The following is a 70,224-nucleotide window of genomic DNA, read 5'->3' on the forward strand; positions in this document are numbered from 1 at the left end:
CTTTGAAAACTCCTGGCGCTCTGGTGTAGTGCCCAAAGACTGGAAGAAGGCCAATGTGGTGCCGATCTTCAAGAAAGGGAGGAGAGTGGATCTGGCTAACTACAGGCCCATTAGCCTGACTTCTATCCTGGGGAAGATCTTAGAAAAGTTTATTAAGGAGGCCATCCTTGAGGGACTGGCCCAGGCTAACATTCTAAGGGACAGCCAGCATGGGTTTGTTGCGGGTAGGTCTTGTTTGACCAATCTCATTTCCTTCTATGACCAGGTGACCTATCATCTGGACAAGGGAGAAGAGATTGATGTCATATATCTTGACTTCAAAAAAGCTTTTGATCTGGTATCCCATGATCACCTCTTGGCCAAACTGCCCAGTTGTGGCCTTGGCTCCACCACGATCTGCTGGCTGGGAAATTGGCTCCATGGTCGGACCCAGAGGGTTGTGATTGATGGCAGTCACTCATCATGGTGCCCTGTGACCAGTGGGGTCCCTCAAGGCTTTGTCCTGGGACCCATACTGTTCAACATCTTCATTAATGATGTGGACATTGGAGTTAGGAGTGGACTGGCCAAGTTCACCGATGACACCAAACTTTGGGGCAAAGCATCCACGCCAGAAGATAGGCGGGTGATCCAGGCTGACCTGGACAAGCTCAGCAAATGGGCAGATGAGAACCTCATGGTGTTTAAACACCGAAAAATGCAAGGTTCTCCACCTTGGGAGGAAAAACCTGCAGCACCCATATAGGCTCGGCAGTGCTACGTTGGTTAGCACTACAGAAGAAAGAGACTTGGGGGTCATCATTGACCACAAGATGAACATGAGCCTGCAATGCGATGCTGCGGCTAATAAAGCGACCAAAACGCTGGCTTGCATCCATAGATGCTTCTCGAGCAAATCCCGGGACGTCATTCTCCCCTTGTACTCAGCCTTGGTGAGGCCGCAGCTGGAGTACTGCGTCCAGTTTTGGGCTCCACAAGTCAAAAAGGATGTGGAGAAGCTTGAGAGAGTCCAGAGGAGAGCCACGCGCATGATCAGAGGTCAGGAAAACAGATCTTACGATGACAGGCTGAGAGCCATGGGACTCTTTAGCCTGGAAAAGCGTAGTCTCAGGGGTGATCTGTTGGCCACCTATAAGTTTATCAGGGGTGACCACCAGGATCTGGGGGAGCGTTTGTTCACCAGAGTGCCCCAAGGGATGACGAGGTCTAACGGTCACAAACTCCTGCAAGACCATTTCAGGCTGGACATAAGGAAGAATTTCTTTACTGTCCGAGCCCCTAAGGTCTGGAACAGTCTGCCAGCGGAGGTGGTTCAAGCACCTACATTGAACACCTTCAAGAGCAAATTGGATGCTTATCCTGCTGGGATCCTATGACCCCAGCTGACTTCCTGCCCTTTGGGCAGGGGGCTGGACTCGATGATCTCCCGAGGTCCCTTCCAGCCCTAATGTCTATGAAATCTATGAAACTATTAATATAATTAGTGAAATGCAATCTAATAATATATGGCATGCAATACAGTATGTAAGTGTCAGTCACATATGGTAAGGCTGGGTATTTGACCAGTCAAATCAAGTTTGGTCAACTGACCACTCAAATATTGGTCAAAAATAGTAAAAAAAAAATCAATGATTGTTTTAGTGAGCTAAAAATAAAATTTTCTGGAAAAAAACCTGTTTCATTTAACATTGTAAAATTCATGAACAGCAAGTGCCGCGGCTGGGGGGGCATGGCTGCATCGGTGGTGGGAGTGGTGGGAGCGTGGTGGTGGGAGCACAGTGGTGGGGAGCAGGGAGTTCCTGTAGATGCTGCTGGCACTGTCAGCAGCGGGGTGGGGTGGGATGGTGAGTGTTGACCCTGGGTCAGCAACCACACGCAGGTGCCACTGGCAGCATCGGCAGCAGCCAGGGGTGATCAGAGACCACCCACAGACGCTGCTGGCATTGTCAGCAGTGCCTTTTTGAGAGGGTGCATCTCCACGTGTGCCCCCTACACATTGCTCCTGGTAAAATTCAATATTAAGTATTTTACATGAATACAAATTGCAGCTTTTCTCACAAAAAGGGAAATCTGGTCCCAGTCAAGTTCAGTTAACTTACTTCCTGACTGTTCTTTTTCTTAGCCTTGTTTATTCATGTAAACCACTTATAATTTATTTTATACCCAAATAACAATATTGAACTTAAAAAATCCCCAAGCTCAGTGTACTATCTTCATACTAAACCTGATCTCTTCAAAAAGCAATACAAAATACTCTAAGACCTGTTCCTCTTTCATTGCCACCTTCCCTGCCCAAATCTGGGTATCTATATACTAAAATACAAAGCTAAAAGGAATTGATTCAAGATAGATTCACACCCATTCCAAGGCTGGGGTGCCAGCTCATTTATGCATCAAATATGACATGCGAACTACTCTCTCTAAGACTCCTTTTTCTTGCTCTTGCCCAACTCTTCTTTCATTTTTAAGAAATACAGCTTCAGGGCACTCAGGCTGAAATTTAAGCAGCCACTGAAAAAGCCACAGGTGAGGTACTTAGACAATAGCAAGTTTCTCATTTTCTACAGTGGATTTTTAAAACAGGAAGCAACCTGGTATGCCTTCATTGTCCCTGACCCTTGTCCTTTGGACTGTCTGCCATACAGTTTCTCTCCAGTCACACAAGATGTCTGTATCTCCTTCGTACCTCCTTAGCTTATGGGCAGTCCCAAATCAGGCATTCATTTGATTCATCTTCAGCACGTTAGCCCGATGCATGTTGGACATATGTTCAGCCTCCAGCTGTACTACATTGCATTCACTAGCAGCATCTGTTGAGCTACCAGCCAGTTTAATCCCTATGCTCCTTCTGGAGCTCCTTCTGGAACACGTATATCCATACTGCCAGGAAGCACACCCACTGACCTCAGCCAGTCTCTGGCCCGTACCATCGTGCCCAGACTGTGTTGACTTAGGACGCCTGCCAGATCTTGATTTTTTCTCTCACACTTATTCCAGAGCTTTTCCAGCCTCTGATAGAACCATGGCACCCACCAGGCCTGTGGAGGTGTCATGGGCCCTGTGTACACTTGCCAATGCCACAACATTTCCCCAGCAAAGCAATGTATAAAACATACAATCTTAGATCCTCTTCCCACTGCCATACTACAACACAAACTCAAACATTTGCCTTACAGAAATAAGAATACATCCAGAAAAAATCCAGTCCCTGGCTATTTTGGTCTTATACAGCAGTGTTTTTCAACCAGTGTGGCGCGTCCCACTGTTGAGATGTGAAGGTCGTGTAGGTGGGACTTCAACTCATTGCTCGATTGAAAAAATCAAAGTTGTTTGCACTTCAAATAGATGAATCAACAGATATCTTGAACAGTGAAAAAGTGAGGTTTTGTTTTTATTATGGTGGTACCAGGGTTTTTTGACAAAATGGTTGGTGGGACAGAAGGTGCAAAAGGTTGAGAACCGCTGTTATACAGTGTGCTTCTGGGTAGCCATTCCTGCTCAGAGATCCAAAAAATCATGCATGTGACTCTTGGTATTTTGCATCCCATTTGCCATAAGGGCATAAAAATTACCTTGGTATATAGAAGCACTGATAGTAGCACAGCTTTTATGAATGCAGTATGCACTCCCACCAACAAGCTATGTGTGTTCCAGATTTCCCAGCCTCCATTTTACTGTGGCCTCCATCTTCTCCCAGGCCTTCAGGCCCTTCTATTTTGGGTCAAATTTGATTCCTAAGACCTTCACCCCCCTCTCAGTTGACAGACCCCCCAAAACCATTCATGTTCCCCAAGTCATCAAAAACCATGCAGATGCTTTGGGCTGAATTTAATTCCCATTACAGCCCTATAGTCAGCTTATGATGTAGTGTCCTTTCAAGTGACAATTTGTCTTTATGCAAGACATTTAAGTTGTCCATATGGGCTACTAATTTAGTCTCTGCCCATCTCTGTGTGCTATCAATACCTCCAAATCACTATGTTTCTCCAGAACTGGTGAGCAAGAGGATCCATCACACAAATACATAAAAGTGGTAATAAGCAGGTAGCCCTGATGGACTTCCATCTCCACCAGAAACAGTGTAATCACTAATCAAGTAGCTGTTGACCAACACCCAGCTTGTTATGTCAGTCTACAAGGGCTGGATCCATGCCATGAAGACAGGAGGGAGTCCCAGCCAACCCAGTGTCATAAACACCTACATGACACAGTCATAGGCACAAGCATAGGTTCAACAAGGAACATTCAGTTGTCCTTCATGGTAGTGCCACCTGGCATCTGTTAACTGTAGCAGTGACCTGTGAATCTGTAGTCCTGGCACCACACATTATTTGTCCTTGTGTGTAATAGAGCTTACCACCAACTTAAAATGGTTCGCAAACACTTTCACTATTAATTTATAAGACAAGTCAGGGGCTGTGATTGGCCTCCAGTTCTTTGGATGATCCTTCTTGCCTTTCTTATACAGTAGTTATTATTTTCTAGTCCACCCTGTTCCAGGCTAGCTTTCCTTCAATTTCTTTTGACATATGGCTAGCAATTCTGCCCCCCACCATGTCCTAGAAAGGTAAGTAAAACTCTAAATAGCCCATCAGCCCTCTGGAGTCTTCCATTGTTAAAGCTTTGGAGCATATCTGTCACCTCATGAAGTGACCACTCCTCCATAAGCTTTCTGCCCTTGTCCTCTTACAATTCCTTTGTCAGGTCCATCAGACAGCCCTGAATGGTGGGGCCTAGCCACTACAGCTGTGCGAAGCGGGCCCTATTTGATTCGGATTTGGCCCAAATCAGGGACAGTGATTTGATTAGTTGATTCAGATCACTGTCCCTGATTCAATCTGGCTGAATCCAAATCTGAAGATTTGATGCTGATTTGGAGAGTCAGTGATTCAGACACAGACACAACTTTAAATGTGTTTTCTACCTACCTCAAGGTACCAGTGCAGCTCGTCGTGATCACTGCGATCCTGGGGTGCATGGAGTGTCCCACAGGAGTGCGAGGGACCCTCCACAAGTTTGGCGAAAAACCCAGAAGTGGACCGGAAGTGGACCAGGGCCCCTGTGGCTTGGCGATTGGCTATGGGGGGACCCCAGGTTCCTCCCCCAGAGCCAGGAGGCACCAGTCGCTGAGCCGGAAGGGTGCAGGGTGAGGTAGGGGAGCTGCGCACTCCCCAGTGGACCCAGAAGTGGAGCAGAAGTACATTTCTGAGTCTGCTGCTGAGCATGCTGCTCCCCTCCTTACTCCTGTATCCCAGCATCTCAGCATTCATGAGCCCCTGCTACCTAGAGGTATGTAGAAAAAAACATTTAAAGCTGTATCTATGTCTGAATCACCAAATCTTTCTGAATCTCTCCAAATCGATTCAGAGGGTTCCAATTTGATTTGGAGAGATTAAAGGGTCTCCTGATTCGATTTGGATTCGGAGATTCAGCTACCGGATCAGGCTGAATCTCAGCTGAATCAAATCAGGGACCGAAGCTTCACCCAGCCTTACTAGCCACATAAAGCCCCTGATAAAAAAAAACTTTAGCTGTTTCTAGTATTCCCTCTCCCTTTGCTTCTATCAAACTGGTCATAATGTCCTACTCTCCTCAGTTAATTGAAAAAGCTGGATCATTCCTCCCTTTCCTCCACCCAGGATAGGAACATTTACTTCTGACATTTTCCTCTAATCCACAAGCCAATCTGATTTTTCACCTTCTTTATATCCTTTGGTACTTCCAGGCCTAGAGCTGCCTGCTTGTGTACCTTTTTCTCTTTGCCTTACCTCTGGCAAGCATACAAAAAAATAGCTTTCGATCTGACTTTGACATTGGTCCACCATTGTGCTATGCTCATGTGCTTTTCTTTCAGGTTCCTCCTCCTGGAGCTCCTTATATTCTTCTTGTATTGCCTTTCCCCCGGGAGGCTAACATTCAGTTTCAAGAGCCCTTTCCCATGACTTATTTAACATCCCATCTCTCTTTTCATTTTTAATAAACCGTGGTTAGAAAAAAATACTGGTGTTACCTCTGCACTTTGCACCCCAAAGGGATGAATGAAAGTCTGTCTGGAGCCATGTTTTCCCTGTAGGGTCAAGATACGTGAAAACTCCCTGCTGCCCCACAGGCCTTTGTAACAGTGTGTGACAGACTGTCGCTGCTCAGCCTTCTCAGAGTTGTGGAGGACCTGTCTTATCCCTCTTCTCCTGTCCTCTTCCTTTGCTAAACAATTGAATTCCCTCATGGGGATTATAGGATTTGTGTTTGGTATACACTACCCCAATTCTAAAAAAAGACACACCTTATCTCTCCTTCAGGAAGCGCATAAACATCAGTACATACTCCTCCTTGCCCACCTCACCTGTGACTTGTAGTACTCAGCCAGCCACAATCTCTAACCACCGTAGGAAATACACATGCAGCCCTTTCAAGAGGATGACCACCCCCCACAGTCTTGTTTTCACTGGTTTCTGAAACCACGAGTACTCCCACCCTTAATCTTCCACTTTTCTCCATGTACACCTCCCCTCCCCCTCAACTGCTAATTGGTGGAGGGGCCCTGCTGCTCACCCCTGACTGGGGGGAGGCGATCCCACATTTGCGCTTCCTGCCATGCATGTGTGGCAAGGCAGGAAGCATGATTGTAGGGATCATACATCAAATCCCATCTCACCTTGACTTGCACATCTGCTAGGGCCCCGACTTTCAATAGATGGTATTTTGGTTCTGTGTTCTGCCTCTGATTTGTTGTTCAGGTTACCAAATAACAGAAATGGAATAACTGCATAAGGAAAGGTGCCCACTGAGTGCTTAACTGGTTGTTTGCCTGTATAATTACCTTAGCTGTATGCACAAATGGGGCAGCTTTGTGTGCAAATTAAAAGTGTGCCGTTCTGGAAATGTGTCTCTGTGTGTCTGGGAAGAGCTCAGCAACCTGTGAGCAGAGGCATTACTCCTTCTCTGTCTGGAAGTGCTCCCTTCTGCCTTGCCCCCTCTGATCTTCCTCCAAACAGCCCTGCGGGGAAACCATTTCATTTTTTGTTCTGCATTCCCTATACTCTGAACGCGTGAAAGAGAAAAAATGACAGCTCAGCCTTCCGGATCCTGCATGTCAAATGCCCGGGGCTGTGATGAAATATAGATCTACCTTCTGCCGGACATTGCTCTCAGGTGGTTTTCTATGCACTTGAGGCAAAAGCTGACAGTGTCCAAGGCTCAGAGGAGAAACCTGGGCTTGGAGAAGAGCTGTACTGTGGCTTAGGTAACCTTTCTCCCGCAGGCCTCATACAGATATGATATTCATTAGAGAGCAACAAGACTTCCGGAGAACAATGATCAAATAAAGTGATTGGATACAGGCCTTACCGAGGGCCCTGACTGACAAATCAATTCCTGAACTTGCTCATCTGTAGCCACCATTAATGTGTCAGACCCGCAAAACACTGCACTCTTCCCTCATTTTGGGATTCATCTTTAGGTGGTTATGATAGTCTCACAGGCTCAGCCTCTTCCCTCCATTCTGACCTCATTAAAATCAGCAGGGCTGGGTGGGAGCAACAGGACAAGAAACTGACCTTCTCATTCTTAAGAGAAAGAAGGTTGCAATGACATCTACAGGATATTACTCAGTAAGTTTTGAACTCTCCCATGCCGAGACAGCTAATGAGAACATCCCAAACGGCAGCACTAACAACTGCCTGTTCCAGGTGTTTCACTGTGCTTGGATGGTGCTCTGCTACATGGCTGTTGCGAGCTAGAAAATATGACTGAGTGGATGCATCCTAGAAGGTTATAAAATCATGAATGGCACAGAGGAAGTAAGTAAGGATTTACTATTTCTTTCTTTCAGAATATGATGTCATCATTGGCAGTCCCTTGATACAAGGATGACAGTCTTCCCATGAATAGGGAAGTCATTGGTGAGTCCACATTGGCTGCAGGAGGCCAATCCAAGATCTGCAAGTTGAATTACAGATGTAGCAAACAGTTCCAGGGGGAAAGAGTGGATCCTGGTGACATTGGGTCACACCTCTTTCCCTTTGTATGTCTCAACTGTCCACCTCCATAGTGAGGCAAGTTTGCTCAAAATGATCAGTCATACATCATGGTGCAACTGGGATAATTCAGTGCTTGAGTGTCCTAGGTATTGATGTTAATATTGCATTTCTTCAGATTGGCCTTCAAGGTGTGCTTGAACTGCTTCTTTTGCCCACCTGTAGAGTGGTGACCATCAGTCAGTTGGTAGCATAGGACCTGTTTTGGGAACTGGTTGTCAGGCAGCCTTAGGACATGTGTTGTCCAGTAGACGATGGTGGTGTTAACTGACTTTACTGCTGGGTCTGTCCTGTCACTAGGGGGCTGGCCTGAGCCCAGCCCCAGGGCTGCTGGCCAGGGCTGGGCAGTGGGCTGCTCTCTGGCAGGCCCTAGCTGACTGCTATAAAAGCCAGCAGCCACTTTGTGCCTTTGGGCACACCGTATAGAAGTCTGGTGGGTCCTGTCCAATCCCCAGGACCACTACAGGCCTTGTGTGTCCCCCTGGGCAGAACACAGGCTGCCTCTGCCTGACCTGTCCCCTTTCTTGAGCTGCTGCTTGGCCACAGGTGAGTGTCACAAAGGGCTGTGGCTTGCTGCACCCCTTGCCCAGCCCTGAGATCCCCCTGGGGCTGCTCCATGGATGTCTCTGGCAGCAGGACCAGCACCTGATCCCTGCTGCTGCTCTCCCCCAGCAGTGTCTTCTGAGCTTGCAGGTCCTGGGGTGAAATGCCTCTGCTACATGGCACTGCTAGCAGCTGTCCAGGACCAGCATCACAAGAACAGCCACACTGGGGCCTGGAGAGCTGGCACAGAACATTGTGTCCTCACCATCCTCCCCATTGAGCCCTGAACCCACCTGTGTGCGCACATCTGTGCTGACCACCCGGGCCCCCAACTGGACCTGGGAGGAAGTTGGCAACTTCATGGCAATCTGGGGCAGTGCCCAGGTGCTGAGGTAGTTTGAGCAGGGCGGGCACTTGAATACATATATTTATGAGGTCCTGTTGAATGGCATGCCTGGGGCACTCCTGATCAGTGCAGCAGTGCCACAATAAGGTCAAGGCCTTGTGGGCACAGTGGATGGCTATGACCAATTATAATTATTGGTCTGGTTGTGCCTGTAAGGCAGGGGCAGGCAAAATACATCCCATGGGCCAGATCCGGCCTGCCAGGCACTTTCATCTGGCCTGCAAGTACTCACCAATAGACTCTGCCCTGCTCAGCCCTTCCACCCATAAGGGTGGGAGCAAGGCACCCATGTATACACCCCCTCCCAACATACCCTATTGTGCCTCACTCCCAGTCTCCTGGGCAGAAGGGCCCAGCCCAACCCAGCCAGCAGCAGTTTTCAGGCAGGACTGCTGCTGCTGCTGGTGCAGTTGCCCTGAGGAAACCTAAGCAGGTTTCCCTGGCATCATTTTCATCTGGGCAGCAGGTAGGGAAGCGGTGAGGGTGCAGATGGGGTGGGGTGGATCGGGGGCAGGGGTTGCTACAGCTAGGTGGAAGCATGGAGCATGGGGCTGGGGATGGTGGCAGCATGGAGCTCAGCTGGGCAGAGTGTGGGTGTGAGGGAGGGTGGCAGGCTGTGACCCTCCACATACTCTCCTACATAGCGCACAGACTTTGCCGCTGGCAGCAGCAGCAGGAGGGGGAATTTGGGGCACTTATGCCCTGTGCAGGTGCTGATGCCTGGCAGTCACAGCTCTGGCCAATGCTCTGCATGGGGGTGAGACGTGCAGCCTGGCCAGGCCGCCTCTGTTGTGGGGGCTCCGTGCAGCATGAGTACAGCTCCTACACTTGCACTGGCTGCCTCCCCTGCCCCTTGCCATGCAGGTTCCAGGACTCCACAGGGAAGCAAGGGGTGGGGATCCCTGCACTCCCTGCTGTGTGTCATGTCACATACCCACACCCTGCCCCCACAACCCTCCACATACACACCTCCAACATATCCTACACACACACAGCTGCACCCCCTTACAACTCCCCCACACACCCTCCCACACCACACCATACACACACACTTCCTCATGCCCCCTATACATCCCCCGACCCCCCCAACCACACCCCACGCCCCCACACACAATAAAGTAAGACTTTATTTTTAGTTATTATGCAATCCTCTCTATATTCAGTATGGAAACACAAATCATGACAAATATTATTTTGTAAGAAAATTAAAATATGTTATAGTAGGTGTTTGACTTTTAGCGTATGATGTGGTTTTTTCCTGCTTCCAAGATGGCAACCCTCACCTCCCAAAAGGAGTATTTTCAGGGGGCAAGGGGAGGGTTAGAGTATTTTCTAGTGGCAAAGGTCAGGGCTTAAGGGGTGGGACTTCCGGTCCCAATATGGCAACCAGGTGGGACAACTGTCAAGGGGTGGGGTTATCCATGAGGCCCTTGACAGCTCACCAAAACTTGCTAGCTGAAATAATTGCCTGACCCTGCCATAAGACCATGGCCTTTATGTGGGAGCTGACCCCAATTTTGGTGCCCCAGAACCCAGGCCGCACCCCTGCAAGTGTCACCACCAGGGGTGGCCTGCCTGAGTCCCGCTTTGTTCTGACCCCTCCAGTGACATGTGGACCTTCAGTGCCTTGTCCCACCCTCCTCCCTGACTACTGCATCCACTGGCAGCCCAGGGAGCCCTGGCCAGCAGCTACCTCAGCCTCAGCACAGCCCCAGACCCCACCATGAGGAGTGCCTGGCAATTTGGCCACCGGCTGCCAGCAGCACCTGGTCCTCAAGGAGGTGGGGCTGGCCAGGTGCTGGCCCACCTTGAATCATGGGCCATGGACACTGGACACAGCCGGTCACCCTTGCTGACAAAGAGGTCTGTGCCAAGCTGCCAGCCCCACCAGCCCTAGACACATGGTAAGTCCTGCAGTCTCTTGTCTCTGCAGGGCCAACATCTGGATGTGGGGGAAAGCCCACCAGCCCCAGAGTAGATGCAGGCTCTGAGTCACCACCACGCAGCACTGGAGCCATCTGGATGAGCCAGCTGCACCAGTGGCACTCACTAGATAGGGTGGCTCTGCTCGTGGCTGGTGGTAGTGGCAGAGGAATGGGAGGCATGGGAGCACACCTGGCAGGTGGAGGATGTCACCCAGGAGAATTCCCAGGAGGAGTGTACTGGGCACAGCAGGAGCACTGGGCCCTGGAGTGGGAGCACATTGAGATGCTTTGGCAGCAGGTGGCTTTCCAGGCCCAGGAAGTGGAGGCCAAGGATACCAACTACCAGACCCTGGACACTCTCCTGGGCCTGGTGGTCATGTCCATGGCCCCCACTGCCTGGCTCCCATCCATGGCCTTGCAGGGCCTCTGTGTCCCACCCACTGTCCCAGAGCAGGCCCTTACCTGGGCTTGGCAAGACATCCTCCAGCACCTCCTGCCCGCAGGAGCCCCTGGCTCGGCCCCCGCCCCAGACCTGCCACCATCTACTTGAGCCTGGCCCTGCCGCTCACTCCACACCACACACTTGAGGACCCAGACATGCCTCACAGGAATTCTGGGGCTACACTGGGGCCAGAAAGGGAGTCACTCACCCTTGGGTAGCACCGTCACAGATGGCTGCAGCACAAGGTTGCCACCCACTGGGGTTTCTGTGGCCCCTGGACCTGCAGGGCAATGGTCCAAAGCTGTGGTGCTCAGCACCTGTTCCTGGGTTCTGCCCGCTAGGCCCCTGCCAAGAACCCCAACTCTGGGAAAGAAAAACAGAGACATTGTAAATAGTTTTAACATTATAAGTGTGTTTTTTATTTTTGGTGGATGGGAAGGGTGGTAGAGGGGCTCTGTTTGTTGAGTGGGGAGGGGGGAGGTATGAGGGTGGGATTTTTTAGGGAAATAAAGCTTTTTTATTTCAAGCATGTACCTAGCCTTAGAGTGGTGCTAGCAGAAGTGCAGGGGGGCTGGTCATTGTTACCAGGGGTAAGGCTGGAACGGCAGGGTGCTGGGCATTGCTGGCAGGGGTGGGGCAGGGGCTGGAGCAGGCATGGTGTGGAGAGGCAGGGTAGGCAAGGAGAGAGCTGCTGTGTGCTGCCCCTGCACTGGGCACACGGCTCCTGGGCAGGGAAGGGGTTGGCCATGGAACAAAGTGCAGGGCTGTATTTTCAAGATGGTTGCCAAATGCTGGCAACAGGTTTTGGCTTCTGAAGATGGCTGCCAAGTGCTAGCAGATAGGGCTGGACCATAGAGCTCCCTCTGGTGGCCACAGGGACACATGGCAGGGCTGGAGGGACCAGATACTAAATTTAGTGCCAAGTCTCTGCACGTTTAGACACCTGCCAAAAATCGCTAAGCTAATGTGCAGTAAATTTAGTTGTGACTAATTACACGTTGAGATGTGCCCTATGTTTACTTTTTGGGGAAGGTGACAATATAGATGGAAAAGAGTATTGGTCAATCACATGTCCTTGCTTGACTCCAGTTCTAATAGTGAAAGTGTCTACTGCCGATCCTCATAATAATCCACACAATATGAAAATGAGGGGGTTAACAATGAAATTATTGAGAAGCAGAACTTCTTTTTCACATAGCATGTAACTAACTTGTGGAACTTATTACCACAAGATGTTATAGAGGCTGATAATTTAACTAGGTTCAAAGGAAGTTTGGACAAATTTATGGAGGGCAAGTCCATTAGTGGGTATTAAACAGGACAACTGGGGCTGCAGTCTTTAATTTACAACCTCTAGGCCTCTGGATGCTGGAAGCTGTAAGGGAAAGAGGGGCAGGGGACATCAATCTGACCATACCCTGCATAAATGCTCTTTTCTTTAGCATCCACTCTGCTACTATGAGACACAGGACAGTGGGCTAGAGGGACCTGTGGTCTGACCCAGTATGGCAGCTCTTATGTTCTTAAGTCTATTCGCCATCACTCTTCAGTTTATGAAACAAACATTTGGTGAGATGGTCAGTCCTGATAAAAGGCAATTCTTTTGTCACCCACAGCACGAGTCACTTGTGGAACTCAGAGCCACAAGATATCACTGTGGCCAATGGCTGCATAGGGCTTGGAAGCGGATTAGATATTTGTGTGGACAACAACACCTAAAGCTCTATTCACATATACTGAATGATAATCCAGTTTAGACAGGGAATAAAACCTCCTCAGTATCCAGGCCTGCAGAATACCTTTACCCATTAGGGTAGGAGGAGACCTTCCCTGATGGACAGGTTATCCCAGACCTGCCTCTTGCAGGATTTCTCATCACCTTCCTCTGAAGCAGCTGTTCCTGGCCACTGTCAGAGACAGCTATGGGACGCACAGAACCACAGCTCTCCTTTAGTCTATTCCTAGTTCATCATTCTGCACCCCCTGACAGCTCTTAGTATTTTGGGGCAGGCCAGCACCCTCTTCCACATCCCCATAGTTCCTGTTTTATACCAATTTACCACAATATAACCTCTTGTAGGTCCTTTCTAACTACACAGATGAATAAAGAATTATTATCATTATGGTGATGAATAATAATTACTAATATTTTAATAATATTAAAATCAAGCAGGGGGAACCTGTGTGGTGAAAGTCTAGGGGCTGCATATGCATACCTCTCCTGCCTGTCTTTGTGTGTCAGTACATATGGTCTCAATGGATGCAGAGTGGAAGCAGCCCTGGTTTGTAGGTCCCCAATGGCCAGGTTTGTGTTTGTGTACTGGGAGAGTTAATGAGAACAGACTGCCTTTCTTTCCCTCCATTCCCCAATCCCATCTGTTCAAACAAAAGGCTGAAAGGGAGAGAGAGCTGAGACCCTGCTGGTCAAGAGGGGAGGGATAATAACACATATCCTTGGGCTACATTTCAGCACATGCAATCCTTTTCATGCTGTGCTAAAGCTTTTATTCAGGCAAGAGAAAGAACCACCGATATGGAGTAAGTTGCTTTTTTTTTTTATTGAAATAAAAAAGGCTGCATCAGGCCTGAAGGATGCTATGTTCCTTTCCATCCACAGAACATTTATAAAGCGGGATTGTCTAACCAGGAGTCTAAAGCATCCCTGATATAGAAACTGCTGTCAGGATGTAGTGGGTGACATATGCAGAGGGGCTAGGGATGGCTTAGAAAGTCAATTTTCACCATGTTTGCACATGGTAACAGTTCCAGATCCATGTAATTAACAATACATCAAAAGGGTGTGAAGGAAGATATATTCCTCTCTACCTTGGGGACTTGGTGGGTACTTTGCAATTCATGGTAACCCCCCATTCACGTATTTATCATTATGGTCATGCCAAACAACTCATTTGAAGATCAAAACAGCTTTCTCTGGGACTGTTACAGCGAGAACAGCGAGAGAGATGGCACCTAGGATCCCAGAGCGGATATAGAGTGCGATAGAAGGAAATAATGCTACAAGGCTTTGCTGGCGTGCTGGTCTATGGCAGCCGTTATGGAGCAGTCGTAATGGTTTACGAGAGAAAAATAGTCTCAAATGCCATTAGTTTAATGCTTCATAATGTCATCGTATCTGTTTTAAATGCAATCACAGAACTCAGGGGACACAGAGGTTTAAAATAAAAGGAAGGAAGAGAGTTTTCAGAAAAGTAATAGCAGGGGGGTTGGAGAAATGGGGTCTTTTCAAAACAGGGAAGTGGGAATCAGTGATTTCTTTTGTCAAGTAGGCAACACATGAGAAATAATCTGGTGGCAGTTAAACACACTCCCAGTAAGAAGAGACTACATCCTCTTTGTAGTAAATAACCAGAAGGACAAGCTCAAGGGCAGGTGCAGCAGGTGGAGATTCACAGTGCACCAGACTTGGTGCAGGTCAAGATGGTTGAAAAATTAAGAGTCTAAGCCTAGTGCAATATAAGTACCTGTCTTGCTTGTAAGAGCCCCCACTGAAATACTTATCAGTGCTTTGAAATCCCAGCAGGCACATAAATATGCTTCTCAGAATCTAACTGATACTCTTACGTTTGGAAATCTTGGTCATGGTCAACTGCAACTCTCTACGTGTTTCTGTTCGTGTCTGTGTTGTATGTGTGTATGATAGATAGATAAACCGAACCATCCAGAAAATGAAATGAACCAGAAATGCACAGAAAATGAGAAGGTTGAGCTGGAGGTTGAAGTTGACTAGGCCAGCCCAAGAGAAGTACAAAAAAAATCCCAAACAAACAGCAAAAATGGTAAACTACAGAGATTTAGAATTCCTTTGTAACCCTCTCAGATATCAGTCCGAAACATCAATGGAGCTGTTGCTCATATATGAAATTCTCCACTCTCTGGCACATTGGGGTGCCATTTACACCTATGGAAATAGGTTGTAAAGTGTTATCAAAGGATGATTGTTCATTCCCAGTGTTTTACCCTTCATTTTGCATGGGTGCAATTAAACACTATACAGAGGACTGAAGAATCCTACCATTCCCCATCTCAACCAAGGCCCTTTAATTTTAATACCAATGCAAGGGAATAATTTAGCTTTACCCTACCATTCCCTTACCCTTGGCTCCAATTGCAGAGGCTAATCTAATTTAGAAGGTTTCTCTGAGCAAATGCCTCCTCCCCATCTCTAAACATAATCAAATGGAGGATCTATCTAATATGGAAAGTGCACAGGATGGCACTTGTCTTGCACATCATTCAAATGCAGACCCCAGGAGCCTGGGTTTACCATGTGTGCTATTGATATATTATCCCTACATGCCTTGGCTGAATTCATCCATCAAGCAACCAGGAGAAGTGACTTCTGGGGATTAATGATCTGGTGGCTGATGTGTGAGGTTGAAAGGAGACAGGATGAAGGGATCATGGCAGTTTTGAACATACTGAAGGGATAGAAGTCTGAATATTATGGATCTAGATAGACAGATAGAAAGACAAGCAGACTTTTTAGAGTTTTATTAGACCTTTGTTATAGAAATGTCAAAAATAAAAAAGGTAAAAGGTATATAAAAGTACATATGGCCCCACAAGGGGTTAGGCATGAAAGCATTCATCAGTCAAACTCACATCATAATTAAAAGATCGAAACCCCTCCCCACCCTTTCCCCAAACCCTTTACATAGTCATACCTGGGGACTAGCTGACCATCTTCCATCATTAAGAGTGCCCCTTTGATTGCTCAGCATGACACAGATTTATCTATGTTCTGTTGTACGGCGAAGTGCCCAAGCTCAAAGAAGTGATGCATCTGGACCAGGAATTGAAAAGAGTGGAAGGTGTCATCACTGTAGGACCCTGAGATCCTGCAGTTCTTTAGGGTGGCCATCTTGACCTGGCACTGGGCAGCTAAGGGTAGCGTGACCTGCCTAGCCAATTTCCTGCAGTGCCAGGCCACCGTACAACAGAACACAGACAAATCTGTGAGGACGATGGTCAGCTAGTCCCAAAGTGTGACTATATAAAGGGTTGTGGGAAAGGGTGGGAATACACTGTATATTTTCTCCAAGTCTAGTGCACCAGAGAGGGTGCTGAGAGTGGCAAAGAGGAGTTGTGGCTGGGAGCAATCAGAGAAGGCATGGAAGAAGTTCTTCTCCACCTTATCCTCACAGAAGGGGCAAACCATGAACACCGCTGGATCTAAGTGGCAGACAAAGATGCCAGTGGCCAAGACCTCATGCAGCAGTTGCCAGTTGCTTCATGATGGGCAGCTTATACAGGATGTGTCAGGCTGAGCAGATTTGTTACAGTTCTGCTGCCTCTATATTGTGTTGAATGGGTGGTGAGGATACATGCATGGAGCACCTGGATTGTGCATGTGTACAGAGTTTTTCTCGACAGGATCTCAATGCAGATCCCACCGCTACTGTTTTTGGGACTGGGGAGGGACAGCAGCCTTTTTCCCCAGTCATCTATGTCTGGAGCAAAAGGCAGCAATGGAGATGGTTTGTCCAGAGCGCTGCTGTCAGGCGGGGTATGCTGTGCATGAAGGTGGTCCTCCCAGGCAGCAACAGTATCTGTAGGGAAGGCAGTCTTAATTTCATCTAAGAGGCATGAAGCAAAGCAAATGGAGTGAAACTCCAGCTAGGCAGCCAGGGCCTCAGCTGAGAGCTAGATAGACCAGGCTGGGTCAAGGTAGTGGACCAGCCTGACAGTACTGTAACTGGACCAAGAAGGCAATGAGGCTTCTGAAAGTCAGGTTCTCAGAATAAGGGTCAGGCAAATGACACTGCATTACCTACATTCAAACCGTGTCTTGCAACTGTTTTTGGGGAAGCTCCAGAGCCTCTATGCTTTGGAGCATGGACTTATATATGGCTGAATGGGCACTACTGTAGAAATAGTGTGCTTTTTGCCCTCTTTATGAAAGTATGCCTGAATTTAGCCAGGTTGTGAGCTTTTCAAGAATTTGTCTTTATACGATCAGTAGAGACTTCTCAGACCCTGCCAGTGACATTCGCTACAGATTCTTTATCTACAGCACCTATGGGTGACCTTACTGGACACTGAGTCAGAGAAATGCAGTGCTAATAGGGATTTCCTGAGGTCATGTATTTCAGCTCCCCCTACACTGAGCCAAGGTCAAATGTACATAGATCATCCAAGACAGATGTGTGTCTAACTTGTTCTTCTAACTCTCTAATGGAAGGGGGGGGGGTGTCTGTTCCAGTGTTCCACCCTCACAGCTAAGACATTTCTTTTACCTATCTGCCATAGTCTTCCATGCTATGATTTAAGCTAGATTCTTTTTCTTGCCTTTCCCTCAGTGGCCAGTAAAAATAATTCATCAGTGCCCTTTTGATAATAACCTTTTAAATATTGGCAGGCTGTTATCATCTTCCTCTTCAGTCTTCTCTTTTCTAGGCTAAACAAAGCTGATTTCTCCATCCTTGTTTTTTGCAGGTCATATTATCTTATCCTACTTGTTGCTCTCTTCAGTACTTTCTCCACTTTTTCAATGTTTTTCTTGAAGTCTGGTGTCCAGAACTGGACACATTACTCCAGGTGAGGTCTCACCACTGCTGACTAGAGCAGCATACCTACGTTCCTTTGACACTCTAGTTAATACATCCCAGAATTAGATTTGCCATTTTTTATCAGCATCACATTGAAAAGAGCTCAAAGGTCCACTCCAAGCTTAAATGGCACATTGAACAAGCATGGTTAAGACATGCAAGCTTTTGTAGCCAATGGCACACAAGGCAGGGGTATGGCCAGGAACACATTCAGCTGCCTTTGAGTCCCTAGCCCCACAAACCAGGTACCCAGCTACAACTGAATTAACTAGCTGCTCCCTTTGGCAGAAGTGCAGAGCAGGACTTAAACTCATTTCTGAACACACAGCAAGGCACCTTGACTTTCTATTGCCATACCTCTCCCTCTTCCCCTGACTCCCATTGAGTTTGCAATCCAATAGGAGCCCCAGGTCCTCTTCTGTAGCATTTCTGCTTAGCCAGCTATTCCTCAGCCTGTATTTGTGCATGCGATTTTTCTATCTCTGCCCTTGTCCTTAGTGGATCTCGTCTTGCTGATTTCAGCCCAGCCTCTCTAATTTGTCAGAAGGACTATGAAAATGAGCACCCAGGAGAAGCTGCCATCTGTTCCCCCTATGATCATCTGTGAGTTCATGTGTAACTCAGTCCTCACCCAGTGGTCTGAATTGCATCCTCTTGAGCCTTGAAGATCACGGGGTGGGAAGGATTTGATACAGCTCCTCCATATGAAGTCCAGTAAGAATGATATTGTGAAGTGCAGTTCAAACCAATTTCACTCCCTCAGTGGAATGGTTTTGCCTTGTGGGCCCAGACTCCCCCCTGGTCCACGCTCTGCTCTCTTCCAGCACTCTGTCCGGTATCTCCAGTAGAACCACAGCTCCTGGTAGGAAAGTTTCCATTGCCTTTTCATTCTTATGTCATAGTGGGAAAGGATCATTGCCCAATGTGACAGAGCAATGGCTCAGCAGAACACTAGCCCATTTGCTCAGCCCTCTCCCACCACAGTTTGTATCAGTTCCCTGGCACCAAACAGTATGAACCCATGGCTCTCAGCCCTAGCCACACAACTAGACACATTCAAAGCAGGAGCACTCCCTCATTCAGCCTCTTCCAGGCACGTTCCCCAAGCCCCCATGTCCTACCTCTCACTTCTTTCTTTTCTTTCATATTCCTTATTCGTGTTCCTGTCTCTCTGACCTCCCAGCACAATAAGAGAAAATCTCCAGAGCATCATTCACAGTGGCAGCAAAACCCCCAGCTCCAGGGTGCTCCCAGGGCCCACTTCCACACCTTCAGCAATGGCTCAAATCTAAACTGGCTTGGGGATTCCCCTGACTGCTAATTTCCCAGCCTGATCACTGCTTGCATCTGCCATCTACATGTACACCCTTGTCTCTCATGCAGAAGACTTCCTTGTTCTCAAGGACTTCTCTGTGTCCCTTGCCTGTCCCTCCCAGGTCACCTGTTAAACCTTTTCTTTACAGCCATTAATGCATCTCTCCTCTCTTCCCCCACCTACCTTTTTCCATCTGTATCTTGATGCTGTACTCTGCCACTTTGCAGCTCTGCTAATCCCCCTCTGGCAGGCCTTTGGTTCCACTCTCTGCATGTCTCTTGTCTGTCTCTCGTTGTGATGTGCCGGTCATTAGTATTCCTTCTCTTTTCAAGAAGTTCAAGTTCAAGGGAGCTTTGGTCTCAAGTTGCACGTAAGGACCCATTTTGCTTGCTCTGCCTCAATGACTTGTATTTTATACAGGTGGAACACCTCCAGTGAGTGACCACTTCTTTCTCCTTCCTTCAGGATACTGAATGAATGGTGAATCTAAGTCTGAAATCTCAGTCTCCTCCCCCCTACCTTGCTAAATCTATTTGGTGAAGTCAGGTTGAATTTGCAGATTTCAAGAGGACTGAAACCACATTTGGGGGCAAATTCGTCATTCATTTAAAAGGTTTTGCCAGGCTTTATTCAGAGCTTCCAGCAAATCCTCCCCACCTAGCTCTCTGCCATCCTCCTGTCAGCACCACTGTACAGGAGGAAGGGACAGGTGTTGCCTCCAACTTGCAGATTTACTCAGCTGTAGACCATAATTATAGACGGGGCCTGTAGACCTATCCCCCTTCCTCCACTGTACACATGCTCAGGTGTGAAATGCCCCTCAGGGCTCTGCTGTGCCTGCTGGGTGATATACTGAAGTGTGTGAGCTGCTCTTGCTGCCTTGGGGTCCTCTATTAGGATGGGTGCTACCCAGCTTTGCCTTGGTCACTGCAGCAGGTGCACCCACCTGGATCCTTCAGCTGTGGAGGTGCAGATACTGAACTGTTAGGTAAACAGCTGTGGCCAGCACATTTAACATGAAGAAGACACTCTCATGTTTCAGAATACAACAGTGATGCTGTTTTCCACACATTAGCCCTACCACTGCCTCTTGGGTTCCTGATGGCACTCCCTGGATTTTTGCTCCTATGAAGAACTCTTCTGGTGCTGTTGCTATCCTTTTCATCCTTGCTGAGTACTCTTCCATGTCTTGACACCCATAGTATTTCTGCTATCTTTCCAAACAGCAGGCATTGTGTTATTTTTTTGAGTTTAGCACAGCATGTACAGCTCCAGGTGCTGTGTTATGTGGACTTAGACTTTGAGTTCTTCATAGGCGCAATGGACAATGGTGCAGCAGCAAATGTCTGGACTGCTGGCCTGAGAGCAGGACATTTATTAATGTCAAGTTGCGTTCAGGGAAAGGAGTCAATTATCACTAAAAGAAAAGCCATAGGCAGTCAAAGGTAAGTGGCTGACACTCAGGGCTTACAATGGAGAGCCTATCCTTATGAAGAAAATGCCTGAATCCAATATATGGGTAAAAACAGTGGACTCTTGATTATCTGAAGCCTACAGGACTGTCCCCTGCTCATAAGCAATACATTCAGATATACAAGACATCTTTACTATTCAACAGCACCTAAAAGAAAGAGGAGCATGAAAACAAAAACCATCTACAGCAGTCCAGAACCAATATAATAATATTACAAAACCTGATAGAAAAAAACCTAAATATGCACAGGGATTATCTTATTTGCATTTCCAGTGACCAGGTTGGGAGTATATATAATTTACTTGTTCCTATAAATGAGGTTCAGATTAAGGGAGAGTCTGCTACAACCCCTGGGTGTCTGGGGTCAATGCCTTTGGGCTAATTGTGTGGCTTCAATTCACCTCTACACCATGACCCCTGCCTTGCAGGTATTATTACTTGTTGATGTCACCTGGCCTCACTTCAAAATACTTGGCCCCTATCAGGGACCTCAGACCTCCTGGTCCCATACTTGGACACCTTTAGTTCCACTCTTTGCCCCCGTCTGGACTCCTGGATCCCTTTGGTCCCACTATCTCTCACTGGCCCCCTAGGCCTATGAGATCTCTGGCCCTGTGGGTAATTGCTCCTTCTGTGAGCTCAAGGTCTCTCAGGCCTCCCATTCTCTTAGCCCCCCTCTGGGCTTCTGGACCCTTCTTGTCTCACTCCTTGTTGGCCCCTGTCTGGGCCTCTGGACCGTTCTGGTCCCCTAAGACCTCCTTCCCTTGATATTGTGTCAGGGTGTGCTCCCATAGCCTTTCCGTGCCGAAGGATGACCCACAACCCCATATTCATCCTTCCTTGGGGTTTGTCATCAGTGGCACTTTATAGGGGCTACCCCACCACAATCATCCCCACTACTGGGATCCCAACCCTCACTAGGATACAGTTGTCAGTCTTAGCCAGGACAAACCTCCAGGCTATCCTGCCCCAGACAACCCTTGCTGCTCCTAGGCTATGGGGCTCCCTGGCCTCCCACTGATGTCACACACCCATCCTGTGCTATGGGTTTCTAGCCTCATTTTTTGTGGCTCTTGGCCTACAGACCTCTGGGTCCTCTGGCCCCAGCTCACTCTCACCTCCAGGCCCCCTGGTCTCACTGGGCTCGCACTCAGCCCCTTTCCGGGCTCCCCCACTCAGCATCTCTCTTTAGGCTCCTGGACCTCTCCCTAGGTCCCACACTCTTAGCTTCTATCTAGGTTCCTCCAGACCCTTCAAGAGGCCCCATACTCTCAGGCCTTCTCCCTGGGTTCACCCAAACCCCTCAATAGGTCCTCTACTCTTACCTCCCTCTCTGGGCTCACCTGGACTCCTTGATAGGTCCCATATATGCAGCCCCTCTCTCTGGGCTCACCTAGACCCCTCAGTATGCCCATACACTTAGCCTCTCTCTCTGGGCTCTGGACCCCTCCCTGGGTCCCCAGGAATCTCCTCCCCCCTTAGTTCCTTCCCAAACCTCCAGACTCTTTCTGGTGTTACTCTCCATGAAGCCCTCCAGAGCAGCAGCCCTCCTGCTAAAAAAGTGCTCACAGGAGCCTCCAGGATCTTACTGCCAGCTCTGCTCAGGGCCTAGACTTATATCCGCTCTAAGTTCAGCCCTCCTCCTGGATCAGATGACTCCTCAACCAGCCCTGGCCCCACCCGCAGGCTGCCTGCTATGATTTTAATGGCACCAGGGGGAAAAAGGTACCCCTTATTGGGTTACAATTGTGTCAGACCTTTGGTCTCATCAAACAGGTGCTCTTCCTGAAGGGACTGGGGACCTAAGCCATTGATGCAGAGTTTGAGGCTGTCTGCAGGAGACAGGAAAAGTTCTCAGTACAATGCAGACTTGAGCTCAACCATCTCATGATTCGTGCCTGTAGGGGATGTCCCCATACTAGAAGGCAGAGTCTAAAAGAGTAGCTGAAGAGGCTCATAGCTCTGTGAGTCGTAAAGTGTGACTATACTACACTGTCTCCCTGGAGCTTCTTGGGAGCACTGGTGTCCAGCCAGCCTCACCCCTGCCCTTGCATACACCAAATGGGGAAAAGAGTTGGGGAAGGTGTCCTGAAGATGCCTCCAGCTATGCTGCTCTCAAGCTCCCTGACATGCCTGATAGCGGCAGGAGAGGGCACTCTTAGTAGCTTCAAGGCCTCATTTCCAGGTCTGGTTGTGTGACCAAGTGGTCGGACAGCATGTGCTGGAGTGCGATGGTCCTTGGAAGCAGTGTAGGGTAGAAATGTCCATGCAGTGAGACTAGTGGGTATGCTTGCTTGAAAAATACACAGAGCCCTTTATTTATCTACACACCCCAAAAACAAATGGAAAGGGAACATTTTCCATTACCTACAAAAGGTGAATTGCTGGTTGATGCCAAATATTTTTGTGCTTTTGATGACTCAGCAGGTTTCTGGGGTGCCCTTAGCCAAACAGACCTCACATCTCTGCATCTTCTACATCCCCTTTGGGGGGGCCTGTTTCCTCAGACAGCTATTCAAGTTGTGGTCAACACCTGAGAGGTTTCACAGGTAAATACACTAAATGTTTGATGGTATGGAAAGTACTGATGGCTGAGGAGAAACAGTAGGAACTCAGTGGAGAGTATTAGTGCTGCTAGGCTAATGCTAAACGAAGAGGTACCTCCATGGTCATATGAGGCTGTCCTCCCAGAGAAAAGTATGTGGAGGTGGAGTAGGTGATGCCTTCTCAAAATTGCACAAGAAGTGAAAGTCAGCCATCCTGCTTGAGAAGGTTTCAGACAAGCAACAACCCTAGGGGAGCCCTGCCATGGGAGTGGAGCACTGTGGGAACCTGGTGGTGGTAAGGGAAAAAAACAAATGTTCTTGTGGGTGGGGGAAACATTCAGCTTGCAGGAAATATTAAGAACAGCTTGTGTTTAACTTTTTAAAAACATCTGTCCTGAGGGCAGGATTTAAGTTGCTGCAGGTGGGTACATTTGAGAATGCATGAAAAATTGGGGGCATAAGTGCTAAGAGTTTCCACATGGCAGGATGGGAGCAGAATTAAACACACTAGGCACATCTACATGAGATGTTTACAGCAGAGCTGCCTAATTTGCTGTGCAGTAAAGCCTCAGTGTCTACAGGTGTGGTGCTATTAGGCCACAGTAAACTTATAAATGCCGCCATAGGGTAGTATTGCCCAACACAAGTAGTATTCTATGGTGGCATTATTTAGTGCGCCGCAACACACATGTAGATGGTGACTGGGTCAGCCTGCCAGCCCGAGGCTGCTCCAGTATGGCTCAATGTGCTGTGCTGGGGCACAAGAGTGCTGCAGTGTGGGGCTGCTTGCTGACTAGTCCCAAACTGTAGCACCCTCGTGCCCTAGCCAGCCCCAGTGCAGCACATTGAGCTGGGTTGGAGCAGCCCCAGGCTGGCAGGCTGACCCCTGGGGCTCCCTGCCAGCCAGGGCTGCTCTGACACAGCTCAGTATGCTGGGGTCCCCAGCACATGTGTAAATGTGGTGCCCAGGAGCAATAAACTCTGATGTGAACTGCACCAGAGTTTATTGCTTCTCATTAATATCATGTGTAGATGCATCCACTGGGTTCTACATCATAACAGGTGATGTGGCTGAGCCCATGTAACATAGCCATAACCAACGGGCTTACCTCTTCTTGACAACTGTGCTGCTGATGCCTCATGGGAGCCCCTGCAGGTGCACACAGCCCAACTGAGACAATGAACATTGTTAGTTAGTAGTAGACTGATAAGTATTTGGAAATCTGTGTCATATTAATGATGCTTGCTCCCTCTTGTTATGTTTGAGGGAAGGAAGAGAAACTGATGAACTTTCTGTTATATTGTTTAGGCAAGAAGCTCACATTATACAATGCTAATCAGTTAGAACTCAGATGCTGAAGGAGACTGACCTTGGCCAGACTCATTGGCTCAGAGTGGTTGCTGAACACCACAACTTCGGTCTCATGGACAGTGTAAGTCTTCTTTCAAACAGACAAATTAGCAATAGAGCCAGGCTCAACCTTCCCTTGAACTTTGGGCTATTTGAAATCTGGATTTCAGATTTGGGGTGTTGCTTTCTCCTCCTACTGACAATGCAGCTGAAAGTAGACAAGGAACAAGGCTTTTGTTCAACTTGCTTTGTCCTCCTTCATATGACACAAGCACATGCACACCCCAGCTAAATCACATCTAGTGAGGGATGGCCACTGCCTCTGAGACATGACAATCTAAACAGACTGAGGGAAGAGGGGGAAAAAGAATTATCACCCTATTTTAAGAAGGGGAACGGAGGCAAGGAGAAGTATCATTTTGATTGCAGGACTGGCAGAAATGACAGAGGTTGATTTGTATCTATCAAGTCTGAAGATGCAACTCGGAGAAGCACAGGCTTCCACATGCAGTGAGAAGGGCTGTTCTCGTGGTGGCTCTTCTTTGATTGCCATAGTGCTATAACTTTAACTTGTCAAAAATTCCTCTGCTGAAGGCACTATTGATTTGAATGCAATTATCTTTTACAAGGTTCTTCCAATCCACCTAATCATCCTTATCTTAATGTGCTTTCCTTTTAGAAGCAGCATTTCTACATTGTCACATAAAATCCATTTCCTTTCAATTTGCTTCAGATCTATCTGCATCCAGATTGCTGCAACTTGGTTGTACAGTAATTAAATGTGCTTTGTCTAAGAAGGAAAGAGAGAGATGCTATTACAATTTGTTTATGCTAAAATGGAGCACAGGTTTGCCACTGTCACCCTGCCAGTGTGCCTTAACACAGCCCTGGAGAAACTAGGTGGATGCGTATGAGGGAACTCCACCACTTACTGAGTTCTTGGTCTCTCTGCAGAAATTCCCAGTTTGTGCCAGTTATGATAGTGTTCATGTGCTGTGAACAACAGTCCCACTAAAGACCCAATATTTCCTTCCACCCAAGGCCACCAAGCAGACTTCTTATGAGAATGTTATTTCAGACAGCTCCGCTAAGGGCACAGGGTATAATCAAGGCTCCAGGGAGGTGAGTTTAAATCCTGCTTTTGATTTATGCCTAAGGCTGCTCTTCGTTGATTGAACTGTAAATGGGTACCTGTCTGGTACCCTGGTATGCAGGCTGGGTAATCAAAGGTGGCCAGGTGCATTGCTAGCTACATCTGTCCTTTGTGTGCTACTGACTATAGAAGTTGGTGTGTTTGAATCATACTAGTCCAATGGACCACTTAGCATGGATGGACTTTTGATCAGTAAAAGTTGGATTCGACTTGCTGAAAGGTTCTATAACCTGGAATAACCTTGCCCTCTCATAATGCTACGCTATATAACAGTGTCCCATTAAATATTGGTTTTTTTTCCAGTGGATGCTCTGGAAACCTGTAAATGTCAACAGCACCTCAAGGTCTAAACCCCATTTCATAAGCACTACAGTGTGGATGTTACTGATAAGTAAGCTGTCTTGTGGCAGCCAGCTACTTGGCAGCATCTTGGTAATAAAGAAGGGATATGGTGGCTACCTGGAGATGAAGAATGGGTTGCAGCTCTGTTATTTACAACTGCTTAGGGGTAACAGAGAAGAAAATCACAAAGCCACCTCACAGTAAAATGCTCTTGGCAGTCTCTATTCAAGGAAGGCTTGGAAATTAGCAAGTGTTGAGATATCTGGACTGAGAGGCATTGGCAGAGCTGTGTGGGGAGCCCAGGACTAAATGGGGTAGGGGAACAATTATATAGGCCATCCAGGGATCAACCTTTGAGAGCAAGTGTTTCCTTGATTTAAGGTTGAAGAGAAGAGTGTGAATTTAAGGAGGGATGCCACAGTGTGGGTATGGTGTATGGTGTGGGTTTTGCCTCCCACCCTTACCTCTGAATTGCAGGGCCCCATTGTTTTCCTTTTCCCTTGTCAAGAAGGAACGCTCATCTGGGCAAGACTTCAGCAGTTGAGTAGCCACAGCTGGCTTCCACTCAAAATGAGCTCTGTCCACAAAATGGGGCCTGAAGTACCCAGAGCTTTGAGGATATTGCTGTTTGGGGTTGCCTTGTTTTTGGCCCAATCCCTTCACTTGACCATATGTGGGTTCATCCCCACAAGTGGCCATTTCTCTGATGAGGCCATTTCCAATGAAAATACAGAGACCTGAGACAGCCCAAGTCTGAGACATTTGAAGGACTAACCTGGCTAAGCAAGTCCCCTCCATAACATAGCAATAAGTTATTTGGTCTTTCTTGCCTCTTTTCTTCTGTCCACATTTTTAACACCTTACAGCCCTTTTCTCTCTTGCTTTCTGCACCAAAAGTTGTGGATGGGGAGAGTGTTTAATAGGCTCTGATTAGAGAAAGAACTGAATCGAACCTAGGGTTTGCTCCCCAGCACACCCTTGTCATTGCATGTTTGGACTCCAGACCGAGATGTTTCCTCTAGGCCTGTTGCTATTTTGTTTAGCTTATCCATCTGGCTTGACCTTCAGGTTATTATCTTCACTGTCACTCTCATTACTGTTGGGTAAATTCTTCCCAGACAATTCTGGATTTAGTCCTGTGTACTTGAGTTCAGACCTCAGGTTTTCATTTAATTAATTAAATTAATCTGTGTTTGGCCCAGTTTCTCAGCCAGTCATCATGGCTGTGTGATGATAGCAAGGTCCCTGTATCAGAAAAGTGAAATCATACTTATCTTTTCATATAGCCACAGGGGAGCTCTTCCCATGGAGGGCTTTTAGGACTGGGCCAAGAGACTGTAGCTGGAGGGAACCCAGTCTCTGCTGCGGAGGACCTCTCTGTTACATTTAATAGAGGTTTTGCAGCTGTTTTCTGGAGCGACTATTTCTTGGAAAGCTGGAGGCCATTATTAGAACCAGGACTGGATTTGGGATCCCTCAGGCAGGCAGAAATCCTACTCATGTCAATGGGTTTTTAATCTGGGTAGTCTCTGAAAGTTTGGGCCTTAGGAAAGGTGTGTCCTTGCCCACTGTGTCTATGGGAAGTAACTCCTCCCAACCCATCCCATCCTTCACAAGAATTCTGATACCACCCCCTTCCAGTTCTGTCTCCCTGTCTCCTCCGGCTTCTCTTCTTTCACCCTTTCTTTTTTTTCTACCACTGGGCCAGGTTGCTTATCAGGACGTTGTTTATCTGGTCTGTAAAGCCTTGTTGTCTTGTGGACGCAGAGGCTTCTGTCTTCTGCTGCTTGTATGTGCGGGAGGTTTTAGAAATAGAAACAAGACAGACAGCACATCTGAAGAATAAACCGGGGTGGAATTGCATCCCTCGTTCTTTGTACTTGGGAAGAATGCCCCCCATCCCATTCTGTCTGTCTGGACACCATTAATACTGTCATTCACTCCCTACAATAGTCTTTAATGTCTAATTAATGATTCCCTGTGGCTATGCTCCCTCCATGGTGTCAGCCTCCTCCTGATTTGAATTTCCTAGATGACTGCCTTTAATTCCCAAGATGGGTGTAATGTGCTACTATCCTGACCAGCTTCTCTTCCTTCACATGTCCCCATTTTTCCCCACTTACTCAAACCTTTTCTCTTCTCCAGCCTTCCCTCCACAGTTCCCTTCCAGTCAACATCTCCTGCCCTTTCCCCTACTTCCCCTCCCCTGGGCTCATACCCTTGCCTTTCCTTCACATACCCTACGCGTTCATACACTTACCCCTTGCAAAAGCCCTGATGCAAGCTTTGAGGCACTGTCTTTACTTAGTATCCCACCCTTGCAAATCCACATCCCTCCTTTCAACCCCACACATACCCTTCCCATTCATTGTTACTTGTTTTAGCTTTGCTTCTGTTCAAGCGAATCTACACTGGCCGCTGCTCTCCCCATTTTATTTCATTTTCTTTTCTAATCTCTCACACTCATCTCTTCTCCCAGGCTCCCAGAAAAGTTTCCTCCCCATTGGTGTCTGTCTTTCTTTCCTCTGTCTTGAAAGAGATTGACTCTATGTGCTGCCTGTTGCTGTCTGAGTTCTGCCGACTCTACAGAAATTGGCATTACCACTGGCTTGTATATGCATGTGTGTGCATAGGAGTGAAAGACAGACAGAAAATCTCAAAGCAGAGGGTCAGAGGACAGATGAAGTACCTGAAGACTACTTCTTATGAAATTCTCCAGAATTTCAAATCACCACCATTCTTGCCAAATTACAGGCAGATTTTGGATCTCTTGCTGGAGCATCATAAACACTGTAATAATAATTGTGATTACATAAAGTCATCTGGAATGTCAGACTGATTGTGCAGCCTAATAGTAAGTGCAAATAGTGCATTGAGTGCCAGCTAGCGGTAACTCTATAATGATAATACTTTGAGCAGGAAACACCTGCTGGTCTATGTCACCTTGATGTGCACCTGGCTGAGTCTGACTGTAGGGAGTGAAAATAAAGCAAAACTATTTGTGATAACCACACTCTCTGCCAACAGGGATAATAATCATCACTGTTTCCCTTCCCTGGGAATTCCAATATGCTTTATAAATGTATTGTGCAACACATCCTTCAGTTCCCCCTGCAAGGTAGGGAAGGGTGGTCTCCATTTTTGTAGAAAGGGAAGCTGGTTCCTGTTAAGGTTTGAATGGCTTGCCAAAAGTCACGCCGCAGGTCAGTGGTACAACCAGGAATAGAACCCAGGAGTCCTGATCACTAGGCAGGTCTTCTCACTCCAACGCTGCACTATTGAAAGAAAGAAAGCTCTCGATCTAGGTTGAGTTCATCTCCTCCTAGGAGAATCTCCTTTTCTTTAGCTTTGTTTCCTCGGAGTTTCTCCTGTGTAGGGTTGCCAACTCTGTTTGAATTTATTCCAGGAAGTTTCCAGATGCCGATGTGCCCTTGACACACAACGTGAACATGCCCGTGGGCTTGTGTGTATCAGTTATGGATTACGGTGCATAGACTTTACATCAGGAAGGCAAATGCACATGCACATTATTATTACATTTTAAAAACCCACTGGACTACAACATAAATCAGATTCAATGTTTAATATATTTTTAATGAACGCCCTATCATTTATTTCCAGGGTGACTCTCTGCAGTTTCCTGGGGATTTATATCTAATTCCTGGACATGCCAGGGCAATCCTGCAGGGTTGGCAACCCTACCCATGGGATACCAGATTTGAGCAGAAGGTGTAGTTAGGCAGGGTGTGGGGATCCTCCTTGCAGCTGGGAGCCAAGGTACTGAGAGGGCTGGTCACAGCACTGAGTCCATCAGGACCAACTGGTTTTTCCCTTATGCAAAAGAACTGGTGGAAATGTCACAGGCTAGGGGACTATTATGTCCAATTCAAGAAAACAACAAAGAAAGAACAAGTATAAAGCCTCCAGGAGGGAAGAAGAGCAAGACCAGGGTTGTATTACTCTGCCTCTGAACTGAAACACAAGATGCTGGCAGCCTCATGCTTGTCCCAACCAAGCAGCTGGGGCGAGGGAGAACTCTTCTACGTTTCAAGTTGTGAAGCACAAACCTCCCCGCTCCATGACAGTGATATTAGTCTCAACCCCCAAGTGGGATTCCATGGGGCTGTAAGGAGGCATGGAAGAGGGAGAGTCTGTCCAGAGAAGGGCTGAGGGAGAAGGAAATCTTCTAGGTAAAGTTAAAGTTGGGGAATAAAGATGGGAGAACTACATGGGGCTGAGTGCCTGAGAGAAGATTATGGGGAATGTCACTGGGAAAAAGGTTGTAGCTGTATTGGTCTAGAGGCAAAAGTAATCAGAACTCGTGGTAGAGGTGTTATCTTTTATTAAACTAACTAGATTTTTGCAAAAAAAAAAGTCTTTAAATCCAAGCTCTCTGGCACAAGCACCCTGTTTCGGGCATAGGAGAAAAGATTGTAAAAATTCTCTTGGGTAGAAATGAAAGAAGGGAAGAAGGGTCTGTCATGTGGAGGGGTGGGGGGTGTTTTGTAAGGGGGCCCTGCAGAAAAAGGTCAAAGAGACAGGGGAGCTAAAGGAAAAACCTGTTGGGCAGGCCAGGTTTTAAGAAGAAGAGCAAAAGGTGAGTGGATGCAAGTCTTGTTTAGTTTCCAGCCTGTTCTTTTGAGCACAGAGGCTGAGTGTATTTGTGTCTCTCATTCTGACATTTCTTTTTCAGGTGGCTGTTGACTGTTTTGGGTGGGGCTGTGGGCTGGGGTGACTCATGTTTTCAGGCTCTTATCGGCATCAGGATGATGTTCTGCTTTTCTTTTCTGTCATGTGGTATCCTGCTTCCCTCCCCTCCTTCCCTCCCTCCACCATCTCCCAGAGGAGGCGACAGACGGTCCTGTAATTTGGTTCCATTCGCTCGACTGGAGCAACACCTGCCCCCCTCTCTGGGGACAGGAGGGTCTCATCCCAAACCATACAAGGAGCCAAAGACAAATCTGAAGCCCACATGCAAATAGAACACAGGATAAAACAACATAGCCATTCTGCACAGAAAAGGAGAAATCCAGCACCAGGGGGAGAGGCAGGGGAAATAAAATCACCTCGAAAGAAAGAGAAAGTGCCAGGAGATTGCTGCTTCCTTTTGGGTTGGTTGTTATTGTGGTTATTGATCTTTTCTCCGCTAGAGAATAAACCAGGAGCCCTGAAAAATAATGGCTGATATTAGAACATATTTAGCCACACTAAAAGGGCTAGATTAATTAGGTTACAGGATAGATAGATGGAGAGAGAGACAGAGACAGAGAGGTGGGTGTGTATGGGGATGGAGCTACTGACAGGCCAATTGATACATAGGTGGCTAGCTAGATGGGTGTATCTGGAGGGAGATAGATAGCTGGATAGACAAACAGACAGACAGATTATCTGAGGTATGTCTTCATAGCAATACACTGGAAAAGAACCCTTTTCTTTGTAGAGTTACATAAAGAAAAGCACTTCTTTTCTGCCTTCTGGTACGACTAATGGAAAGTTATTAATTCATACAAAATCCTTCAGGATCTCCACAGCTGTATTACCTAACTTGGACAGCTCTTCCTCATACACAAAGCAGTCAGGCACTAATTCTTGGTCAGTAAATAAGTTATTCATGAAGAAGAAATTTGGCTTGTAGCGTAGAAGCATATGTTGGAAAACTCTTTCACTTGTGCGTGCACGTCTGTTACCAGCATAACTCAGATCTCTATGATTGTGGGATGTTCAGTGCTTGAGATTATCCAGTCTCTTACCCACAGAAGTGCATAGGGCAGGAGTAAACTGCCTTTACTTGGTTGTATAGTCCCACTGAAGTCCATAAGTTATTTTTTAAGTTACTTGTGCATGACAGCCTGACCCATGTCACTTGAGTTGGTGACTGGCACCATTTCTATGTTTCAGCTGAAAGCTTTGTGTTTTGTTTGTTAGGTGCATGCTCTAGGTTTTGTTGTCAGTGACATGCTTGTTCCTATGTTAACACAATGCTGCAAGTAAATAGTATCCCTGTTATGTTAATAGCATGCTGAGTAGCTATATTAATGTCAGATCCTGCCTCTACATGTTAAAGGCATTTCCTCTGGCTGGGTGCTAGTGGTATTTTCTAGTTGTCAGTCCTGTACTTCATATCAGTTAGAGATGCACCAGAGTTGTATTCTTCAGATCGAGATTTAGGTCTAGATTCAGAATGAAACTTTGACCATTCCCGTATTCACAGTCCCAGCATTAATGCCTTCCTACTACTAAATACTAGAAATAAAGGAGAGCAATGTTAGGCTACAAAGTTAGACATTGAAACATCAGGACATATTAATGTTATATTTGCTCACTGCCCGCTGGTGTGTTTGCACAGAATGAGATACTTTTAATTGTGTGATCATATCCAGCTATTCAAATAATAAAACAGATTATAATCCAAATAACAAGACAGCAATATATGTTGCTATTTCCTTAAGTGCACATACATCTAAGATAATCTGAGCTCATATTGATGAATGTAGCTAGATCCTAATGCAGGAACACATGGGGCCAGAGTTAAGGCTGTTCATCCAATTGTCAAATTTCCTATCTCTTCATGTTGCTTGTTTCTCATATTAATTTCCTTGACTTTTTTTCCCTGAAAGAAAAAGAACGGCAGGAAGCAAACACTTTCAGTGTATAACAAAAAGACTTCAAAACCATTGGCTGACAACCTGTATCTTTTCTGTCTGTTACCACAGAAGTCAAAAGGAAAACTCCCAGTGTCTTTGCATGAAGCAGAAAAAGGTCCATTCAAGGGTACCAGTGAGTCAGGGATTGATCACTCCTCTTCATACCACAGCCTACTTGCACTGGTGTGACTCCACCATGTTTAATGGTATTCACACTACTTTACACCAATATATCTGAAAGAAGAACCTGGGCAAAATGGGCATTTTCACATGTGCACAAATTCTAGATATGAGTTACGATATATACCTTATATGGCCCCTATGAATTAAACTAGCCTGAGAACTTGCTGAATATAGATATATATAACTTCAAAACTAATCACTCAGTTATCATTAAACTTGGCTTAATGTTAATGTAGTGATCTACAAAAGAAGGCATGTTTGAAGGAAACTGGTTCAAAAGTTTCCAAAGTTAGATGAGTTGAGCGCTGTAGCACTTAAGGAAAGCACTGACCCCCTAACAACAAAACCTCTAGACCTGCCCAGCACATATGAAAATGCTACCTTTTTACTTAACAGCTTCTTAGCAGGCAGCTTTCCAGCTGATTGGGACTGTACCACTGTGCAAAGCCTCATCAGGGAAAACTATAGGCCTGATCTTGCAATGGCTGCATTAACAGCTGTATATGGAACCCTGTTGAATTCAATGGTAGTACTCATAGTATACAGCACCATGGGTAAAATTCACACTAAGCAGGGAGCCAGATAGGAGCTTAATGAGTTAAATGGCACACAAAACGTGTTAGGTCCCCTATACATATGAATTTCATGCTGGTAATAAACCTTTGCAATATGAGGTCTGTGTAAGTGCCACATTTCAAACGCCAGTCATTTGAACTGCAGCCCTGTTAAGTACATGTGGCTGGAGGTTTTATAAATAGAAAGCGGATTTTTTTTAAATTGCATTTCACCAAAATCAGGACTGACTAAAGAGGTGTGGATCCAACTTAAAGAGAAAAAGAAAACATAAAATTTTAGGCCCTGAAATGAATGTTTCAGGAAGTAATTCGCAAAACAAATCAAAACAGGTGCCAAATGTTTTGTTTGAGGTGAAGGGCTAACCTTTGGAATGTAATAAGGAATGTCCTGAAACTCATGCACATTTAAGTCCTAGTCTTGAACCTAAATCGGAGTGAGTTCAGCTGCAGGACTGAGGTCTTACTCAAGAGGATGTTTTACTCTCCAGCAGCTAAAACAGCTGCCTTCTTTGAAGATGCATGTAACCTGTTGAGACTTTTCCACAGACAGTTTTAGAAAGCAAGGTTTTTTTACATCTTTGTGCAATTCAGGCTGTGCATCCCCTCTCATTTCCATCTCATGGAAAGACCAACCAGAAAAAAAAATAATTAGGAAAAACCAGCTTTATTTGATACTTTTATTTATATGCAAAACAGCTCACTATTCATGAGAGATATGAAAAAACGCGTCAGATAGAAACCAGATTTATCTATTTTCACTACAAAATATTGCATTATATAAAGCAACAGAGACACACAAAAAAACCCTGAAAAAGACTAAAATCTTTGGATAGCAGATGTGTTTTTTTTTTCTTTTTCTTTTTGTCTCTAAAATGCGTTCCTTGTTTTAAGAGATTCACAGCAAAGAACATGAAACATTTTCAGGTTATAGAATTTTTTTGGTTGTCACAAAGGAAAGTAGTCCTGTATTATTTTTAGGAAAGATGCCATTTCCTAAAAAATACCACGCACATACACGCACACACACGCACGCACACACATGTACATACACACACACACAGACAGACGAAGAAACTACTTCCCTTATAAACTGTTTGCAAAATACTCTTCAGACGTAACTATAGCTTCAAATAACAAGTATTAAAAAAACCCTCTAGGTAAGTGCTAGTGTTGTTGACCTCACGCACACACAAAGAAAAACATTCAAGAACAAACATCTGAATATATAAAATATGCTTAGAAACAGGGAGGGAGGGAGGGTTTTGTTGTATACAAGTGCAATATAATTGGAGCAAAAAGAAAAAAAGAAAAGAGAAGAGAAAAGAAAAGAAAAACCAAACCACTGTATTGATCCCAACAAACACTTAAAAAGTGAGACATAATATTCCACAGGAAGAAGTGTAAACACTTGACTATAGAAACCAATTGGCACAAAGTATCCAAAGTAAAATTGCCACCACTCAGAAAAATAAATAGGTCTTGGGGAAAAAAAAAATATGTCTACTCCTTGTAACATAAATAAAAAATAGTGATTTGTAACTGCACCCATGGGTCACACGTTTAAGGTCACAAGTCGATGTTTTGTTTTTCGGGTTTTTTGGATCTATAAAGGGGCACTTGACAGCCTGGAAAGAAAAACAACAGCCCAATCTGATCTTACAGCTCTGTGCTAAAAATGGACTTTCTATATTGGGCCACCAAAAAATGCACTATTGGTGGGAGAGGATTTTTTTTTCTTTTTCTTTAAAGAAACCCTTGCAAAATGATTCAGGATTATTTTTACACACCCCCAAAAGACTTTGGAAATGCATCTGCCCTTGCCCTTTTTCTTTTTTCCTTCTCTGGACAGTTAGCTGTCCTTCAACCCTTCCATGGCTGCAATTTCCCCAGCAAAGCACTTCAGCACCTGCTCATCTTTAAGTTAGCCAGCCAGTGCTTCGGGGTTTTTGGCGTGGGGGTGGCGGGTGGGGGGAACCGAGCAGCCGAGGCTTTCCTCTGAAATACGTGCTACCTCTTCTCTGCTTGGAGGTTGGGACTGGTTCCAGTTTGGGGATGAGGGGGGATGAACTGAGCTCTCCCTCAGACAGGGGGGAGCATGGCCTGCACAGTATCCGAAGCCACCCCAGAGGGACAGCAAGGGGGACAACTTAGGGGAGGAGGATGTTGGCTGGCTGGCTGGCTTGAGGGGGGGCGAAGGGTGTGTGGGGGGGGTCCTTCTAGCTGGCTGCTCAGCAGTTAAGGCAGATGCATCTCCAGGGTCTGGTGCCCCAGTGCCCAAAGCTTTCCCCAGGGCTTAGCTCCAGGCCTGGGGGTGGGGAGGAGAGCCCGCCCTCACTGAGATGTCAGGAAAAGCTCTCTCGGCGGAGGGCAGCGAGGCCCCGCACCAGCCTGGCCGGAGAGGCGGCGGGGCCGCTGGGGGGGGTCGGCGGGCCCGGCCCCGCTCGGCGCAGGGGTGGGACTCGGCCCCGCCGCCTACACGTCCAGCACGTGGTTGAGATAGGAGATGTAGCAGATGGCGAGGCGCAGGATCTCGATCTTGGACAGCTTCTTGTCGGGGGGCAGCGTGGGCAGCAGCTTGCGCAGCTCGGCGAAGGCCAGGTTGAAGGCCTCCACGCGGATGCGCTCGCGCGTGGCGTGGGCCGAGCGGTACTTGGCCGTGGCCCGCCGCCGCCGCCGCTTCTCCTCGCGGCTCAGCTGCTGCGGGTGCAGCGCCGGCCGCCCCCCGCCGCCCTCCTCCTCCTCCTCCACCGGCTCCAGGTCCGAGGCGCAGCAGCCCAGCGCCTTGGCCTCCGCGCCCAGCGACTCCGGGTCCGACGGCGCCGACGACGGGTGGTCCGAGTCCGCCGCCTGGTCCGGGCTCAGCATCATCGTGGGGGCGCCGGCGGGCCCTAAGGGCGGCGCACAGCAGTCAGCGCCGGGGCCGGGGCCGGGGCCGGGGCCGCACAGCGCGGGCTCCCACCCCGCCCCGCCCCCGCCCCCGCCCGGGGCACTCACGGCCCGGGGCAGCGGGGCCTGGCCCGGCCCACCGGCATCATCGCTGGTCACTAGTCCGTGTCCTTAGCACTGGGACTAGTCCTAGAGGGGTATTATTGCTACTGTTGTTAGCATTGACATTAGTATTAGCTGGTTTTCCTTGTCGCTAGCATTGTTGCTGCTTGTGCTAGGATTACTGTTACGATCACCGCTGTTGTTATTATCGTTATTGTCATTATTATTACGATTACCACCACCATCGTCATCATTGTTACTATCACTGTCATCATTATTAGTATTATCACGATCGTCATTATTATTACCATTATCACCATCATTATTATTATCACTGTCGTCATTACTATTATTATTACCATTATCACCATCATTATTACTATCCCTATCGTCATGACTATTATTATTAGCATTATCCCCGCCACTATTATCACTATCATCATTAGTATTACTGCCGTTATCACCATCATTATTATCACTATCGTCATCATTGTTATTATTACCATTATCATCATCACTGTCGTCATTATTATTATCATCGTTATCGTCATTAGCATTACCAAGATTATCATTATTATTATCATTATCATCGTTATTATTCTCGCCATTATTACTATCATCATTTTCATTATCATCATTATTATTATCGTCATTATTATTATTATCATTATCGTCACTATTATTACCATTATCACTATCGTCATTATCATGGTTATTATCGTCATTATTATTACCATCGTTATCATCGTTATCATTCTTATTCTTATTATCGTCGTTATTACCATTATTATTATCGTTGTCATCGTCGTTGTTGTTATCATCGTTGTTATTATTTCCATGATTATTATCGTCATTATTATTGTTGTTATTGTCGTCATCATTATTACCCTCACTAGTGGTGATGCTGATGACGATAATAGCAATAAGAGCAGCAGCAAGAACGAGGAGCGCAGAAGGCAGGGGCACAGCCTCTCTGAATGGGGGCTCCCCTTATTCTCATTATTTATTATTGCCAGTAGTATGGTATTAACAGCATGAGGACAGAAGAACTGTCACCTACTAGGTGGGCCCCTGGGGCCCAGGATGCCTTGCATGCTGTGCCCCACAGGGCAGAGAGAGGAGGCTGAAAGGGAGAGTGGAGTGGGTATGACCGGGATCTTTTTTTTCACCGTTTCTCGTAAGAACATCAGTGCCATTTGCCGGGGCAGCCATAGACCCATCTTGCCCAAGTCGCTTGTGCCACACAGGGGTGGAGAGTGGAGGCTGAAAGGGAGCAAGACCAGGATGTTTTCCCCCTGTTCCTCTCTCCCTTGCAGCCTCCAGCATTTTCGGCTGCAGGAAGTTGCGATCCAGAGGCTGTGCCCCTAACTTCACTGCTCCTTCTTCTTGTTCTTATTATGGTCATCCCCACCATCCTCCTCCTCATTATTATTCCGGCTACTATTACTGGTGGTGGGGTGTTGCTGGTGACGATCGCCACAATAATCATGGCAAGAATGACAATTTACCTGTCCCTTCCCAGGGGGTTGGGACTGTCATCACTAGTGCTGGAGTTCAAACCCCGACCCCCCGCCGGGTCCCCGCGAGCTGGCTAGGCGGGGCCCCCTCTGCAGGGGCACATCCTACGGACGGGGAGGCAGCAAGCACTTTCTCGCGTGGCCGTGGCTCCTCGCGGTGATGCTCAGGGTAATAAATCACCGGCTGTAATTTACGACCTAATTCCTAGCCTTCGCCAGCCGCTTCAGCAGAAGAGACTGGCTCATTTCCCCGGCTTGGGGAAACCGGCTTGGGGAGTGGTAAAAAAAAACACAACAAACCCCAACCAACCCAGGGAATCTCCAGGGGATTTATAAGAAAGCAAATATGAAGTGGATCGTTTATAAACACGGATCTTAAACCCCCCCACAAACACAGTGATTTTCTCCTCCTCCTCATCGAGTATCCGTTAAATCTCTTTTTTCTTTCTTTTGCTTCTCCCCCGTATCACAAGAACCGGATCGCATCGGGCTTGGATGCCTTCCCCAGCAAGGCTAGCCAGCCCTTAGCAAAACAAGGCCAGGGTGGAAATACAGACAGACCCGTGGGGTGGCATGGGTCCCCCCTGCTCTAGCTTCCCTTTACAGTGCTCGTTTTCCTGAAATCGCAGCATCCGAGCCGGTGAGCGGAGGAGGAGGGCTCAGCTTTGCGGCGTTTGATTGTGTTTCAGGTGGTCACAAGAATAACTTTGCCATTTTTTTACGAGCATGATGATGATGATGATGATTTTAATTCTCTCTCGCCTCTCCCCCTCTCCACCCCCAGCATATAAATAAATAAATAAATGCAACGGGACGTGCCTTTCACAAGAAAATTGAATCGTATCTCCTTGCAGCCTCGCAGAGCACCCACCATCTGTCATGCAGACAGCAATACAAACCCAGGAACTTAGATACGAACATGCCGGCATGTAATAAAACAATACACCAGGCAGCTACTGAGTAACCTTGGACAGATATGCCTGGGTGTGTGTGTGTGCATATCTGTGTGTGTGTCTTTGTACGTATATCTGTGCGTGTATCTGTGTGTGTCTTTGTGTGTGCATCTGTGTGTATCTCTGTGTGTATCTCTGTGTGTATCTGTGCATTTGGGTGTATCTGAGAGATATGTGTGTATACCTCTCTGTTTATCTGTGTGTATCTGTGTGTAAATGTGTGTGTCTCTCTCTGTGTATCTGTGTGTATCTTTGTGTGTGCATCTGTGTGTGTATCTCTACCTGTGCGTGTATCTGAGTGTGTACCTGTGTGTATACCTCTGTCTATCTGTATGTATCTTTGTGTGCATCTGTGTGTGTATCTTTGTGTGTATCTCTGAGTGTGCATCAGTGTGTAATATCTGTGTATTTGAGTGTGTATCAATGTGGCAAGGTTTGTGTGTTTGTGTGTATATCTATCTGTGTATATACCCATCTGTGAGTGTGTGTGTGTGTCTGGATGTATATCTGTGCATACATCTGCGTGTGTATCCGTATGTGTACCTCTATGTGTGTATATTTGTGTGTGTGTCTCTGTGGATATCTTCCTGAATAGCTCTGTGGGTGTGCATTTGTGTGCATACCTGTGTGTGTGTGTATATATAGCTGTGTGTATATCTATCCGTGTGTATCTGTGCGCGTATCTCTGTGTGGAGATACATCCGTGCATGTGTGTATCTGTGTGGGTATCTTTATGCCAGTCTGTGTGTATATCTATCTGTGTGCATCTGTGTGCGTGTGTCCGGGGTGGAGGGAGTGGGGTGTGCAAAACAAACCCCAAAACAACCCCCCCAAAAACAACCCCCGGAAAGGAAGAGCACAAGCGATCCGAGGAGAAGATGGGGCCGGGGAGAAGGAAACGAGGGCAAGGCAGAAATGCCCCGCAGGCCCGCGGGGCGGGGAGCTGGGGCCGGAGACCCCTCGGACGCCTCGTCCCCGCGGTGCAGCAGGGCGGGCGGGGGAGGAGGGCAGCGGGCAGGGCCGACACATGGGATGGGAAGGGGGTGGCAAGAAAAGCAAGACCAAGAAAAACCAGCGGCCCCGAGCCGCGGGCCCCGCAAGCAGCAGCGAGAGCCCGAGCGGCCGCGCTGCGCCGCGGGCCGGCCCCCGCTCCGGGCACGGGACAAAGTTGCTCTAAAGCTTTGCCCGGCCTGGGCGGGGGGGCTGGAGGGGCTTGATCGCTCTTTCCCCGTCGCGTGCAGCTCGTGGCGGGGACCCCCTTGCGTGGGCAGCACTAATGATTGCGGATGCCTCATTCCCTCGGAAACCTCCGGGATGATGCAGTCGGGGACGGTCCCGCTCGGAGCAGGGGGTGGGCCTAGAGGAGCTCCCGAGGTCCCGCATTTTCTGTGACATCGAGGAAGTGGCTCCCACCTGCCCAAGAAAGGCGGCTTACCTGGGCGGACTCCTTGCAACAAGCGGCGGCGAAGCCCCCTGGCCCCCACGGCGCCTCTGTCCCCCTTCAAGCCAAGCACATGCGAGACGAAGGAGAAGGAGAAGGAGAAGGCGAAGCTAAGCGGGCAGCGCGGCGGCGCAGGCGGCTCTCATCCCCCGCCTCGGCCTGGCAGCTCCGGGCGGCGATGCGGGGTGCGGGGCCGGCTCTAGGAAGCGAAGTTACTTAGGCTGGATGCGAAGGACGTGTCTCCATCCCAGTCGGCCCCCGGAGGCGAGGAGCGGCTCGGCTGGGCCCGGGGGAAGGGAGCCGTGCTGGACAGCGCTCGGGAGAAATAACAAAAGAGACGCCGAGATCAAACGCGGCCGAGCGCTCCGGCCCCCCGTGCCCCCTGCTCCCCACGCCGGAGCCGGGCAGGGGCTGGGGGGCGAGTCCCAGCGCTCGTGGTGCTCCTCGCCTGGCCCCCTCCGAGGTGCCGATGCCACGCAGGGGCTCGGATGCGACGGGGCTCACAAGTGCGGTTTTGTCGGGCACGGATCGGCTTTGTTCGGCGGCTGCCTCCGCTGCTCTCAGGCGCGCACCATGCCGGAGGAGCGCAGCCTTCCCCCCGTCTTCTTGCTGCGCGGGGCTCTCCTTCCTGGCATGGAGAGGTGGGGGGAGAGAAAGATCGGGCTGAGTTTGGCTTCCCAGTCCTTCAAAACTGGGGTGGGGTGGGGTGGAGGGGGGGAGAATAGACCTCCCCTTTCCTGCGCTCCCACTGCTTCTTTATCTCTGGTATCAAATAATAATAATAATAATATTGCCAGTGGCTGGAAATGCTGCGAGAGATAACAGAGCTGGGAAAGTGGGAGTCCCTTGTAGTGGCAGCGAAGCAGGGGGAGGTGGAGAAGGTGGCAGAGGGGGCTGGACAGACAGAGAGACAAGATGCTCTCCTGGTACCCAAGGATTTCGCCTGGAGACAGTGGAGGAGATAAAGGCTTTAGAGAAAAGGGGGTTGGCTCCCCCCCCCCTTCAATTGATATTTAATGGGAAATCCTATTGGACAGAAACCTGGACATGAGTCACTTAATTGGACTTGACATCTGTCACAGTGTGGGAGTTTTCACAGCCCAAATATTTTCAGCAGATCAGATTCTCACTGAATCTGTGCCACAAATTATAACAGGCGAAAGCAGCCCTGATACAAACCTTAGCCTCTGGATATACAGGCTCCAGCCATGCTCGCTCCCTCTCTTCCCAAAATATCGGACACCCACTGATGTAGAAAACCACCGCTGGCAGTTTGCATGCAGGCGAGAATGTGCACTGACAACAGCCAGCTGCAGCACACAGGCATGTGGGGAGTCTTGGCCCTTGTACTCAATGTGGCCATTTAGTGGCGCACAGCCCACCTAGCATGAGCCCCCACCTGGGCTGCCATGGGTGAGGGGGTAGTGAAGGCCTCCAAGGCTAAACAAAGCCACAGAGAATGATGTAGAAAAAGGCTGCAGGGCCCCAGGCAGGACCAGTGTCTCCTAGAGAGGCAAGAACTGGGTTTCCCACTGCTGGGCCAGAACAGAGACAATGGGGCCATGTCACTAATGTTGGTCCAAGCAGGGATGGACCAAGGACTTCTTCCCACAAAGCACCCCTTCCTGTCCAGCAGTGAAGTCATGCCCTTCATCAGCACTTCTCCACTCCCTCTGACGTGCCTCCTCCTGGTCAGTGGCTTTCATCCAGTCCTGACCCCCACCCTCTAGAGAGTAAGGCTATGGCCACTTCTCCCTGTAACAGCAGCCTCATCCCTGCGGGACTGCGTGTTGCCAGGCCCCCTGGTTGACTTTGTCCCTAGCAAGAATTGCTATGCCTGCCACCTGCAGCAGAGAGTGGCTCTGTGGTAATGGGGAGCCAGGACTTGAGGGCTTTATGCCTGACTCTACTGCTGTGTGGCCTCCAGGCCAGTCCTTTCCTCTCCCTGCCTATCAGTATGTCTGTAATAATACTGCACAGGGCTGCTGGGAGACTGTTCCTCCATGGTGGGAGAGCACTTGCCCAGTTCTGAGGCATCAGATCAGTAACAAAGGTGAGGAGTCCCAAGTGAACAACCTCAGAGCAGGGAAAGGTAACTAACACTACTAAAGCAGTAGGATAATAATCATTTTTATTTAGTAAAGTACCATAAAGTTCTACAAAATGCAGGTAGTTCTGGACCCCAAAGGGAAGTGACTAGCATTTCCTATTTTGTTCATTTTTTGAAAAAGTTCTTATTAGTGCTGTTAATAGTAGTAGTAAAAATAACTATGTAATAACAATTATTATTATTGTTAACCTTTGCCACAATAAAACCTTACTAGTTGACAAAGCAGCAACAACAATAGAATGATCACCAACATTATTTTGAGCCAAGTTTCATTGTGACAAAGTGTATTATTTGTATTAATATTAACAATAATACTAAATATACTAATACTATTATACTAGTATACTGGTATTAATAATTCTACATAAATCATGCTAATGCTGCTAATAATGTTAATAATAATAATGTTTATAATGCTGATAACAATAATAGGACTAATGTTAATAATAATGAGAATAATAATAATTTAACCCTACTACTTTCCAGCTCCATGGAGCTCTGGAACTGGTCCTTAGCTTCATAGTTCCTTTGGAGACACACTGTTAAGGTTACAGCTGCCATGGGATATTCTTTTGAAGGAGGGATATCCACTGTGAAAGGAAGGTTTCAGGAATGTAAAGGAGGTGAGACTCTCCACAGCGTATTTCCCCCAAGTCATGATCTCAAGCTCCCGTTCCTTTCTTGGCCCTCCAGGTGCCTCTTCCATCACACCGATCTGAGCATGGGAGACCGTCTCCAGAATCTGAGGAGAAAGGGAGATGTCATTACCAAGAGGAACTACACATGTACTTACCTCCACTCACAGAGCTCAGGGCATGATTGACCCCCAGAACATTAGGAATGGGACTCCCAATATTAGGAACTTGCACCTGGAAACAGGGAAAAACAAAATACCGCACATCTCCACTTCAGAGCTGCAGCTGCACTGCAACAGCCTCCATTCATGCCTGCTCATAGGCACTCTGCAAAGACCAGACTCCAAGCTTCAGGCTCTAGGCTCCATGTATAGGGAGGAAGCAAAGCTGTCCTCTATGGGCTTGCCTCCTCCCAATGCAAGCAGGTGTATTGGCACATGATAACACTGGGCTTGTCTACATGTTCATTAATGCACCTTTGCTACTTCACATCAAATTTAGTACCTCTAATATGAGGCACTAGATCAGGGGCAGGCAATTATTTTGGGTGGAGGGCCGCTTACCCAGGTTTGGCAAGCTGTCAAGGGCCTTATGGATAGACCTGCCCCTTGACAGGTGCCCTGCCCCGTGGTCACCATCTTGGGACCAATGTCCCAGAGCCAGTGCTGGCAGGACCCAGAGCAGGGTGCAGGCTGGCAGGGGTCGGTGGAGCCAGGCTGGGCTGCACCAGCAGGGAGAGGGGGGGAGCTGGCCCGCCTCCATAGATCCCCTGCCGGCCAGGACCCTGTACCAGTGTGGGCCTCATGCTTCCACTGGCTCCCGCATCTGCTCAATCCCAGTGCCCCCTCAGCCCTGCAGTACAGGCGGGGGCCAGCGCACTGGCAGAGCTGGTGCTGAGTGTGTGGGAAAATCAGCCCCTCCCCTGCCCGGTGGCTGGCACTCCCTGCTGCTGCAGCAGCAGCAAACACTGCCCAGTGTGGCAAGCAGTGGGGCTGCTTCCCTTCATGCAGAGCAGCTGCTGCCACCACAGTGCAGCCAGTGGGGGAGCCCGAAGTAGGCGCAGGGCCCAGGCTGGCAGCAGGGACAGGTTACAAGCTGGTGCTGAGTGCAGAGAAAAGTGGCCCCTCCGTTGCACTCATGGCTGGCGCCCCTTGCTGCAGCTACTTGCAGCCCTCTTAGGGCTACCTGAGCCTGTTCAGCACAGCCCCCTGTGGGCTGTGAGTGGCTGAAGCAGGGAGCGCCGACCATAGGGTGGGGGAGGGGCTGCTTTTCCCAGTGCTCAGCACCAGTTTGTTCCCTGCCCACGGTCCTCCCCTGACCTTTCTCAACCCCCCTTCCGCCCGTGAATTTCCCATGCCGGTGCAGCAATGAGGAGCCACATAGTCCTAGGCCAGAAGCCCCTGCTACAAAGGGGCTTCTGGCTGGGGCAGGGCCAGGCAAACCCTGCTGTTGGAGGAGCCCGGCAGGACTTCTCCTGGCTCTTACTGCCCCTGGCTCCTGTCATCTTTGACAGGAACCAAGGACAGATAAATAATTAATTTTCTAAATATTTTTAGGGGTACCGCAAGCTGGATAGAATGGTCTAGTGGGCTGGATGCGGCCTGCGGGCCGTATTTTGCCCACCCCTGCACTAGATAATGGCACAGTATCTGTGCTAATGCACAGTATCAAAGGCTAACTTTTTTTATGATGCTTAATGTGCAATAGATTAATTCTACTACACATACGTGCATTAGCGTGGTTTTTGCCATGACGTGCTAATGTGCAGTAGAAAAGTCCACTGCACATTAAGGCAAGTCATGTAGATGCACCCACTGATCCCATAACTTACTTCTCTTTGCCTCAAGGATTCAAGGGTGTGAGGAGAATTCCGTATAGCATAGCAAGTTCCTCATCTCCACAAGACTACAAAGGGAGGAGTGTCCATTCTTTGGAGGTACTCTTCCAGACTTTTGCTCATCCCAGCTTGAGCTGAGCTGGGGGAGCTTGGCTGTCTGCGTGTGGGAATGTAGGAGCTGCAGGGTTCCTTCCTATAAATATTCAGGTGGAAGAAGCAGAGCTGATTACTTGGAGACTGAAGTCCTCTATATGCTCTCAGAACAGGCATGAGTGGTAGGGCAAACTCCCCCTCTGCAAACTCCACCAGAAGCTAGAACTGCTGGAGTAACCAGATGAACCCAGGTAGCCTATCAAGGATCAGTTTCCGCATCCAGCAGGGGACCAAAGGAAAGCATGGGCAGCTGGAGAAGACCTCTGTCACTGAGGGCAGCTTTGGGTTGGAAGCTGGGAGAGAGAGAGAGGAGCTGCGTACTGCAGAGTGAAAGGGGACCTTAAGGAGGGGACCATAGCGGTAAGCCCAGAAGATGGAGAGGGAGGAAGTAGCCAGTCGCCATTGTCTTGAAAGCTGCTGCAAAAATAAACTGGGCTGGTGTTCACTGGAATGAGACCTTGAATACATATTGCCTGCTGGGAAGGGAAGACCATGTTATTAGGAAACAGAGCAGGATATATGCCAAAAGACAGTGAAGTGGCATGTGGATGAAAGGCAGGGGCAATATATTGGACTCAGCAGCTAATTGGAGCATGGTACAAATGGTGTGGTCTCTCTAGTTCAATGGAGAGAGATGGACAGTTAAAGAGAGGGAAGAATCCTTGAGACGTGGCCTTAGAGAGGGCTGTTTCTAGGAAAGGATGGAGAGTCTTCAGAGCCCAAACACCCCTTGAGGTTCCTGCAGAGATGGCCGACAAAGAGACCGATTGTAGAGCTTTTTGTGAGGGCAGATCTTGTGTGGTGCTTTGCTGCTAGGGAATGGGCTGCACCCAACTACCTAGTTCAGATCTTGTTTAGTTTGTGTACGACACCCATCAGTATTCTGTGGGGGCAGGCAATTATGGGATTAATGCTTTCATATAAACAAAAGGCAAGCTGAGAACTCCTCTGCCCTCAGAAATGGCTTTTACCACTCAAACAATGATGAGTGAGGCTTGCACTCCACCCGAAGGCTCAGCGAACCCTGGCATGGCTGAACTTAAACATCAAGTAACTGCAGCTGGAAGGAATATTTTTGGCAATGTTTTACTTGGCTAGAGCTGAAAGAGTTAATTGTCAAAGAGAATAGGGCTCCCTTGCACTCCATAGACTAGTGGTTAAGGCCCAGCTTGGGGAAAATGGAGATCCAGGTTCAAGTGCCAGCTGCTTCTGAATCAGTGATCTGGGATGAAAAAACCCCCTTCTTTTAGACTGGATAGAGCAGGGGTTTGAACCTGTTATAGACACACAGACTCTTTTCATGGATGGTCTAACACCTCCTCCTGAATGAAAAATCAAATTTTTTTCTCAGTTAGGAAGCAAATATTTTGACACAATTCTGCTTCTGCAAAACTGTTGGAAAGGATTTGGTTTTGTTCCAATGTGGAATGAAAACACATTTTGAAATCTGGGAAGCACTGAGAGACAGAATGGTCTCAACACTAGACATACCCCTGAGAGCTAGGTCTCCTCCGCTTACAATATTCTGACCTCCAGCCCTCAAGAGCTCATGTTTGGGGCTGTCAGCCAAGAACTCCCATTTGGATGGTTCATAAAAAAACAGTGACTTCTAAGGCAGGCAAGATCCATACCCTATACAGTTTCACAGATCAGAACCATCTGTGAATTGTGCCCAGAAATAAGCTAATAGTCAGCCTAGCCTATGGAGCACTGCTATGTGCTTAATTGTATTAAAAAGTTGCTATCATCTATACTACTAGCACTTCCGAATTACCTTTAAGAGTAGCCAGGCTCAAGCAGGGGCAGATCTAGGGGTGAAGGAGTTAAGGGTTCAGTCACATGGCCCTTTAATTCCTAGTCCACTAAAGGTTTCAAACAAACTGCCTAGCAGAGACAACTGCACTTCTATTCGGGTGGAGCTGAAGGAGTCAACTGACTTCATGGCTCATTATTATCTACTTGATTTCTGCTAATCTCTTCACTCCATGGGTGTTAACAACACTTGATCTTTCTCTAATCAACCCAGGCTTTCTTTTACAATAATTATTCTGTTATCTACTCCTGTAATGTTTCTCTGCAGCCCCCAGCATGTCCAGTACAGGTGGAATGTAGGAGCGTGTACTGGGTGGCTTGGTTCCTAGGAGGTTTCAAACCCACAACAAAGTGGTGGGGGGGGGAAGGGAGAGGGGAAGAAGTTGCTAAAAGCAGGTTGACCTGTCCAGCACTCAGAGGCAGGAGGAAGACGCAAAGATGTGACAAAGAGGTGGGTTACTGTGGTACCTATTAGTACCGCAGTAATGTACCTCATTGCTACATCTTTGTGACCAGCAGGTACAAGAGTCAAATGAACTCCACCCACTATATGGACATCAATCAGTGCAGTGTCTTCTCTCATCAAGAAACAGCTTTTTGTTCTCTCCCCCACCATTGACCACATCACCAGGATTAGCCAGATCTACCCTCTGGCAAAAACAATGGGAGAAATTAGGCCACAAAGCTATTGAATAGAGCCAGTGAGGAATTACCCCCAGTGAGGAGTTAGCATCTGGCTCCAACTACAAATGGCATGTGTTGTGGAGCCCAAAGAAATTGAGAGTGGGCCTTGGCAGACGCAACTTTCTCATTAAATCATGGGGTCTCTACACAACTGACCAATATGTCTGTCAAAAGTAAACCATGGATCTCCTGAGATGCCCTGTAGCACCACAATGCACCCCACAAGATCTGGCAACTCCAACACCAGAAGCAGTGACCTGTGCAGAATATTGGGAGCAAACCATATAGAAAGGTTGGATGGGAGGCACAACAAAGACAAAGTTACAGCAGTGACCCTTTTCTGGGTTATTCATTGCAGCAGCAGCAGATGACGGAGGTAGTGGGAGGCTGAACCAGTGGTGCAATGAGGATGGCATAAAGCCAGGCATGACTGGATGAGAGGAGTTAGTTTCCCCAGGTAGGAATGCTGCCAGTGGCTGAAGTGAGTACTCCCTTGACCCCAGCTGTTTGCTTCCCAATGTTGAGGGTGGAGGGCAGAGGAGCTATGGACATGTTGTGAGGAGGAGGGGAGCAGTGGGGTGCCCCACTTCCACCTGCCCCATGGTTGGGAGCTGTGAGAAGTGGGGGAAACTGTTTGGAAAGGGTTTCTGAGGGGAAGGATCTCCCAGGTGCAATGAAGGGCTGGATGGGGACCAAGAAGCTTTTGGGAGGTGGTAGCTTATGGGGTAGTGGAGGGGCTGAGGGTCTGAGGCATTATAGAGGCAGGGAAGTGTGAGAAGCAGATGGGATTTGGGGCTGATGGGGTTGGTGGAGGATATAGGGGTGAAATGGGTTGTGCAGGGGGTTGGGAGCAAGAGCCATTGCTGATCGGGGGGCCCGGCTGGTGTGAGGCTCTGCAGTGAGGTTTAAATGCTCAGAGGGGTGGGGAGGCCTCAGTGGAGTGGGGTTGAGGGGGCTGAGGCATGGTGGAGATGAGTCTATACAGGCTGCAGGGGCTTCATGGGGGAAGTGAAGAGTCAAGGTAGGATTCAGGGGTGTGTGAGGGGGATGGCAGGGTCTAATGGGCTTGGGGCAGAATGGGGTTGGGCTAAGCATGGGGGATATGTGGGATAAAGGGGGACAGGGTGGAGCCAGGGGGCATTTGAGTTAACAGGGCCAATGCATTAAAGACCTCAAAAGGCCACAGTGGAGTGTCTGAGGGACTCGTGTTGGGGGTCCAGGGAGAAGTTCTGCCCGTGGCCAGGCTGAAAGCTAACAGCTGTATCCCTTGGACAGACCCATCCTGGAACTGGTAGTAAGCCCCTACAGACTCAGTTATATTTATTTGAACTTGGATTATAAACTGAATAATATAACCCTACTCCTGTAGCATATTAGTAAAGTTTCTAGTTGCTTTTTAATTGGAGAAAAATAAGCAATATGTGGTGGGAAGATGCACCACACCACCTACACCATCTTTTCCAAACCCTAGATCCACCCACAGTCTCAAGTAGGGAACTTTGTAATAATCCAGATTAGTGATGTTAAAAGCCTAGACAACTCTGGTTAGGTCGGCCTGTGTAACTCTGTCATCAGCCTCCTAAGTGAATAACATAGGAAGAAACACTGTTGGCTGACCATTATTCCAGAATCATCTGAGAACAAAACGGCTGAATTATATTGGGTAATACAATAATTCAGATCAGTTGATTGAAGTAGTGGTCCTTATGGGTCTTAAAATCCATGACTATTAACCTCCTGAATGACATGTGGGCAAAAAGAACAGATATAGCACCAATATTTTAGATGCTTCCACTGAGCTACTAGTCTTGCTTCTGTCTTGCATGTCTTGAGCCTCAGCTTTCTCACTGTCCTGGTGCTGGGCAAGGAAAGGCATTGCTCCAGGCAGAGATGATCCTAGTAGGATGCAGGGCCCAGGGCAAATCAATCTGTGTGGGGTCCGGATGCAAAGAAGGCAGCAGTGGGGGCCTGGGGGTGGCAAGCAGCTAGACGTGAAGCTGCTGGCAGAAGTGCAGAGTCACCAGTACTAGGTGGGCTCCGCAGGAGGGACTGTGGCGGCTCCACCCAGCTCCATGGGGCCCCCAGAGTGAGAGGCCCAGGTGGTCGCCCTGATTCACACCCCCTAGGGATGGCCTTGGCTCCAGGTTTTGGTGAGAAAGTGAGACATTGAGTTCATGCCCCCACTGATGGCACTTCAGCTCAAACAACATCACTATCTCTGCCAGCAGCTTCCTACACACTTTGAAAATGGGGAATGGCCAGCTAGACTTTCAAGCATGGCAAAAGAATTGCCCCCTACCACTGTTTGGAATCATCTCCAAGAAACAGAAAGAGTCACTCCAAGATAACTCCAAGCAAGGTAGCACCATCTCATGACCATGGTGTCAAAGGTTGCTGACTCTTAAAAAGAACCCAGCATGTAACCTGTCTCAGTTAAAGGCTAAAAAACCATGTTATTCAGTACTATTGAAATAATAATCAACCAACAGGACTTCAAAAGCCACCAAGAACCATTAAATGGCAAAGCTGCAATGGGGATTCAGAATGCAGGGTGCTGAGGTGGGCCAGGCATTGGAAAGGTCAATGAGCAAGAGACAGATAACTTGTTCTACAGCACACAGTGAGGTGGGAATATGTGAGTGAGGCAAGTGGAAGTGCTCTGGGTCAAGATGCAAGGGGGCTGTGGGGAGAGGGATCTAACGGTGGGGGTCTACTACAGACCCCCCAACCAAGGGGAGGAGCTGGACCGGGAATTTTTGGGCCAGCTTGCAGAGGCACTTAAGGCGAAGGATGTAGTTCTCATGGGTGATTTAAATTACCCAGACATCTGCTGGGAGGAACAGTCAGCCAGGTCGGACAGTTCCAGGAGGTTCCTGGCCGAGATACAGGACCTCCATTTAATTCAGGAGGTGCACAGCCCCACCAGAGGAAATGCCCTGTTGGACCTGGTCCTGGCCACAGGCGACGACCTGGTAAGGGGTCTCCAGGTTCTTGACCACCTGGGTGACAGCGATCATCGCTTGCTGGAATTCACCATCCAGCGCAGGGTGTCAAGGGCCTGCAGCAAGGTGGTAGCCCTAGACTTCAAGAGGGCCAACTTCAATGAGTTGAGATTAGTGGGAGAGGCTCTGGGGTTCGAGGGCAGGGGAACTCAGTGCCCAAGGTGAGTGGTCGTTCCTTAAGGAGACGATACTCAGGGCCCAAGGGGTGACCATCCCAACAAGAAGCAAGGGGGGCAGGAGTGCCTGTAAGCCCCCCTGGCTCATCAAGGGCATCCGGGAATGCCTGATTGCCAAAAGGCACTGTACACCCACTGGAAGTGGGGTGCTATCTCCAAAGGGGAGTATACCTCCTCTGCTTGGGCCTGTAGGGGGGCTATCAGGAAAGCTAAGGTGGACATAGAGCTAGGACTTGAGTCCAAAATCAAAGATAATAAAAAGTCCTTTTTCAAATATATAGGGAGGATGAAGAAAGCACCGGGAAATGTAAGGACCCTGCAAGATCCTCTGGGCAATCTGGTGGTTGCGCCAGAGGAGAAAGCAGACCTCTTTAACCAATTCTTCACCTCTGTTTTCTTGTGCAGGGACCAGGACTTCCCCACCATGATGCAAGACGGACTCGAGGGGAATGCCTCCAGACCTCAGGTTGGAGAGAACTGGGTTAGAGACCTTCTGGAGGGGCTGGACGTGTTCAAATCAGCGGGTCCCTGCTGCCAGGGTGTTGATGGAGCTAGCAGGGGTTATTGCAGGGCCCTTGGCACAGCTTTATGAGCGCTCGTGGTGCTTGGGCAGGTGCCGGATGATTGGAAGATAGCCAACATGGTCACTATCTTTAAAAAAGGAAGGAGGGAGGACCTGGGCAACTATAGGCCCATCAGTCTTATCTCAATCCTAGGGAAACTCTTTGAGAAGATCATCATGGAGCACATCTGCGATGGGCCGGCTTCAGGGATGATGCTCAAGGGCAACCAGCACGGTTTCATTAGGGGCAGGTCATGTCAGACCAACCTGATTGCCTTTTATGATCAGGTCACAAAAGCATTGGATGCAGGTGTCACCGCGGATGTAGTCTTTCTGGACTTCAGCAAGGCCTTTGACACCATCTCCTACCCCATCCTCATTAAAAAACTAGGTGACTGTGGCATTGATGCCTACACAGTCAGATGGATTGCAGATTGGCTGGAGGGTCGTAGTCAGAGGGTGGTGATGGACAGGTCGTATTCGACCTGGGGGGAAGTGGGCAGCGGAGTCCCCCAGGGCTCGGTCCTTGGGCCCGCACTGTTCAATTTCTTTATCAGTGATTTGGACGACGGGGTGAAAAGCAAACTGTTTAAATTCGCTGATGATACCAAAATTTGGGGTGAGGTGAGCACGCTAGTAGGGAGGGAAAGACTGCAACAAGACCTGGACAGGTTACAGGGGTGGGCTAACAAAAACAGGATGCTCTTCAACACTGACAAGTGCAGGGTGCTGCACTTGGGCTGTAGTAACCAGCAGCACACTTATAAGATGGGAAACTCCCTTCTTGAGAGCATGGAGGCAGAAAGGGATCTTGGAGTCATTATTGACTCCAACATGAACATGGGCCGACAATGCGAGGTCACGGTTGGCAGGGCTAACAGGGCCTTGTCGTGCATCCACAGGTGCATCTCTAGCAGGGCCAAGGAGGTGATCCTCCCCCTCTGCGCGATGCTGGTCAGGCCACAGCTGGAGTACTGTGTCCAGTTCTGTCCCCCCACTTCAGGAAGGATGTGGACAACATGGAGAGGGTCCAGAGGAGGGCCACTCGCATGATCCGGGGACAACAGGGCAGACCCTACAATGAGAGACTGAGGGACCTGAACCTGTTCAGCTGTCACAAGCGAAGGCTGAGGGGGGACCTGGTGACCGTCTATAAACTCACTAGGGGGGACCAGAAGGGTTTGGGAGAGACCTTGTTTCCCCTAGCGCCCCCCGGCATAACAAGGAATAGTGGCCACAAGTTGTTGGAGAGGAGGTTTAGATTAGACATCCATAAGAACTACTTCACAGTCAGGGTGGCTAGGAGCTGGAACCAACTTCCAAGGGAAGTGATGCTGGCTCCTACCCTGGGGGTCTTTAAGAGGAGGCTTGATGCCTACCTGGCTGGAGTCATTTGAGTCCAGTTTTTTTCTCCTGCCCAGGCGGGGTGTCAGACTTGAAGATCTATAAGGTCCCTTCCGACCCGACTTCTATGATTCTATGAGTGTGGCCATCAGGGGCCCACCAGGATGTTGTTTTGTGTGGTGGGGAGACCAGTCACCCTGGGAACTATACTCAGTTCTGCTAAACTCATTTCGCAAAACTTTCAGATGGTAGCTTTTGTCAGGACAACAGACCAGAATTGGATTTGAACTGATAAAGGCTTAGAAGAGCATGGGGTTTAAAACCTGGAGTTGACATTTCTTTGAGGAAGGTTCATGACAGGTGACAATACCAAAGAATGAAAGAACCCAGTGTGACTTTCTCTGATTACAGTTTGGCCAGTAGAAAAAAAAATCAACTTTCACTTGCATGCTTAGGAAACACTGATCTGGATTCATGGAGAGACACTAAAGATGGAATCCCAGGACGCCATTTTTGCAGAGCCACTTGTCAAAGTAAAGCCACTCATCAGTGCTTTCACTCCCAGCACACACACCACATGTTGAAAAGGCAGCTTTCTAGAATGGCTTAGAACATTCATCCTCTTTTATAGCATACGCCATTCAAGTTGCTGGCATATGCTGCTCATTGAAATAAATGGAGCTTGTCACTCTTGGATTTGTTCCTTGAAAAATAAATGGTCAATCAAATTAGAACACTGAGCCATGAAAATCTTTGTTCTTTCTAAAAATCTGCAGGGGACATATTCCAGTTGCTTTGGTTGTGGTTTTCATGGAAAGAGGGGTGACCTTTTTTGCTAGCCATGCAGATCTTTAATGAGCCAGAAACAGTGAGGTGTTTTTTACAGTTCCTTCTGAGGTTTTCAGTTGCTGGCAGAAAAAACCTGAAACTGCAGAAAGCAATCAAAGAATAAACTGGTGGGAGGCGAATTTTGGTTTCTAAATTTCATGTGGCTCCCAGGAAGTTTAAATGTAGTCCCTGAAAGTCATTTAAGGATGAAATTATCACTTGAGCTGGGGAGATGTGCTGGGGGCTGACATTTCATAAAATGTTGTGCCTTGCATCTCTTGGTCATGTCTATATTTTGGTTTGCAGTGAAAAGTTTGGGCACTATTGGAATAAATCTTCCTGAGCCAAAAATGTTAGAACTAAGCATCACAGTCCAGCAGGCTCTGTGAAGTGCCAGGGCAACACCATCATAACATTAATGGTACTTAGCACTTACAGTGTACTTTACATTGACAAACAACAATTAATTAATCTATACAAGAGTCCTGGAGGTAAAGTACCCTGGGAGACAGGTGATGATGATGATGATTCATAGCTTCTAAAGCCGGAAGGGACCATAGTGTTCATCTTGTCTGCCCTCCTTCATAACACAGGCCAGAGAATTTCCCTGAATTAATTCCCAGCATGTCTTTGAGGAAAAAAAGCATGCCTACCTTGAGTCAAAACTTGCCAGTGATGGAGAATCTACCACAATCCTTGGTAAATTGCTCCCATGGTTAAGTACCCTCACTTTTAAAAATATGTGCCTTCTTTCTAGTCCATATTTATCTAGGTAAAGTTTCCAGACACTGGGTCTTGTCATATCTTTGTCTGCTAGACTGAAGAGCCTTCTCTTATCAAATTTCTCATCTCCAGGCAGGTATTTATAGATTGTAACCAAGCCATCCATCAGACTTTTCTTTGCTAAACCAAGCAGCTAGAGCTCCTTGAGTCACTAAGAGTCTTGTTTTTCAGGCTGATTGTGGTCCTGGTTTCAAGCTGGTCTGCTCCAACCATGGCAACGGTGATTTTCCACCCCTCCAATCTGCAATCCTAATCTGAAAATGAGCCTCACAGTATACCTACCTTGATAGGTGGCCATGAAGTCCTGATAGGATGTGGATACTCTTGGGATAAGTATAAAAGAAATCCATAAAATGGGGCAAACGTTAAAAAAAGTATCTGTAAATATGTCTGTAAACACGGCAAGATCCTTTTCTGCTCTCTGTGGGGTCTTTAGTTCCTCAGTTACTGGTTGTGTAGTGGAGCTATGGCTGCAAAGGAGTTAGGGACTCTTGCTGTGGCTTCAGAGTTGTGAGTTTAGGCCTTTCTCTGGGGTCATGTTGAAGTTAGGCCCCAAGTGAGCCAGTTGTAATGGCTCACTTGAGCCAGGTGTGATATGAGGCCTGTCATTTCCTGGCTGTAGAAGCTGGTGTGCCTTAGCTATGCCAGCCTGATGGGCTTGAATGGGTAGGCCAGTGACTTGGCTTGGTTAAGTGATACCTAAGAAAGACAGGTATTGCTCACAGCGTCACTCAGTGAAGGTAGAGAAAAAACACAGATAACTTGTAAAATATTGCTGTACTGGAAAAGAGTGACGGTTAATGATTTAACATGGCCAAAGAACGTCTCTAAACCTGTAGGCAGAAGCCTGGCCCCTTCAGTGCAACTAATCAGAGCGAACTAATATGGGATTGGGAGTGTATCCTTTGCAAAGAGGACTGCATATACACACATCTTTATTAAATTGTTTCCTGTTTGCTGCAGGAAGTTGCACAGAACTGGCAAGAAGGAGTTAATGCAATGAGCTGGAAAAGGGTGAGCGTAACCTTTGGAAAGAGCGATGGCTTCTAGCAAAGAGTTCATATAAGCAGGATGAATGACTAGCACACGGCTTTTGAATTAAGCATGGCAAAAAATGTGGAAGCCTTTACATTTTGATTCATGAACTTGGCAAATGGATTAGCATGAACTGGTATATAGGGCACCCTAGCACTCGAGTCTAGGGGCCCGGTGACTATGCAGTTAAATGGGCCAGACATGATCTGTCTTTGTAATGAGGTGCATGCATGTACACACGCATGCAATTATGTGGTGTCAGGGTGACAAAAAGCAACCTGAGTGTAAAAGTCTTCTCAGCAGGCAATACATCTGTCTCCTGTCTTTCACATCCCCACAGCCGGAATGGAGCATGCTATTTTTAAACCTGAGGTCTGTGGCCGCCACCAAATGGAGATTTCTATTCTGTGCAAAGGAATGATTCAAAACTTTCTGCCATTCCATGAGCCGCCACCTCCCCTTCTATCACTGCCAGTCCCTGAAACATTTCCTTCCCTACTTTAGCTTCCCTCAAAATAAATCCTTTTGAAAAGCCCTTGCTTTTGTTTATAAAGCTGAGGTCAACCAATCAGAGAACAGAAACCAAGCCACAAGGCTTAGGCATTGCTAGGACACCAGGGCTCCACCCTGTTCACTGCCCCTCTCCTACAGAGGAGTCCTGGGGATGTGCAAGAAGCTACCCTGGAGGGAGCAATGATGCGGTGGCTGTGTGCAGCGTGGAATGGCAACGTTGGTTAACCACGTCTGACAGGGAATTCATGGGTAAGAACGCATTCGCACAAACAATGCAATGAACCTCAAATGATAAAGGCCATGTCCAAGGATACTTCCTAGGAAAAATAATGGCCCGAGGCGACAAGGTACCCTGATTGTTCTGGATAATTCAGCCAGCTGCAATAAATGGACAGATAGATAATGCAAGGAGAGAGTCCTGGTTGCCATGTTCTGCTCCAAGCCTGGTAACACTTTCGGTTTGCTCTCTGGATCTGCATACAGCAGGACACACTGCTTGACAGGGGGAGTGGGATACAGCAAGCATGTTGGGAGAATGGTGAGTTGAGAGAAAACCGAGGACTGGATTATCCATAGCGAATTTACCCCTTAGTAAAGGGTAGCTACTGAATGGAGCTCCCCCAAGCCGTCAGACCAGAACAGGTGCTATTACAGCACCTGACCACTAGGTGGCACAGGATCTAGTAGTCTGCTTTGAGCAAAGGGCCACCCTTGAAAGTAGCAGAATAAATAAGTGTTCTGCTATGTAGTAACTGCCCCCTATAGTAAAGTGGTTATCGATTCTTCAGTGGATAAATTTAACCTGGATTTAAGTAGTTTACAACACTTTGGGGTGGTGCATTATCAGTCTGCTTCACTTTTACCATGCAGTAAAGTGAATTTACTGCACAAGCACAATTAATGGGTCTTCACCCTTAGAGTCGGGCAACCTTCTTGACCTCAACTTTACTACCTGTACAAAGGAGCTGCTACCAGTCTCCAAAACAGGAGTGGTTGTGAGGCTAGATAGCTCCATGGATGACTGTGTGTCTTCGAAGGACAAGCCAGTGTTAATTATTGCTGTTCTTCATTATATTGTTGCAAAGAAGATTCTAATTCTCCTTCCCCCAGTGCTCCCTCACTTGCTGTTAGTTCCTTCTTTGCTCCCTGTGATCTACTTGCAAACAGGAGGCTAAAACTAATTGCTCGATTAATAATTTAAGAGAGCGGAGTGGGTTTTGCTAGAGTGTGGAGCAGGCAGGGAGCTGACTGACCAATTTATTTCCACTTGTTTAGGTGTGACCGCATGTAATAGGCTTTGTTCTGCCTCATATATATGGTTGATTATGATGCATGGAGATAAATTGCTGTACACCCCTTGCCCTTACTTAAGACTGTATGTTTCATGGAGGGCAAATGTCTCATAAACATAATGAGGGCCTTGATGCTCCTTCACTCACTCTGCAGCATGTCGAAGAAGAACAAAGGAGAGTCCACTCCATCCTTCCACCCAGAAAACCTCCTACTCCAGTGAGTTCCTCATCAGGTGGTGTGTTAGCTTGTTGCTGGTCTGGAGCAGTTAGTTTTTCTGTTCTCTTCCAGAAAGCTGTTTGTACCTCCAGAATTACTTATTCTAGCTCACATCTGTCTCAGATTAACCCCCTCTGCCTGAAATTTCATGCCCTTCGGAAACAAGTTGATGCCATGGCCTTGCCTTCATCTCTGCAGAAACCTCCATCCAGGCCTTAATCTCCTCCTGCCTTGACTATGGAAGCTCTGTCTTCCTTAGCCACTGAAATCCCCCTCCCCCTTTTCCCCACAGCTGGCATGCTTCCAGCATATGCAGAGTGTAGCATCCTCTGTCTTCTCCACTTCCTGCCCATTTGGGCCATGATCCAATGCAGAATTGTTCTCCTGGTTTCCAAAATCATCCTTGGACTTAATCTAGTCTATCTCATAGACCATCTCTCTTTCTGCTCTTGAAAATACAATACCAGCCTCCTTTCTGCCCCTGCATGTAATCTTCAGAACCACTGCCAGCTCTTCTGCCCACCCCTCACCCTACTAGAGCTTCCCAACATCTGTCTGTCAACTTTCCATCTCATTTGACATCTTAGCTATGAAGATCTATTCTTCTTCATGCCCTTATCATGCCCATACCCCTATTCTTCTTCTTGCCCATACCCTCTCCTTCTACCTGCAGACTGTTATTTATTATGGACCATAATGAAATAATCCAGGGCTTTTTAAGTTTTTCAGGGTGGACAGTGTCCCCAGTTTTTAAGCAAAAAGAAGAAAATATGCAACTACTTTGCCCCTGCTATAAAAGTAAGAGTTATATGCGTAGTCATAACAACAATGAACAGCCTATATAATTTAGTTGTGTGGATGTTTCAAAAGGTTCTTCACCTTGAAAGGGTGGGAGGTGGGGGACATGAGGAATGGGAAAGTGAAATGCTCTTTGATTTAGATTGTAGTAAAATTTCCAATCTCTTGCAATCTCCCTGATTGCCTTTCATGGTAGTTCTGTGTGTCCTGACCCACCTGTTGAGAAACACTGAATGAAATAATTCAGTGTAACAACAATACTGACTCATACCTGGCACTTTCTATCCCTAGATATCAAAACCTCTTTAAAAGGTGAATATGTATCATTAGCCTCAATTTACTGATGGGGAGAATGAGCAGGAGACAGTTTAACTGAGCACAGAGCAGTGGGGTAAAGCTGAGAAGGGAATATGACCCTATTCTTTCCATCCATCTCCATCATGGCTCAGATCATAGGAGTGAGTCATATTTCACAGGGGCAGAATCATTGCTCAGCATCCTTCATAAGACAGGTGTGGAGATACAGCTGTGGGCTGGCAATGCTATATTAAATCAAGCAGGGTTCTGCAGATGTGCAGCCACCCATTGGATCCTGTTGCTGGGTAAGCTTGTGTAAGGTATGCTGCAGCTCAGTCTGGAGTGACTACATCTACTCCTCAGCCTCTCTGGGTGTGTCTACACATGCTATTAATTCACATTAGGCTGCCTGTGTGGTAAAGTAATGCACCATAAGCCTTCCCCAGGAGCATGTAACAGGCGAACGTGCTTACTGTTGGGAGCAGATTTGCTCCCAATACAAGCAGCTCAATATAGGCTGCTTCTTCCCTGCTCTGCCTCACTATAGCAGTCAGGGGGAGCTCCCAGCTTCTCCAGGTGCTATCCTGGGGAATGCCAAGGGTCATGGGGCTGGTCTCAATGTGCATGGGGCCAGGAGAGCTCTGCCAGTTGCAGCAACAGCTGTTTTCTGGCCCTGTGCACTTCAGGAGGGGACCTGATGTGCACTAGCTGCCTCTGCAGTAGGAAGAGCTCCCCTAGCCCCATCGAGGGACACAGCTGCCAGCAAGCTCCCTGCTGGGAGGGGTTTCCCTGCCTAGCAGAGGGTTCACTGGGAGCTGTCCTGGGTGTGGGACAGGAGCAAGTGAGCCTTCTGCTGCGTGGGAGGGGATGGGGCTAATGGACAGCTGCCCTGCTTCAGTTTCCAGCCCTCTTGCCCCTTGAAGTATCCAGCTCTGTTTTGGGAGAACTCCACACAGGGGTGCCTCTCCAGGCCACGTGGGAATCAGGACCTCTCCCAGTCATGTGGGGATTGGTCCTAACTTGATCACCCTGTGGTTGGGATGCATCAGTCCTGGGTGGTGGGACAGCTCTCCTGGTAACATGGGGATCAGGACAGTCCCAATCCCCATGTGGTGGGACCTTAGCTAGGCAGCAGCAGATCCCCTGCTTTCTTGGCTGACTGGGAGCAAATTGTCCCCAGTCAGCATTTACATTTGTGTAATTGCTCAGTAGCTAATGCAGTTAATTGACTTGCATTTACAGGTAGTAGAAAACCCTGCATTAGCTTAATTAACTGTGTAGTAGCTGCTGCACATGGTTACATGGTGACATTTTACAGTGCAGTAGATTAGTCTACTATGCAGTAAAGCATCTTGCATAGATGCTCCCTGTATGTAGTTTTCCCATCCTCCACTTCACACTCATTTGTAATATGTGCACTGAACTCTGAGCTGTTGCACTCCATATTTTGGAGGCCAGTTCCCTGACAACCCGCACTCCACAGTATGCATGGGAGTACAATACCGCTTGCTTACACCCAGGTGAATAAAGCGGAAATTCCACTGCCTACAGGGATTTGTACCAGTGTAGGATCTCTGTACCAGAGAGGCAAACCCAGTCCACTGAGTGTAAGTGTGGCCACCCCTTGCCTGGGCCTGAGAGCCTTTATAATGTAGTGAGATAACACCCTGCTGCCTTGATGGATTTAGCATCCTGTGCCCATGTCCATATTTTATGCCTTGTAAGTGGACCATGAGTATACTTTTCACTTGTAGCTTGTCATCTTAAGGAAAATTACAGGAGGGGTCACAGCAGTGGGGAAATTACAGGCTGCAGCTAATAAAAGACCATTTATTTGTAATAGGCAGACACCAGGGGGAGGGCATGTGTGTATTCTGCAGTTGTTCTCTTGGTAGGATTATTTCATAGACATTAGGGCTGGAAGGGACCTCGGGAGATCATCGAGTCCAGCCCCCTGCCCAAAGGGCAGGAAGTCAACTGGGGTCATAGGATCCCAGCAAGATAAGCATCCAATTTACTCTTGAAGGTGTTCAATGTAGGTGCTTGAACCACCTCCACTGGCAGACTGTTCCAGACCTTGGGGGCTCGGACAGTAAAGAAATTCTTCCTTATGTCCAGCCTGAACATTAGCATTGTTGCGCACAACTTGACAAGCGTTTGGTTTGGTTTTAATGCCATTCCACTAAAATGAGAGAGAGAACCTTTTAGGCTGGGGAGAGAGGAAAAGGACTGGGAGATGAAGAGAGGAGATGGCAGATGGAATGAGAAGTGGGGAGAGGTAAGGTACATATGTCTACATGGCCCTCCTCCCAACTCTGTTTCACCTCCCAAAAAATAAGCTCCTCCCATTCAGTCACACTGGGGCGCTTTAGGAACTGGTGAAGTTGATGGCGTGAAATGACCCTGTGTCTTGGGAGAGGCACTCAGGTATGGTTTGAGGCACTCAGAGCTGCTCCAATCACTGGCCCCAGCACACTCCAACAGGAATCAGGAGGGGGACCAGAAGGATCAAAGAGAAGCCATGTAAACGTGGCCTTCAAGGGAAAACAGGGAAGGCAGAAAGGAAGCCAAGAGAAAGGAGAAAGAAGGATTGAAATGAAAATGCTGGAGAGAGATGAAAGAAGTGGGGAAGGGGAATGGAAGAGAAGAGAGGAGTCCCTGAATTACAGAATGACTCAGTGCAGCATTCATTTTCCAGGCTGGTTGGTGTTTGTGAAGAGCCTTGAGAATACAGGTATCAAACATGCTTCTGTGTGATACAGCTGCTGGGGACTGAGAAGAGCAAGCCTCCACTGACTGACTCTGCAAACATCTTCCTAGGAGTGTGTGCATCTGCCATGGAAATACAGCTACCTCTGGGCACAGAGGGCAGAAAGCAATGTGATGCCACAGCTTAGGACAGAAAACAAAGTAAAATGCTACATTCAGCTACAAATATGAGGGAAATTGAGGGAAGCAAAATGCACCTACTGAAGGGAGATTTTGGCCAGGATACTAATGGCAGTGGTCTTGTGAGAAGTGCCAGGTGCTCTTCAGTGACAGCAAGTGACAGGGCAGCAGGGCTTCGCTGTATGCTGGGGATGCAACAGGGTAGGGGGTTTCAGATCCTTCAATAATAGAAGCCCTCTTCTACCAACATAGCTGCATCCAGACAAGTGGGAGAGGGTTGCTGGCAGACCTATATCAGTTAGGAGCTGTGATATTTATGCACTCCTTGGTGACATGACTATGTTGGCAAAACCCTGCAGTATAAACCAAACCATAGTTTAATGTCTAACCTAAGAGCTATTGAAGCCATTAGGAAATGCTTATCATGGTGAAACTGATAAAGAACAAGGTTTCAAAAAGAGTTTTAAGAGCCCAAGTCTCAACGACAGTCAATATGACTTTTGCTCCCATGTCACTTTGATTCCATTGAAAATCCCACCTAAAAAACATTAAGGTTCAGATTCTGCTCCAACTGTTCAGCACAACAGTGGATTTAGGTGCCTAAATGGGATTCAGGTTCACCTTGGTTGAGTCACACTGAATACATTCATGCATTTCCTAATCATGTCATCCTCTTGGCCTTCAGACTAAATTGCACAAAGCAATGCATGGAGCCGGATTCACCAGCCTTTTCATTAATGGATTTTTCAGGGACTAGAGCAGGGTAGGATAGGGTCACAGTTAGGTGACCATGTCTACATAGGTTCCTAATAGGCTGGCCAGACTTAACCATGTCAGTCTGGATGCAGTGGACGCGTAGGTCTGCTTTGGACCTCTGCTCCGAGCTGCTATGAAACCTTTGTCAGAGAAGAGTCCTGTAAGAGACAAAGGGAAAGCAGGCCAGCTGTGCTGAAGCTCCTCACCTCCCTGACTCACACAAAGCACCCTGGAGCCAAAGGAGAGGCTGACATTTTTCTATAGCACTGGATCCATCTGTACAGAGAGGGTCTTAGGCATTTGTGCTGCCATATCACTCATCCAGCAGCCAGGAAAAGCAATCGCTGGTGAACGTAATGAGATAATGTCAGGCAAACTATGTAAATATGGTTTGGGCTACATTCATAATCCTGCACCACGAGCCATGTTTTTGTGAGTGCCGCAGCCAGGCTTCTTGGATAATCCTAATTGTTTCTGACACGAAAGCTTCTTCTCCTGTTTCATGACTTATTTCCCCTGTATCATTTAAATGTATTAAAACACTGTTAGTGCAGAAAGTAGGCATCATGTTAGCATAATATCTAATCAGAACTAGCCTGCCTGTCCCCGCAGGGTTTCCTTATTTATTTATTTTGTGTCTGTTTACTCTGTTTTCTTGTTAGGCTGGAGAGCCCTTCTTTGACATACTCATTTGTTCTGCTGTGTAATGGAATACGATCTTTTGGAGCTGTTGACATCTGCTTCATTCCTGAGATCTGCAATAGCCCAGCCAACAAAGCAATAATAATGATGCTAGGAAGCCAGAGAACTATTTTAAAAATGAAGAGAAGAAGGACGAGACAAAACTGGCTGTTGAACCATGTTTTGATCAATGGATTTGTGCTTGTACTGGGACAGATTTTCCCCTCATTCCCCCCTGCTTTAAGATGGTACAGATCCATTGGTGTTAATCAGCACAAATGAGGAGAGAATCAGTATCCCTATGCATTTGTATAGTTTATGAACCAGCCTCTGCTGTTACTAGGATCTGGTCTACGCTACAAAGTTTTGCTACCATAGCTGTATTGGCTAGGGAACAGAAAAGGTCACACCTGTAACCAGCATAGCCACGCCAGGGAAATCCTTGTCTGGGTGAAGCTCTGTAGATGGAAGGAGTTTTCTGCCACTGGGGAAGGTGGCATAACTATATCGAGGAAAACCCCTTTTCCCAGCATGGCCTTTGTTTCCATTAGGGGGCTCGGCAGATGCAGCTGTACTGGTAGAGCTATAGCAGCATCCCCTGTGTAATGTCAACAAGCCCTTTAAACACATTGTTGTAGATACTCACAAGGTGCATCTACACATGCATATTAATATAAAGCAATAAACTACAGTGTATATCACACCAGAGTTTATTGCTTCTAGGTGCCCTGTTTACACATAGGAGACCATAGGCAGATTAACGAAGGAGCCAGCGGGGCCTGGGACCAGGGGCCTCTTAATCCACTTCTGCTGGGTCTGCAGCACATTGATCCAGGTTGGAGCAGCCCTGGCTGGCAAAGGATCCTGGGGGACAGTCAGCTGCCAGCTGGGGCTGCTCTGACTGGGCTCAATGTACTGTGGAGGGGCTGGCTGGGACACGATGCTTCAATGCTGGGATAGCCAGCAGCCAGCCCCCGCACTGAAGCACCCTTGTGCCCCAGCCAGCCAGGACAGCATCTACCCGTGTGTTACTGTGCATGAAAAAGCTCTGCAGCAGGATAGTACTTGTATTTACAAGTACTAACCTGCTGAGGAGTTTATTAGTTTCCTGCAGTCTGATAGGGCTGCACATGTAGACACTGAGATGTTTACTGCAGAGGTAAGTAGGCAACTACAATAAATGTCTCATGAAGATATACCCATAGGTATTTAAGTGCTTAACTTCCACTGGTTTCAAAGGGAATTTGGCATCTGTGTACCTTTAAGGATCTGGCCCAGTGTGATTTCTTGGAGCTTGATTTAGCCCTGTGGTTTCCAACCCTATCCTGATAGTACAGTGCAGGAGGCAATTGGTGAAAATGGCAGGAGTGAAGGCAGGAATCACTAGACCCAGCCAGAACAAGCCTGGAAAATGTGGCCTGAGCAAAGTTAGGAGAGAGTGCTTTTGGGCCAAGAGATGGTGTGGAACCACAAGCAAGGCACTGTCTCTGCTGCTGGATTCCTATTGTGTTTTGAAAAACAGGACCTTGCAGACAAGCACTGCAAACACACTGAATGGCAGTGGACCTAACTGGCTACATCATCAATTTCCCCTCTGGAAACAACTTGCAACACCTTTAACTCAGGTAACTGCTAAGGTCAAAACCAGGGGAAAATACATACCCCTACCTCAAAGGTGTATTGCATGAGGGGAATCATTAATGTTGTGATGCTACAGTGAAGAGGGCCATAGAACTATCAATCTAGATATGTGGATCAAAAGAAACCATTATATATAGCAGCTGGCTAGTTTATTCCTGCTTCACAGATGGGGAAGCTGAGGCAGACAGAAAGGAAAGTAGCCTGCCCCTGGCTACACAATGAGTAAGCTGTGGAATGATGAATTGAACCCAGCAGTCCTGAGGACTCATTATCTTATGAATTAACCACTGGATCACAGTGGGAACTGGAGAAAGAGGAAGATTCATTTCTTGAGTTAAAGGAATAGATCTTAGAAGGAAAAGACCAGCTTGTTTAGAGCAAGGCTATGGGGCAAAAATGCACTTTTCTAGATGGTTTAAACCCTGTTGGGGAGAAAATAAAAAGTAACCTGCCAAGCAATAAAAACAATGGTTCAGATCCTACCCTCATTCAAAAATCCCCTGGGCAGAGGTCAAATTTTGGCAGGCAAATCAGTGAGTTAGCAGTAACAGGGTTCTCAAGTCATGAGGTCATCTCCATTAGACAGCAGAACTCTAAATTCAGCTTGGCTTCTTGGCTAGAAATGGGCTAACATTCCGGGTTTGAGATATAGCAAAGTAAGGAAGCGGAGTTAAATTTCACAGCTCCTATCAGAAAGGCCAAAAGTAAAACCCTGGATCCAAAGCACTTGACCCTGGAGAAAGCAGCCATTGTCTGCACATGGGAAAATATTGGTTCTTCCCAATCCTTGGACCCAAGCTCAGGGAGATAATTAGCCATGTTAGTGGAAGTCAAGCAGAAGGCAGCGTAGATATGCATCTTACAGACTAACTAAATAATATATATATGTATACAGAGCACAAGCTTTTGTGAACTTGAGTTCAATTCATCAGACACCATGAAAGGACAGGATAGTGGAGTGTATAAAGTGGAGTGAGTGACCAGAGAAAGTGACATGAGCAAAGACAGTTTCAGGGTGGGAGGCAGAGATGTCATTGCTCTGTCACACACACATGACATAGAAGTGAAAATACACATATTTCAGGAAATGAAACCTGCACGTTAGCTGCTGAAATTACCTAGGAATAAAGCATGATGGTGAGCACCCTCTCTGGGAGATGTCAATCCAGGACATGCACCCTAGGAACAGACAAAGCAAAGCCTTCTTTTGACAGACCGCTAGCGGCTAACTTCATGCCCCATATCAGCTTGTGCCCTGCTTACCAAGCCTTCCAGCAGTCCTGGTGTTCCACGTTTCAGGGGTCTGGTGGCCTTGATGAACTGTTCCACAGCTCTTCTTCAGGACTGATTTTCCTAAGACTTGTTTCTTTTGACATGGCATGTTGGTTTTTTTAAAGCTACCAGTTCAAACACCTATTATTATTATTATTAAAAACACAGCATAGGTGTAGGTTGTCTCTTAAGAAAGTTTGAAGATAACAGGGTCCCTTCCCTGGAGCATTTGACATCTAGTGTATATACAGTACAAGCAGGAAACAGGAAGGGGAACCATACAAGCTAGTGATGGACAGGATTTATTCAGTCCCATTTGTTCTCTTTTCCTGGGATATGTGATTGTAAAGTATGTTTACTAGTATTTTGTCCAGTTTAAATGTTCCAGAGGGTGAGGACTCTGTCTCCTATGGGGACCTCGCAGAATAATACATCGAACTGTCACAAAGGCCCAGAGATTTAAAGGTATTGAGGTGCCAAAAAGGCAGATAAGCATCTTCTGGGATTTTCAAACATGGCAAGGCACATTCCTCCCATTTGGAAGCTGGGCCTATATCCTCAAAGGTATTTATGCACCTAACACCCATTGATTTCAATGACACTTGATTGCAATTGTGATATGATTTCAGTGGGAGAAATGCACTCAGACATCTTTGAAATTCCACTTTTTGGGTGCATCTTTAGGTACCTTGGGTGCAGCTTGGATCTATTTGCCTTTAAAAATCTGTCCCAACCTTTCTCCTAACAAGCCACCTGCATCTTTCCTTTTTGCTGGCAGTAAATGAATTCGAGAGAAACTTATTTGAAAAAAAAGGATGGATGAAGGAAAACACTGTATTTAATTTTAGTGGCCTCCAAAAGACTTCTGTGGAGATGGCTCCCACTCCCACAATATGGAGGTCAATAGTAAAAGTCCCATTAGCGATACTCCTATGGTGAAAGGTTGTGCCCATTTTAAGGGAAATCCCTGGAGAGTCTTTAGTTACCCAACCAGGTGTCTTGGCCAAACCTGCATGAATAAAGTTAGGCTCCTAAATTCTTGGTCAGGAACCTAAATGAAAGATCAACTCTATTTCCAAGACTATAAAGGGGTGCTAAGCTGCTCTGCAGATAAGGCCCTCTTTAGCTTGACACCTAAATATAGATTTAGTAGTATGACTGTCATCACCCATGTTTGAATACTTTGGATCACCTTCCTAAAAGTCATAGGTGAACAAAGTTTGGTTTTCTTCCCTAGAAACAAGGAAAAAAGGAAACCAAAGTGACTGTATTCTACTGTCAGCAGCCCCCAACGTGCTGATTTGTTGTACATCTGTGTTTCCTTGTTACAGAGTATTGATTTCCACTACTGTATATTTCAGAAAAATCCCAAGGTAACACCATTCTGAATTACTCAAAAATGGACGTTTAGATCCTATTTTATTGGGCTAGGATAAAGAAAACCAATTTGCTTGTCAAGCAAAACCCAATAAACTCAATAGGCTTGATTCTGCCCTCCCTGTGCTCTTATGCCCCTATTCCTCAAATGGAGTCTTTGTGGGTGGAAATGAACCCTCATATATTTGTGGTCAGAGAGTATGTTGTACAGTTGGCTTTTATCAAGCTGCTGGTATGATAACCAGATGACAGCAACGTGGCCATCTACCCTTCATGGCAATGCTTACAGCCCAACAAGGAGATGGATACATTTATAACTTGAGAGCAGAGGCAAGTACATTCCAACCTCTTGGAGGCAATTAGAAATCTTCCCTGCTACCTTGTTTGTCAGCAGGGGCCAACTTTTTTGGCTGGCATGCTACAAATTAGCTCCTCACCCTCCCCAAGTGTCATTCTGATCCTCTTCCCTTGCCTGATCTGCTGCTCTGCTTTCTGCTTCCTGCCCTATCTGCTGCTCTACAGCCTGTCCCATTCCTGATCTGCCATGTGCCACTCAGAAAAGTTGCCTGTGCCACTTGAGGGATTTGTGCTGCAGGCTGGCAACCCCTGCTGTATACAGGGGCGACGCGTAGGGGGTGCATGTGGGTGCAGTAACAGAATCTAAAAGATAGCCTGTAATTCTCCTGCATAATGGGTGTGTCTACCCGTGCATTTATGCTGGCTTAAATTTACTGCACAGTACTGCTCAGTATGGCGACTCTTGCCGAGACTGCTTCCGAGGCCCCAGACTCGGGGTGGTGCGGCCTGGTCCGGTGTGCGGGTAGCACCCTGCTGCTCCCTTTGGGTAGCAGAATTCGTCCCCACCTCTTACCCGCCCGAGCCTGCGCTTTGTTCCGCTATCCCTGCGTCTCTGTCCCACCTCACTGTCTCCCCTCTGCGCTGCATTTCTCTCAAGTGGGTTCATCTCGTAATGATTACCTCCCACGTTTCCGGTCGAGGGCGCAGTCCCACATGACGGAGATTGTTGGCGCATGGCAGTCGTCACGAGGCCACGCGGACCCTCCGGTGGCCGCTATAGTCATACGGGTTGGACGGGCCACCCTGAGTATTAACCAAAGACTCTAAATGTGACCCAGGACCGAATTTAGTCCCAGGTCAGAGCAGCCTGCCATATGCCCCTGTGACCACCGGGAGGAGCTCCTGCCTCTGGCCACATAGCTACTAGCACTTTGGACTAACTTTAGTCCCAAGATGAAGCCAGAGCCAGCTGCCAACACCTGGGACTAACTTTAGTCCTTAGTTGAAGCCGAAGTCAGCTGCCAGCACTTTGGACCAATTTTAGTTAAAACCAGGAGAGGCAGCCAGCCAGGAGCCCTGGGGCTGGGCTCAAGGTGGCACCCCCACTGCTAGGCAGACCTAGCAAGGAGTCTATCTGGGTTACTGCACAGTAACACAGCTACACATGCATTACTGCACAGTAAATAATCGGGTGTAAATTTGATACCTGCATTGGCAGGTATCAAATTTATGCTCAAGTCAGCATAAGTCGCTATATTTACTGTGCAGTATGGGTGTGCATTTGTAGACGCATGTCTGTACTGCTCAGTAATTTCAGTTACTACACAGTAAATGCACATGTGTAGATGCATCCAGTGAGAGGTACTTGGGTGATTACATTGGTAACAGTGAAGATGATGGTCCAGTAGTTCAGGTACAGAATGTAGCTGATAATACAACTCTACAAAGGCGTCTCTTAAATCTAAAGGCTTCTTAATGGCACCACAGTTACCTAATCATGTAGTTTCCCAGTGAAACCTGGAACCAAGCATGGGGTTTCTGGGTTGCACTTTTAATTTTTTTTTTACCAGAGTTAGTCTCAAAAGTTAAGCTTGCCTGTTAATTAATGACCAAAAAGCAACCCATCACAGACTTCCAAATGGAATAGGAAAACAGGCCAGGTTGAGTCAATGCTATGCACTCCAGGGTCACCCATGGTCCTGCCCTTTTGTCTCCCATCCGGCATTTTGTCTGCAATATATACAGAAGAGAAGCAGGTTCAGTCCAGCCCCACTGAAATTAATGGCAAAGTTTCCAGTGGGGCCAGGAGTTAGCTTAGACTTTTTAGATCTAGAAGGGTTTGCTCACCTCATCTCCCCTCTTGCCCAAAAGCCAGGCCATAGAATTCCACCCACTGATTCCTGCATCTCGCAGACACTTGGAGTTGACCCAAAGGAAACAATAAGAACCTAGAAACCACCCTAGAATCTAGTTTTTTCTAGGTGCCTTTTTTATTCCTTAATGCCTTGATCTGAATCTCTTGAGCTCAAATTTGCTTTGTAGACTGCCATTGTTACTGGACCAATTCTGATCCTAGTTCAACCCCACTGTGCTGGGAATAAATTTGACCTGTTATCTTCGAGGCCACAAACGATAATTGTAGGGACAGTTTTCATTTCCCCATTACCTCCTTCCTGGAGAAAGAGCTACAGTAGACCTGAGTGAATACCATTGTGAAAGGTTTGATTTGGTTAGTTTAGGTTACTACAATGCAGGAAGTCAAATTAAGGTTTTATTTACACCATAATCAGTTCTAGCTACTGTAACTCCTATGGCGCTACTTCCATTTTTGCTGGTGTGACAGCAAACAGAATGTCTCTGCTGGCCTTAGCAGCCTTAGAAAAGGGTAGGAAAAATGTTGACATTGATGCAGTTTATCATCAACATTTCCTTTTTGTGCTTTCTGATTCTTCTTTCCCTGTGCTTAAGGGCTGTTTCAGGTGTGTACTGAAAGCATCTTTGCAATAAATAAGATTTAAAATAGAAAATAGGAGGGATGGGTATGCTGAAAATCAGATGTCACACTAAGACAATCTGTGGGGAGCTGCAGAGCTGACTCACTCAGGTGACTAACCCAGAAAGGTGAGTCTCTTTCACCTAGTGTTTGGTGGCCCTCTGGGAAGAAGAGGGCTAGGGGAAAGGTAGTGTGGCTGAGGAGTATCCTTAAATGTCTGTAAGTGTAGTTCTGTCTTGGGGTTTTAGCCAGTCCCTAGAAAGGAAGAGAGGTGTGTGGAGTAAGCATGTGGGAACAGCTCCTATTCAGACTCTCTTTGGCCCATTAACCTGGTGG

The 70,224-nt window shown here is 47.5% G+C and overlaps 1 protein-coding gene across 1 annotated transcript; it reads right to left on the bottom strand.

The window, feature by feature from the left end:
- Nucleotides 1-34,248: 34,248 nt before the first annotated feature.
- On the bottom strand, nucleotides 34,249-41,289 carry NHLH2 (nescient helix-loop-helix 2). The gene is made up of 2 exons (XM_090031591.1): nucleotides 40,398-41,289; nucleotides 34,249-36,392 (listed from the first exon to the last, which is right to left on the bottom strand). Exon 2 carries the CDS (start codon nucleotides 36,370-36,372, stop codon nucleotides 35,977-35,979), a length of 396 nt encoding a protein of 131 aa, XP_089887717.1. The 5' UTR covers nucleotides 36,373-36,392; nucleotides 40,398-41,289; the 3' UTR covers nucleotides 34,249-35,976.
- Between the last annotated feature and the right edge of the window lie 28,935 nt (nucleotides 41,290-70,224).

This window comes from Crocodylus siamensis, chromosome 1 (assembly GCF_052110815.1).
Source record: "Crocodylus siamensis isolate JL-2025a chromosome 1, ASM5211081v1, whole genome shotgun sequence".
Classification (NCBI taxonomy): Eukaryota; Metazoa; Chordata; order Crocodylia; family Crocodylidae; genus Crocodylus; species Crocodylus siamensis.

Bases quoted from the DNA above. Each gene is read 5' to 3' on its own strand.
- NHLH2 (XM_090031591.1), bottom strand. From the start codon at position 36,372: ATGATGCTGAGCCCGGACCAGGCGGCGGACTCGGACCACCCGTCGTCG.